Source organism: Schistocerca nitens, chromosome 11 (genome assembly GCF_023898315.1).
Source record: "Schistocerca nitens isolate TAMUIC-IGC-003100 chromosome 11, iqSchNite1.1, whole genome shotgun sequence".
Classification (NCBI taxonomy): domain Eukaryota; kingdom Metazoa; phylum Arthropoda; class Insecta; order Orthoptera; family Acrididae; genus Schistocerca; species Schistocerca nitens.
Window position 1 is genome coordinate 57,740,816 of NC_064624.1, and position 72,089 is coordinate 57,812,904.

Below are 72,089 nucleotides of genomic sequence, written 5' to 3' on the forward strand. Positions count from 1 at the left end.
ATAGATGCACTCACTGTGGTCGGATGTGACAAAAAATAAACAAATTATCTTGATCCATAAATGGCAATAATCGAGAAGCAAATACAATTGCCTTTCATACTAGCAAACATTGTACACATCGTGGAAAGTTACTCTATGTAAGACTCCTTAATATTTAGATCTTTAAATTGGTTATAAGTTTTTATGAAATATTGCATGGAGAGAAAATAGCCCTGTAGAGAGTATATATTATCATCCACAATGTTCTGTATATCCTACCACAGAGGAAAAGATTAAATGATGGAATATTTAGTTTTATCTACAGAGCTTTGAATCGGATTAGGATTACCAACTAATCTTCTAATTTATTGAATAATAAACATGACAGTTTGATTGCTCTTATAAAGGCCACCTTTTCATTAAAAAAGAAGTGAGGGGGTCCTAGAGTTGAGAAATCATTTTTATTTGCTCATTATTTGTATTACTCCATAGTGTTGCTGGCGCCACTACAAAGACAAGGTACGAGGGTACAGTCTACATGTAGAAGAATGCATAACTGTTCTAGAGCTGAGTTGTTTATGGGAAAATCATGATCAATACTACCAAATTAACTAGCCTATCTATAACACACACATTACTAAAATATTGTACTTTCACATCATTTTTATTTTATATTAATGGTGTGTGCCACTTTACACAGAAATGTGATAAAAAGTCTCATCTTTTTAGCACAGTACCAATCGCTACTGACGAGTATGCGAGATAATAATTTGACAGACACTAAAGCATTCATTTGGTTTATTGGAAAAGAGCCAGCAATAACCTCTAGTCATCTACAAAAGGTTTGTACAAGGAAGGAAAATACGTACTGTCGCTATTGATTACGTCCTATTTTCTTAAATAACTCTCTGGACACTGAAGCTTCTCAGTGGATGACTCGGTACAAGACAGCTGTCAAATGTGCAGATAAAGGAATTTCTTCCTTCCACATTTCTGCATGCAAAATAATGTTCGTAGTTCCTGCGCAACGCAATATGGGATTTCAGCCCAAACACGAAACTAAGACATTATAGTTTGAATAGTTAACATAGCTGCCACCAGTGGTCGATGTATTTTCTGTCAGTTTTCCCGTACAGACTTCTTGCCGCACACACACAAATTTGTACGCGAGAGCTCATTATCTCTATCGGCGACCACACAAAGATCGAGTTTTCCTACAAATAATGAAGTATACTGGGCTTTTCCTCAATTACACGTTAATTTATTTGCGATGCTTCCACTTTCTTACCACCTTGCATTCCAATCCCTCGTTACACCATTTGTAATTTCTATTTTGTATACGTATTACGTATCTTTGCCAGTGATCGGCAGTCTTGTTAATGTCTACTAACCTCTTTGCCGAGGAGTATCTGCTGCTTGTAAGATAGTGAACAACTGTGTCGACGCCCAAGTGTGTTGAATTAGTAAGTATTTGGTATACTTGTTGGCGACTTTTTTTGCGCACGAAAACATATACATTGCAGGAAAGCGAAGACCGGCGACGTGATTCAAGATCTGTCTGGTGACCGTGTGATTAGCAAGTGGTGTTTTGTTGTAACTAGGCATGTCAATGTTTTTGTCAGTAGTGTCCTGTGGACAAGTGTGTAGCCATTTTCTTTTCTTGGATAACATTTTTGAGCGATTGGTTGTAAGATTTTGCTTGCTTCCGTTTGCAGAAGACAATTTCCGAAGTATCTGCTTTTCTGCTAATGCAAAATAGCAACTCACAACACAGAGGAATGTGTGTCCCAACCGGAAGTAGAATGAAATATGTAGCGACCCACCTTCGACAGATAGCTACTCCTACGTTTAGGGATGAAGTCATAGCCCACAGTTACGGTGGATGGTTTAATCTTAAACTTTTACAAGCAGTTTCTCGACGTAGGATTTACGTGGAAAGTATTATATGGTATTAACTCTTGTTTAAGCGACGTGGGAACCATTGGTAAAATTTGGTTACTACTTTTGTTACCCAGTTTCAAATCCTGCTTAGTTTTGATCGTATTTGTTTGTTAAACAGTGGATATAAGTATTCTGTAGTATGTTGTACAACCTGTATCTTCCTGCTTTAAAAATTATAATTCAAAAGAAAATTTCATCCGAGTTTGTGGGCATAGTGACTCAGAAAGTGCCTGGAACGTAATTGTACCTGTTACTGAAATAAGTAATTATCCCTGCGGAAGCGTATGGCTTAAGCGTGTGTTTATTTAAGGATTGACTTCATATTCGTTTGATGCGATTGTATTACTGAATTGACTCCCCACGCCCACATCCTCTCAAATGGCAAAAGTTCGTTTAATTGCATGTGATATCAGGAAACTCACCTGAATTTAGTTATCTAACAAGTTTATTCGTAGTTGTATTAGAAGTAAAATGAAACGTAGTAGCTTTTGGTTGACACAAGGAATGCGTAGAATGCTACATAGCAGAGCTGAAGAACATCGATATTTGCCACCGTCGTAGCACAACAGAAAGTGAGACACCCACACACAGCTTTAGGAACAGCTTCGATTCTGTGCTTTCCCCCACCACTGACTTCATCTAAATTCAGCAGTTTTTCTTGTACATTTTATTCTATGACATTGTCAGTTGCCAATTGGGAGATACGCTAACTTGTTTTAAAACGTGTGGATAAAAACCATACTTCAGTATCGTAAATTTCATTATTGATTATCGGTTTCAGTTCACTCACGAGCCATTTTCAGATCATTCTGAAATATTGTTCAGTGTGTCAGTCATTACACATCGTCGTTATCTAGTCGCCCGAAAATGAGAAATCGTAGTTGGTCATGTAAATTGACAACATTAATCAATCAAATATTGTTACAGTATAGCCACAGTGTTGGCTGGCAGTTGTCTCACATACATTTCCTTGTTCGTGTTATGAATATTAGAAGTGATACATTATTTATATCCACTCATAGGCAAAGCAACTATCATTATTGTCAATTGTTTGTGCACATGGGTGGCAATATGGCAGGTTTTTTTAGTTCAACTTTGCTCTATGAATATACTGTTGTGTAGTGATTGTCACACACTGAACAACATTTTAGATTGAAGATTGCTTGTCAGTGAGCCGAAATTGGTAATCAGTAAAGAAAATTTGCAATTTTGGTGTAGTATTTTTATCCACATATATCCCTTTGCATTTATTTTTCATGTACATTTATTCATTGATTAAATTTTATTTTTTGTTGGCACATCTCTTTTGCTTTTGTTTAGTTCAATTAATTTTTAATCAATAGCGGATGCAGAAAGTAACGAAAATTTATCTAAGTCACAATATTAAGATGTGCAACAAAATTCATATACCTTACCACACTTGAGAAGGCTGACAAACTTGATGTGTTGTGGCAAACACGCCTCATCATTAAACAACTTGTGTGATCTCCATGGTTTGAATAGAATTGAAATACATCCATTTTTATGGCCTTTTGAACTAATTGGAACGGATGCGGGTACTGTTGTTAGGTACTGAGTCTAGCAGTTCTAGTTGCTGTATAGCTAGGACATTCTTTGAAGGAAGTTGTTTGTGTGTGGACATGGCATAAGGTGTTTGTATTGAATACCAATGAACTGAAGATAAGTGTGATTTCTTCTTTGCCTTTTTGTTTTCAATGTAGCTGATGAAGGATATGTTTTTGTCTTACAGTCTATATTGTGTAAAATATTTAAATAAACATAAGCAGTTTTTCTCGAGATACAATGGCGGCTGTATTTATAGAGTAAGGCTTGTTTGAAATTACCAAAAATTACAGACCTTTCCCAACCCAAGCACAAGTAGACCATGATGTAGTTGAACAACACAGATGTGGATCTGTTTCAAATTTGCTTTAGTGGCATGGCTAGAAAACCTTTTAGAACTTTAAATGAAGTGTGTTGTATTGGGGTTCCCATCCATCCCAATTTTTCTTGGACCATCACTATTTCCTTTGGAGCCAGTAGTTTGCCTCACGTTTGTTCCTTGTGTAGCATGCTGTGTGTCTTTTTTATTTATTTTTAAACTAATTACCCTATCTTATGTGTTACTCCAGGAATTGTGTTTGATGTAGCATTGTTACCTTTATATTTAAGCCTCCCAGAAAATTACAGTCATCAAATAAGATAGGCCCTATTGATTTTCTCAATAGCTCATGACACATCCTGATGGCAGTGTGATAAGTTCGGTTTTAGTTGTCATAACAGTATTTTTTTTTAATAATTTATTCCAACAATTAAAGCTGTAATTATAATTAATGATATATTTTCTGCGGGTTAGTCATTGGCAAAGGAAGTGTGAATCGGACATTGAGTTGTTACTAGAATTTCTCTTCGTTAAAAGACTTGGCGGGACCGTTGACTTCATAGATTGTGATGTAAAATTTAGCATTGGACACTGAGTAGGGACATCGCATTTGAAGTCAAAGATAGTTGCTAAAAAAAATTAATTACAGACCCGGAAGACTATTTGTAATGTGAAAAACTACATTTACTTATCACTCTGTTATCCACAAACAGAGTTCAAAGTTGATGGATTATAACAGTGATATAATTAAAGTACCAGAACTTTTCGTACTCTTGAATTAAATTAGTCAATCGTGTCTCAACACACGGAAATACGAAGGCGCCTGATACCACCCGTCTGCTTTGACCCATGACGTCACAAATATGGCGGAAACGACCATAAAGCACAATTCCAATATGGTGCATATAAAGTCGTTACATACACATTATAAACACGAAAACACATCGAAAAACAAACACACACACACGTTCCACAAAAAGCCTGATGACACTAATGGGACAAGCACGGGAAATTGGGGGTTTTTGGGTGGGGACAAACTAAATATAAACAAATTTAGACACCCACCCCCGTACAAAACCATGCAAAACGACGAAAAAAACCGACAACACAAAACTCCCCAAATTTCACTAAACACAATATCTGGAATCGGACACTTCCCTTGACCTATATACCTCAACAGCAGCTCCTAATCCCATAAATTAGGATCGAAAACTTCCCCTGACCTATATTATAGCTCAACAGGCGCTCCCAATCCCATAACTTGGGATCAAACACTTCTCTTGACCTATATAGCTCAACAGCAGCTCCCGATCCCATAAATTGGGATCGAACACTTCCCAAACAGCTGTAAAACTTTATCAGCTTCAACGCGGTATTTCTCATCATTTCTCGCAGACGCACGCTATTAATTTTATCCTTCATATTCATTCCTGAACAAAAACAACAGATTAATTTACTCAAATTACTACACGACCTACAGCAAACAACACTAAATTAACCTCCACACAAAACCACTAAATCGTTAACTCACTGAAACAAATTCCACTACAAACACAGCCAACACTCAAACAATTCTGTATAATGAGCAAGACCAAACTGAGCCCATTACACCACACAAATGAAAGCCCTGAACATACCACCAGAGGGCACAACAAACCACAACATGACGACATCTACAAACACGCCACACTCACAAACCAAACTCCGCGCCGACATGATGTCGCGGGTCAAAGCCGACGGGTGGGATTGGACGCTTCTGTTGACCCCAACACACTTATATTCATTTCATTGTATTAAAGACTGGTTATTTGTTTCCAAATTGGTTCCTTTATTTGCATTTTTTTACCATCTAGTTAAAGATATCATTGTTTGTGTCTTAAAAGTTTACTTTTGAAGCAGAAAGTGCAGGATTATGTTAATGCCCTTATATTAGATTTTTCCTGAGCAATTAGTGTTGAGAAAAAGGATGTAACAGTTTCAGCTGACAACACAAATATCAATTATGGAAGTTAAACTCATACTGTGCACTAAGCTGTCCAGATAGATACTGCTTATCCATATACAGCTGATAATTGGGGAAAACTGTCAGTATTTCCATATTTCTACTGCTCATTCTGTGTATTCAATGAAACAAATGAGACACTTTTTCAAAGTCATAATAAAACTATACGGCTCTCTTATCTGCTCTTGCGAATCGTTAAAATTTTTCAAACTTTACAGTCTTGTTCCTACCTCCCTTTGAAAACTGTTCTCTCATGCTGAAGAATGTATTTGAAAGTCCCTCCCTCTTATTCATCATTCTCCAGATGCTTACTCACCAGTTAGGTTTCTTCTTATCCAAAAGTATTGTCTTTATTGAAAAAGATAATGTAACTGTAACAGAAGCCGTGAATGAAGTAAATGTATTGTTGAAAGATTTTTTTGACATAACCACTGTACCTGGCAATGCCATCTGTTGGCTCTAGCTGGTGATGTGAAATCACTGGGCATTTGGAAACTGGGCCAAATGTGCCGGATAAATGTGTGGGCTATACATTTGTAATGAGTTCAATTCTTGAGATAGTACATATTACAAAAAGAAAACGCAACTTAAGTTTAAAAGTAAGTTTTGAAATAAAGTGTAATTTAGCTGTACCAGTCTGAGGCATCTTGCCACGGTTCACACAGCTGCTCTCCCCCCTTCCAAAGTGTAGCTTATATTGAGTAAGTAGCCTGTTGGTAGTATTTTTACTTATACTATACTATTCAAAAAAATAGAGTAAAAAATAGTTTATCCATAATTATTTTAGTTAGAGATGATCCTTGTGTCAATTCAGATTCCCCGCGTCCAAGAATCACTGTTTCTCTAGAATCAACTAGTGTAGGAATCAAACAATTGCAGCATCAGTTATTTTGTATGTTAGTGTTCTCATTTTGTCTTCGTATTCATTTTAGCATTTCATAATTAAACATGTTACTTATGGTGACTTGTGCTGCTTGTGTGAACATGTGGGTGCAGTGATGCAAAATATGTAAATATTGTGTGTACCTACTTTTCTGTTAGCACTGTAACCACGTAACTATATTTCATTTTATCTGACAAAATTTGTGCTTTAATGAACTAGCTCTCCAGTTGTGCAAACCCTAGTTTTGACCTGTGCTGTCAGAAGGACGGTAGTCTTATAGCGATTTTTCCAATCGTCCCACTACTCAGGCTGGCCCGGTAACAGCTATCGAAGTATTCATTTGTGTGTGAAAATAAACTTGACACAGAAGTAACATGCACGAGTGTTCCAGCGCAACTCAGAATGTCAAAGCCATTGCAGCAGTACTAACATACTCGTGTCGTGCAGAGTCACTAAAAATGTGGTAATCTGCTCAAATATAAATTTATTCCACATAAATATTAATTACCAGGTCCGTACTGTTTGTAGCGCTAGTTACACTAGCCAGAAGAAGTAATCAAACAAAAAGTAACGTCAAAGAATACATAACAGTAAAGTAGACACACAGAATATTTATGTACTTCGCATCACAGTTCATTCGAGTAGCACGAGACACTAAATATCATTCTCCTTTTTGCTGTGAACAAATTCAGTGTATTCGACGGCATTGGCGCAGAGAGCAAATTTTTTCCCCTCTGTAAGATGTCTGAGGCTGTATCCGACAGATCGTCATTTGCTTATTTCGAGAATGGAGAGAGTCCAGACTGTAAATTAATAATCATTACTACTGCTGTAGTTCTCTAATGCGCCACTTAGTCGATAATTTACCTCTCTCTTCCCTTTACCCGTAAGTTGCTTCTTCAGCTCTGTCGTTCACATCAGTAGGTGTGCTGTAGGTTTGACCTCGCAAACATTAACGGCAGATTCCACTGTTGCAGACGGCCGTAGGCTGCAGCACACGTGGATCACGATGCAGACAATAAAGTGCGTCGTGGTGGGCGACGGGGCCGTCGGTAAGACGTGCCTCCTCATCTCCTACACGACAAACAAGTTTCCGTCGGAGTACGTGCCAACGGTAAGTGCTGTTCCGTTGAAAGTTATTTTCAGACCCTGACATCTATTCCGGTACATTGCAGAGCTCCCGTAAGTGTAAACGAGACCGAGCCGGTGATGATGCCGCTCCTTCCTTTGCGACCGTGTCGGAACTGTGAAACTGGTGTCGTCGGAAGTTGTGTAGGTGCTGCAGTGGCATGTTCTGTGTAGTGGAACATTCTCACAAGTAAAATGATATTGAGGTAGTTTTGACTGTACTTTCCAGGGAAATTTTTGTGAAATAGAACTGTGGCACTCTTTCTAAATATGATCACAGTTATTTGTTGTTGTTGTTGTGGTCTTCAGTCCTGAGACTGGTTTGAAGCAGCTCTCCATGCTACTCTATCCTGAGCAAGCTTCTTCATCTCCCAGTACCTACTGCAACCTACATCATTCTGAATCTGCTTAGTGTATTGATCTCTTGGTCTCCTTCTACGGCTTTTACCCTCCACGCTGCCCTCCAATGCTAAATTTGTGATCCCTTGATGCCTCAAAACATGTCCTACCAACCGATCCCTTCTTCTAGTCAAGTTGTGCCACAAACTTCTCTTCTCCCCTATCCTATTCAATACCTCCTCATTAGTTACATGATCTACCCACCTTATCTTCAGCATTCTTCTGTAGCACCACATTTCGAAAGCTTCTATTCTCTTCTTGTCCAAACTATTTATCGTCCATGTTTCACTTCCATACATGGCTACACTCCATACAAATACTTTCAGAAACGACTTCCTGACACTTAAATCTATACTATATACAGTTATTTAGTTTCTGCAAATTCAGAATTCCTGCCATACTCATTTATAATAAAAGCACAAATGAGACCATTTTTATAATCCTCATTTATTTAATATTAAGTTCCTTCAAATAACTTGGACGTCAAACAGGCTGACTTGGAGCAGCCAATAGTAAGTGAAAAAATGATGAAATTTCACATGTAAAAAAAAAAATTTTGTTATGTTTTTGAACTTCTGCTGCTACGAGTGTGAATCCTCAATCCTTCCTGGTCATGCTGACAGTTTTATGAATTTACTTGTAAAAGTATAGACAGTGGAAATTAAAATGTCCTGTGGTGCCTCTCATGCTCCAAGTCGGCCCGTTTGACGTCCTACCCCCCTTAACAATTTAAAGTATATTATATATTAATTTTCTTTATACAGTACAAAACAACCATCAAATATTGTTCATTGAGACCAAATGTTAGGCACCTGTCCTATAAATGAAATTATCTTATGCCATTATTGGCTGGGAGACGCCATCTGGGCTAGTTTGGCCGTCTAGTGCACTGCCCCCGAGTGAAAAAATTCTCAGACCTGGCGGCTGCGAATCGAACTCGGGGGGGGGGGGGGGGGGCTGTGACCTAGAGGCAGCAAAGCCAGGTGGTAGACCACAAGCCTCACACACACTAGGAATTACTCACTGTGAGAAGTGTAGTTCTCGGGTCTGTTTATCCGAGTAGGCTTTGGAGCTTACCACGAGTTGTACGTGCTTCTCCAGCAGTGAGATAAGCTAATGAATTGGTTAGCTGACACGTGGCACACACTTGATGTCGAGGCCTCTGTGTAAGTGGTAGCAGCGAGAACTTCCTTTTGCTGCAATTACAGCATTTAATCTTCTATCGAGGCTTTTCTTTAAGCTCGAATGCGTCAAAGGTGGAATTTGTTCCGGCCTTTCTTGAGAGCGTTGAACATTTACTTCTACTTGGCATAATTGAGTATGGTCCTGTCACTAGTTTGTACTGTCGTTATTTGTCTGACTGAAATGGTCCGGCCTGACAGATGAGCCCGTGTTTTTCTTGGCTGTAGTTTGCGATCCTCACACTGTGGACACTGCTATTCTGATTACTCGAAAAAGGTAAAATTCCACATTGCAGCCACCAGACGGTGAGATTGCTACTGTCTAAAATGCTTTCACGAATACCTGCGTCGATTCGCCCATTGACTGAAATGTTAGCCAGGGCCGAAATGGTGAAAAGTGGCCAGAACATGTTCCACACTTGGATACTTCCCATCCATTCTGTACACTGCAGAATCGTCACTCTGCAAAACCTTCCAACAGGCAGCAGCATTGCTGTTTGTAAGATTGTTTGTCAAGTTGGCAGCATAAGTGTGGCAGAGATATTTGAAAGTCAGTACTATGACCTCACTAGGGTATTGTACTGTCAGTTAGCTAGCAAAAGTGTGACACTGGTAAAATTTAAAAATCTGTTTTTGCTTCATCACAAGAGGGCACAGGTGGGGCAGGAAATCCGACTGAGGCACGAGGTGACACAATCTTTTCTTATAGACTGGATTCTTTCCTTCATTGAAGTTTGTTACTGCAGTGGTGCTTATCTCGAAGCCGTACGAGACAATTATTGATAAAAATATATTCTCTCAATCCGAGGTCATATCCGAATTTCCTTGTGGCTCTTTTTTTTTTTTTTTTTTTTTTTTTTTTTTTTTTTTTTTTTTTTTTTTTTTTTTTTTCCTCCTCAAGCTTTTAACAGCTTAGGCAAAGACTGTAAATTTTTAGCTAACATTTGAACATTTGAGACTCAATATCAGTATAACTTAATGGCCCATCATGGTGAATTTTCCAGTTGCACGTTGCCTTTTGGACATCTTCCAGGAGCCACTGAAATCTGCCTGAAAATTTCGTGTAACTATGGATGAAATTCAAAATGATGTAGTATTAGGGGAGAATGTCATTTTTGCTATTCGTGCAGTAAAACATCAGCAGGTATGATGTTTTAATTTATTGCTTCCCTGCAAATGACTCTGTTTGCAAAACATTTGTGGAGGGTATTCGTATATATCACTGAATTTACGTGCCAAATAATATAGTTCAAGAAGTATAATGTTTTATACCTGGGAGTTTAATTCTCTAAAGAATCGCAGGTGGAGGGTTACTAGTATTGACTAATTACGTGAAAGTGCACTGCACAGCTCTTTAACAGTTTGATTTGTGCAAGATACCAGCTATATTGCTAGTTTCTGGTTGTGATGAGGACGATAGAGCAATAATCTATTCAGAGGCAGTTCTCATTTGTGGATAACTCCCGATCACATTAAATGCTGCTCATCCTGTTTTATTACTTATAATATTCTCCTCCTTTGCGGTAATGGCACAATAAATGAACTGGAATAGTTCATATTTCCACGTTTGGGGACAGATGGAAAGATGTGGATGCGTCACTTTAGCGACCCCTCACAGGTGGCGATTGCAGTTCTGTCTGCAATTCAGCCGTTTCGCTTTACAGGCTTTTTCCAAACTGTGTCACATTGGGTGGTATTCTGGTTGAAATAGGTATTGGTGAGAAATATATTTCAGGGCAAGGTTTTCTTGTAAGAGCTATGAGCATTGCCTATTTGTGAATTTTGTGCTAGTAGGTGTATTGTAATTCTGGTGCATTTTAGAGAGTTGCTGTCGATAACTACCCATTTGAAAGGAATCGACTTGTGAGTGGAGAGTAAGTACTAAGTAGTTAGGTACAGTGTGCATTACCTTTTAGTGAATATTATAGACAGGCTCTGCAGCTTCATATCAGTGCATGCTCCACTGCAGAGTGAAAATTTCATTCTGGAAACATACCCCAGGCTCTGTCTGAGCCGTGTTTCTGCAACGTCCTTTCTCCCAGAAGTGCAAGTCCCGCAAGTATTACTGGAGGACGACGACGAAGTTTGAGAGGTAGGAGGTGAGGTGCTAGCAGAGTAAAACAGTGAGGATGGATCGCGAGTTGTGATCGGGTAGCTCAGTTGGCAGAATACGGGACACGAAAGGCAAAGATCCCAATTTAGAGTCCCAGTCCGGCACGCTGTTTTAATGTCTCGAATTTACATTCTTTACTGGTTCACTTAATGTGGTGATGTCCCAGCTTTGTGTGACAGTGTTACAATGATGCAAAGTCAAACAATGGAAAATCCAAGATGGAATAATGACAGTCTTATGAGGAGGACAGATTGCCTGTCACCATACAGAGGAGATGTTGAGTTGCAGACAGGCACACCAAGAAGTCTGTTAAACGTGTGAGGGCCTTCTTCTAAAGCGCACACACACACACACACACACACACACACACACACGAGCACAACTCACCCACATGTGACCTCTGTGTCTCCCTACTCGGTGTGGCCTTGATGGGCAGACCAAAGACAGTGGTCTCGTGTGTGTGTGTGTGTGTGTGTGTGTGTGTGTGTGTGTGTGTGTGTGTGTGTGGTCTGCTTGAGAAACAGGCATTCTGTTGGCCAAAAGCTCACGTGTTTAGCCTTCTTTTTGGTTTGCCACTCTGTGACTCGACATCTCCGTATGGCGAGTAGCGATTTGTCCTTTCCATAATTTTGTTCTAGTCTTGCTACAGGTTAAAGATAAGACTGAGATTTGTTGTCTCGTGGCTGTAACATTGATGCTTGTTTCGGCGAGAATTTCCTACAAAGTGGTGCTATGTATTATTTTTGTGCTGTTCCCAGGTGTTCGACAACTACGCAGTGACGGTGATGATCGGTGGTGAGCCTTACACGCTTGGCCTCTTTGATACTGCCGGTGAGTAGAAACTTCCAGAAGGCATCGTCATTGTTTCGACTGTGTTATTTCATATAAATTACCTGATTGCAAGTATCCGGACACCGCTGTGTGACGCGCAATTGACAAGTCGGATGTTAAGAGACGTGGACCTGTCAGTACAAAAGGAGGCAGAGAGTGTCGTGCTATCAGTAGAGAAGCGGTAACGGCAGAGTGGGTCGGTTAAGGCTTTAAATGTGGACTAATCGTCGGTTGTCACCCGAGTTCCAAATCTGTGTAAGGTACATTTCGACCCTTTGAAAGTTGTCAAAGTCAGCTGTCGGTGATGTGGTTGTAAAGTGGAAATCGGAGGAGTGGCTAGAGCTAAACGGAGACCAGGTAGACATCGTGTACTGACGAATAGGGACCGTCAGGCATTGTAAAAAAAATTGCCCGAAATTGACGGAAGGAATTATTCGTGAGTTCCGACGTTCTACCGGCAGGCCAGCTAGCACAGTAATTGTGTTGGGGGAGTTAAAAAAAGTTCAGTGGTCTAGCAGCTCCTCGTAAGCCACACATTTCTGTACTCGGCATTAAGCCCCCAGAGGTGGGTGACTGGAAATGAGTGGAGTGACAAGTCACATTGTACTATGTGGGAAACGGATGGAAGGTCGCGGGTTTGGCAAACACGTGGAAAATGTTAACCTGCCAGTGTGGGTACTGGCACCGTGGAATACAGAGGAGGTGGTTTTGTAGCATGGAGGTGTTTTTTGTGCTTAGGGTGTGGCCTCCTTACACTAAATGCAGAAGGATGTGAACACATTGCACAGCATTTTGTATTGTGTAAAGGAGAGGAGCGGTTTGCAAACAACTGTATCAACATGGCAGTTGAACCTGTCATAAAGCACAGTCTGTGAAGCAGGAGTTTGTGAACAACAACAACATTAACAACATTCCTGAGATGGACTGTCCTGGCCCAAATCCAATATAACACCTTCGGGACAAATTAGACCGTCGGCTATTTTCTGGAGACAAGTATCTGACGTCGTTGCTCACACTGGTTTTGGCCGTCGAGGAAGAACGGGCTGCCATCCCTCCTCACACGTTGACACCACATTGGAAGTGTTTCCGGCAGAGTTCGATCTTTCGTGAAGGTGCAGGGTGGAAACACCCCACATTAATGTCTAATTAGGGCCACCTGTTCTGTTAAAAACAGGAGGTGGGCACTTGGCAGGTATTGCGACTGACAAAATTCGTGGGCATTCAGAAATTATTAGGTTCCTCGTCTACCCTCGTCCTTGCAGCGTGAGACTCTTTCGTCCTGGGGTCTGAGTGTCCTGCTGTACCTCCTTTATCTTCTCAGCCTGTCCTCTCCTTCCTGGGGGAGGAACTAGTATGCGATGCTCCTAGCTATTCATCCGTATTGCAACAATTTTTGAAAAATTAACTAAAAAACTATTTCTGAGGTATTCTGTTGCATCTGGAATGAATGTTTCAGTTGGAGCATAAATTTCTTGGTACAGACACACAGATCACGAAAATGTCAACAAATTTTTAAGTAGTGATGGCTGTGAAACGGCAATTTGGATTGCCGAGTGACACGAATATTGTGAACAACCCGTGTTCCTTATAGGAAGAGAGCGAAGAATGTACGATCGAGGAACCCGTTACTGTTCAGATGGAGGCAGTGAAAAGAGTCGGTGTGTCATTTGTGTTAATGGAACAGAATTTGTGTGACTGTACTGACAGTTTGACTATAAAATACAAACTATTGTCAGGAAAAAGACATGGAAAACAGAAACATATAAAATGGAAAATTATTTCTCCTTCAGTTAACTGAAAGCAAGTGGTCCAAAACAGAATGTGTTTCAAGTATAATTTTGTAAATAAGGTTCCACAGTGGACTCTAGATGTGATGTTGAGCATGTTTTGTAAATGCAGTAAGTAGCAGTTTCCAGTAAAAGTTGTGTGTTTTGGGCTATTTGTGTTTTCAGTTATTTGTGCAATCTTCGGTCTGTGTTAACTTGGATAATCAGCAGGTTGCAGTATACTGATGTGACAAAAGTGATGGGATTGGGATATACACGTGGTGGTATCGCGGACCGAGGCATAAAAGGCAGTGCGTTGGTGGAGCTGTCATTTGTACTCGGGTGATTCGTGTGAAATGGTCTCTGACTTGATTGTGGCTGCAATTGTCAGTTTCACATTGGGAAAGATGATATGAGAGTCCCGATTTAAGTTCTTATCGGTATGTGCACCTGGAAATTTTGTCGTATCGTCTCTTTCGTATTTACCTTCATCCGTGTTGTCTCTTTATTGGCAACAGCACTTCCTGCCTTTTACTACAAACTATTATTAATTTTAGTGAAAGTTTCTTTTGGCATTTGTTCTGTCAAAGCATCTCCACTGGGCTGTGGCATCTGTCTGTGCTTTTGCAAAAGGGATTTACGTATAACAAAAGCAGTACCAGATAAATAGCTAATTACTCAAAAGGTGACATATTATGTTGCAGACGGGCACAATTAAGACACTTACACATAAGCTTTCTGCCACAGCCTTTGTCAGAAGAAGAAAGAGAAACACAGACCATTCATTCACACAAGTTTCTCTTTGTTTTCCTGACGAAGGCTGTGGCCGAAAGCTTATGTGTAAGTGTGTGTTAATTGCGCCTGTCTGCAACTTAATGTGTCATGTTTATGGTATGTAGCAATATATCTTTTCCTATGTTGTTCATATTCCAACCTGGAGTTTCCATTAACAGTAACAGTTGCTATTATGAACACTGTGATGTTCCATTTTTGTGTGTAGCAGTTTAAGTACTGACTTAAACATTAAAAATAATCAAAGAGTAAATAAATTATTTCCTCCATTGACATCCTGCAACAATATTCTGTATGTACCATTGCAAATTTTTTATTCAAAGACAAAAGTAGACTGCTGTCCATGTGCATTTAGACTTCAGAAGGTAGGTTCCACAAGTTGTCTCGTGTTAAGACCATTACGCAAAAAGAGGGGCACATTGTCAGAACAGAGTATATGTTCTGTAGAAAGTTCTGCTGCAGTACAGGTAACGGGCACATCACAGTGTGGGAGTAAAATGGTGTGGCAACTGGAAATGTCCTCCAAAAGTTGAAATGTGCAGGATGTTACCATTCTTTGGGACGTAACATCTAAATTCAATATAGATCCACCTTGAAATTCTAGCTACTCACGAACCGTATGCAACATTGTGTTCGCCATTAGCAAAATGGTGCTGACAGTATGACAGAGACCGCACAGATGGCGGTTGAGACCGCACAGATGGCGGTTGGCAGTGGTCAGGGAATCTTGATCTGGTGCCGTGCGATTTCCAGCTATCTCGGGGGCTTAAAGAATATATCGCGGGGAAGAGATTTTCAAATGGTGACAGTGTTCATGTAGTAGTTCTCAAATTGCTCCATCACCGAGGAGCAGATTTCTATTGTTGAGGAATTGAATGACTGGTAGAATGTTTAGGCTGTTGTTTACAGAGACTTGGCGAATATGTGGAAATACGGCGTCTTGTATCTGCTGCACAGTGCCGGAGTAATAGACAGCTCTGATACTACTGTACCCTATGATCGGAGACAGTAAGGCCACTCCCCTTTGACAAAGTTATCTTGCCTATACAGCTTGTATATATTTACTAATGGTGTACCCTGGACATATAAAACAGTATTAGGCTGTCCCAGTACACTTTTTTGTATTTAAATAACATAGTAAACACTGTAAAATCCAGGATGGAATGTAACAATATTGTGAAAAGGAAAGTTGCTACTCACCATATAGCGGATATGCTGAATCACAGATAGACACAACAAAAAACCATTTGGCCAGTAGGGCCTTTGTCAACAACACACATACACACACACACACACACACACACACACACACACACACACACACACACACACACACACACACACAGCTTTCAGCCAAGGAGGCCTGTATCGAAAATAGAAATAAAAGTTGATGTAAATTTAAATATCGTTTGAAAAAAGACAGTTGTAAGAAATATCATATTTTGTATGTGGTTAACTTCTGAGAGTCAGTGATTTATTTCCACATACTAAATCACATTACATTAATACTCACATGTATATGTGCGTCAGGTTCCATAATACATCAAGGATGGAATACTAAATTAAGTTGAAAATCAAAGAATAACACAAAACACACAATTTTACATGTCACAGAATATTGATGCACACAACCACTGTGCTGTGGTGTGGTGCTCTACATGAATCCCTCTCCCAGTGTCAGCAGTATCTGAGGTTGCATTGGACACAATGTCCAGCACGCTTTGTCATTGTATTCTGGAAACCAGGTATTCTATTATCCAATTCGATGGTACCAGCTTTTTATGGCGGAGCTATACTGGGCGTCACATTCTTCGTTACCGCACCTGTCGGTTGTCGTATCTCGTCGGCATCGTGTCGGACGTGTAATTGCAGTATTGCGTATTTATCTTTGGCAGATGCGGGCCCGGCCGTCTTCGTCGCATCTCGCATATCGTAGAAGGCAGATTTGAGTCTTCCGACGGATACGGTGGTAGGCACACCTCTGATGTCTATCTTAAGTGTTGTCGCATCCACCGAGCACTTTGTATGGCCCGCTGTACGGCAGCTGCAGTGGCTTCCACGTCGTGTCATTCCGTACGAGTACACGGTTGCAGCTGGAGAGGTCTTCGAATGTGAACAGGAATCTTCCACTTTGCTCTGTAGATGTGACAGGCTGCAGCTGTCGAATGTCTACAAATTAGATTGCTCACAAATCACTTGTGCAACACATCCTAGAATATTGCTCAAGTATGGGAGACCTGTACCGGACAGGACTAACAGGTGATATTAAACATATACAGAGAAGGGCAGCACGAATGATCACAGGTTTGTTTAATCCTCGGGAGAGTGTCCCAAAGATACCGAAGGAACTGAAATGGGAGATTCTTGAAGACAGGCATAAACTATCCCGAGAATGTCGATTAACAAAGCTTCAAGAACAGGCTTTAAATGGTTACTCTGGGGATATACTAAAACTTCTTATATATCACTCGCACAGGGATTGTGAGGATAAGTTAGGATAATAACTGCACGCATGAGGCATTCGGTCAATCGTTCTTCACTCGCTCTATGTGTGAATGGAACTGGAAGAAACCCTAATAACTGGTACATTCTGCCATCTGTCTCGAGGTTGTTTGCAGAGTACGGATGTGGATGGAGATGTGCATTTGTAATTTGGTGAATAACTCTCACGCATCTGCTGCATTATCTGTCACAATGTGTATGAACTCCCCTGATAGGCACAGTGTTTGTCTGTACACTAATACAGCTGCTGTAGCCTTCAGGTCGTTCTTAAATGATGTACGGAGGTCGAGGAGCAAAGTGGATAAAGTCTCCGTCCAAATTTGTGTGGCACAATACCAAAGGCCCGAATCGAGTTGGCGATGCGGATGTTCTACTGTTCTGCCTACTGTCGTACGATAAGCAGTAGTACGGACGCACTCGGTGCCTGCGTAACCGGCCGATGCTTCGAATAGGTAACTGCCTCGCAAACTTGCATTCTGTGTGTCGGAACGGTCACAGTTGTTAGAATCTGCTTACATCGTATCAGACTGAGCACTGCATAGGGAGCCTGAGGTAACTCCAGGAAAACAGGTGCTTCACATCAGAACGTGATGGGCTCGAGGGGCACGTTACGTAACCTCAGACACTCCCGGCTCCACGAGATAATGTTTACGGGTTCAGACGAGTTGTCACGTCAGGAGACGAGGTATACGGCTTTGGATTGGGCACAGTCATCTCTCGATTCCGGGTACGTACCTCCGGCCGTAATCAGTTAGAGAAAATGACATTCAGAAGTTCGTATCGGCCACCGTATCGTGGCTCTCGATTCGGAGACCTGGATGAGCAACCTTTCCAGGTTTGCAGATTCTGTAATATATGAAGCGTGAAATAACATCCCGAGTTGAAAATAAAAAAATAACACAACACACAGAATTGTACATGACACGGTATATCTAAGCACGCTGTCACTGTGCTTGTCATCGTGGAGTGATGCTCTACGTGTACGTAGCTGCGCCACATTCTTCAGATCACCGGTTTAAAAAAAATGTAAATTACATTCCATTGTCATTTCTCATCAATGTGATATTCTTGGGAAATCAGTGTGCCACGAATGGCATTAATTAACAACAGCAGAATGGTACATCTCCGTAGAACGAATGTTAGCAGTCACAGAATAGATTTGTTGACAGTAGTTTTTCGTGCCGAGCTGTCTTGTTCAGATTCCTCTTCCTCCTCCTCCTCCCCATCATCCAGCATTACTCTCTGTGTGCCGGTCGGTCGCTCACTGCTGAGGTGTGAGCATGAGCGAGCTCGCACGAGTGGTTCGGTAACGAGCCTGCTGCAAACTGTAGACTACTAGCTTTCCAGTAATGTCAATTAATTCTAGATTGTTATGTGTACAAAATCTTAATGGATTGACCACTAGATCAAGATTCTTGGATAATTAAATCTTATGCTTATTTCGATGTTAAGAGAGACTATGCACACATCACTGATTAGGTGAAAAAATTCCATTAATAACATAGTATTTGTGTATTTTTGATCATCGTATCTTAATTATACACAAGTTGCTAAGCTTGAAATAATAACCTACCAATTATTTATGTACTTTTATTCATGAAACATGCACTGCAAAAGCTCTCCAGTTTCTCAATTACTAATCATTTTAATGCCAATAGGTATAGTTTATGACTAACCCAGCAATGTATTTGTAGGCTTTGACTTGACTATTATATTTGTCTCTTGTTAACTTCCATAAATTCTTATTCTCTTTCTTTTTTAAGATAAAACTGTTACAGAGACTACTATTATTACTCATTATACCTATGCTGACAGTATAACAACTCCATGTTATTAATTGCAGATGCAAAACTTCTAATAAAATTCTCATCCTAACCCTTTTTAATCAAAGAGATCTGTGAAATCTTTTCCCAAAATCTAATATTTGATAACTACTGCTATACTTTCTTTAATAAAATATTGTTTCTTTAGCATTTGTTGTTTTTCAGTTTCTATTATTCTTTATTTTTATTTATCTTTCAAATAATAAAGATATTTCTGTTCTCCTGTTGGGATCTTTCATTCATTTCAGTGGAAAATTTATTTATTTCCTATCAGTAATGTTTGCACTCCAAATTTATTTATAGATCTTTATTTCATCAGCATGACGATGATACAAGTGAACAGGCGCTATCAAAAGTTAAACCCATGAGAAATACCGTATTTACTCTAATCTAAGCCGCACCTGAAAAATGACTCAAAATAAAGGAAAAAAAATTTTCCCGAACCTAAGCCGCACCTGAAATTTGAAACTCAAAATTCAAGGGGAGAGAAAAGTTTTAGGCCGCACCTCCAAATCAAAACAAAGTTGGTCCATTGTAATATGAGAGACAATTTAGCTCGAATGAATGATGATACAGCTACAGTAGTTTGGTTAGAGTCGTAAACTTAGCAGTTAAGCTTTACCAGGTAGCCATTGTTATGTGTCAGGCGCTCTGTCCGTATTTATACGGGTACCCTTCCTTTTTCACGTGCTTCGTCTGATTTGAATCGATTGCTTATTTTTCTTTTATCTGATAAGTTCCGTTCTCTTTGTTATAGGCGTTTACGCCACTCTAAGCTGAAAATGCATTATTGTACTGTGTCATGCATTGTTTGTCGCATTCTGATAATGTGTGTTTACGACCTGTCGCCGCTCTCGGCTTGGCTTGCCTTTGTGCGCGCTACCGCCGATTACAATAAAAAAATAGAGGAATTGTCTCATTAGCGAAACAATGGCAAGAGACTGCTATTTGTTGTTACTTACACTGCTGCTTTCTTTGATAATGATCAACAAGAACCAAATAATACACTGTGTATGATAGAAGATGTTCTGAACAAGAGTTTAGCTAAAATTTTTCTTCGTTTGAAAATCTTTGCAGACGCCTCGTTTGTACATTACATTCTGCACAGAAATTAGAGTTATCTTAGATTTAAAAATCTAGTCAATTGCCGTGCTTCATTTCTGACTGTATCACTATTAGGCATAAGAATAATACGAATATAAACATGGCATGATATGTATAGTCTTCCGCGTTTGCTGTTGTCTCTCACTAGTTTCGTAGTTTATTAGGCGGACAGGATTTAAATGAGATAGCAGCAAACACCAAAGAATACATGGCAAAATATTTATCTTCGTATTATTCTTACGGTGAAGAGAAAACCGCATGTGATTCACGATTCATAAAAGTTCCTATTAGCAACCATCTCTTCTCACAGGTAGGAAAAAATGCAGAACGTAGAGTTGGCCATATTGACAAAAATCCCAAACAGTCTTCCCAGTCGGATTTTCGTAGTACATTGAAATGCAGCTACATTCGAAGATGAACAATACGGAATTTGTATTTACTTCGTTGGATAATGTATGAAAATGCAGTGGTCGAAACTCTGGGCGGAGAAAAAAGCTCGCCTTCCAACTTTTTTTTTTTTTTATTTACTGACGCAGAGGTTTTAGCGCCAGTATTTATCTTTGTGCCTGCAAAGCATGCCTGTGTAGCGCTACATATATTCGACGACAGAAGTTAGTTGTGGCGACACCTACCAACATTTTTCAGAACTTCCGCTTACTTTGCACACGATTCTAGGCCGCAGGCGGTTTTTTGGATTACAAAAGCCGGAAAAAAAGTTTGGCTTAGATTCGAGTAAATACGGTAACGGTAATTAATAAAAAAAGAAATGAAACAAAAAGCCTACGCACTAGTAACTTTTTGGGCCTTAACTAAAATAATGCAAACAGATTTTAGCCTCTACAGTGTTGGCTCTACGCAAACCCACGATTGTGCCCCACTTATTAAAGCCATTCGTCACTTATAGCTGAAAGTATAGTAGCTTCATCTTGTGTTTAATCAAATGATTCCAGTTGGGTACTGTTTATCTGTTATTGGGAAATACTCAACAATTAATGAGCAACTTCCACTGTACGGCCGCAACTTCAGAATATCGCTATCACAAATACTAGTGCCTGTTTGTAAATTAATTAAATCAGAGTCCTCTGCTCAACAAGAATTCTAAATCCACCTATCCCCAATTACAGCTGTTACTTCAATGTGTGCCAGTTTGGCCAACAAAATTGCAATACTCACGCTGCAGTGTGCTGACTGCCTAATAACATGTATAACAGTACAGATTGCTACTCACCATAGGCACAACAAAAGATGCCTGTGTCCTACTGTCCCATTGTTTAATTACACACATCCCAAACGCCCAAATTTCTTGGCTCACAAACAGGATATTAGTTAACATGCATGGAACTGGTCAGTATGATGACTGATTGTAGAGTAAGCCAAGTGCCAGGTATCAGTGTCTGGTCTAGGTACACCACTTACTACATCATACTAAACTACCAATCAGTTCTTAAAGCTTGTGAAACCTACAGTCACCTACAGGGATTTTCAGTCATTGATCGGAACTTAATAACGACGATCGGAATTCAGTGCACCGTGGAACCACCACTGGTAGTCAGTGTCAACCTTCGACATACCGATGTCTCCTTAAATACTTACCCAGAAACTAATACCCTGAATAGCACCAACCGAACAGATAACAGTGACGATTGGCACGACAGCTCACTAGTTAGTCTCATCTGCTGTAACTTCATTGCTCTGTAAAAGATCTGGCATGTTCAAGGTCTGACTGTTTGCCCGTGTAAAAAACCATCTAGGAACCATTCGTGAAAGAAACGTACAATGCTGTTATTAGAGTGAGTTTTGCACTCTGCAGCGAAGTGTGCACTGATATGAAACTTCCCGGCAGATTAAAACTGTGTGCCAGACCGAGACTCGAACTCGGGACCTTTGCCTTTCGTGGGCTAGTTCTCTACCGACTGCTGTTATTACTTTTACTGTTAATTCATTATATTCTGCAGCTTTTCGGTACTGGTTGCGTGGCCAGCTCCAGCGGATGTATGATCTTGATCGTTGATTGCTACTGCTGGTGGAGCGTGCAACTTTGCTATCTTTGGTCCCTCACTACTACTGGCGGCTAGTGCCACAGCACCGATATAACCTTCTTCTTCTTCTTCTTCTTCTTCTTCTTGTCTTATGAACACACAAGAAAAACATTATGCTAACATACTTTCCAATTCTCCACCTTATCTCACTGATGTTAGTACAAGAAATTAAGATGATGTAACATCTGTGATGACAGTTAAAACTTTTACGTTGCTTTTGGACCCGTCACACTGTGTCGCTTTGAAGTGTAGTGTGTGAAGTTCTGTTGCTGTTGTGGCACAAGCATTTTGGTTAAGATGTATTTCCCTTGTTGATTTCCTGGATTTCATCCCCAAAGCTTTGATTACTTCTTTACAATCAAAACATGTTATGCCCTGTAAATAACATTTCAAAGGTAAACTTTCTGCACCAGTTATAATTTGACATTAAATATATTTTCTCGACCTTTAAATACACCGGTAACTCCTACCGACTAGAATACCTCTCGTTAAGTCGCCGAGCCTTCAGTCTCTCGATGAGGACGCACGTCGTCACTCGGTGTAGTTCTCTACGTGTATAATAAAATAAAATGAAAAGACAATATCTGCATATTTATATTAGACATATTTTTTATGTTATTCTTTCCACAGTGTTGTCGCTAGTATTGTTCGTTAGTAAGAAGACGTTGGAATTTGCCTTATCCCCTGGAGTATCATTACGGTCACTAAATGTGTTATGTATGTAACTTAAGGAAATTTGAAGCCTTATCTTTCTTTAATAACATTGAATAATTAAAGAGAGAAAGATAGTTAGGAAGTAGGTAGCTAGTGATGGAGGGGGTGATGGGAAATTGGTGGCTGGAGGGGCTAGAGTGACAGAGCACAGGGGAAGCACAGAAAGGAGGGTGGCTGCATATGTGTGTGGCAGAAGGTCAGACTTATGTAAGTGTGCATGTGACCACGTGTTGGGGGAAGGGCAGTAAGTAATGGTGTGTACCCGTGATCTGTGCACATTATTCTTCTACTTAAAGTCCACTCTCTCTGGTTGCTACTAAAATTAGCTGCATTCGGCTTCTCCAGGGTTACGTACCGGGTGTGGCAGTGGCGGAAACTGTAGTTTACTGTCGAGCACGTTTCGTATTCCGGTATGTCTCTGCGTGCTTGTAAGATCAAAATATTAACTATCGTAAGCAGAAGAGTCCATAGTTGCTTGTACAATCTTTACATTGGTGGAATAATGAAAATTGTTGTAACCTGTCCCTGCATCTTTGTAAGCTGTTGGTATAATTTACAAATAGTGCAGCTGAAGAAGGAAGTGGTCCATTTGCTCTAATACTGCAGTTATTTGTAATATGTTTTCTTGTCATTACATTTCTGGGAAAGTTTTCTTGGAACTTATGCATATAGAAAACTATAAATAGATATTTTTAGTACTTTCTCACATTGGACAAAAAGTAAGGAGCTCTGCAATCGTATAGACGCTTGTCTCGATTGCTAAAATAACTTTATTTATCGTGATGAGACGCATTTTGACATAATCCTTTCATTGTGTCTGTGGTGTGCACATAAGGGGTTCTTTCAGAGTGCATCTTGTGATTGTAAAATTATTTTTGCCGCTGCCACTAATGCTTGTGGCTACGATCGATTGCAATGAGGTAATTGTCTTTGCAGGTCAGGAGGACTACGATAGGCTGAGACCACTGAGCTATCCGCAGACGGATGTTTTCCTCGTATGTTTCTCGGTAGTCTCTCCGTCTTCGTTTGAAAATGTGAAGGAAAAGGTATGTATTAGTTAATTGGTGTACGAGCTTTTTCGAGCGTATATTTGCTATTGTTTTGGTACATTTTGTGACTGCATCTGTTAAATATGGAGAGAAAATGTGTTGAAACTAGTTACTGTTTTGACTTATGTTTAAGTAAATTGACATATCGTATTTCGTGTGGGCAGTTGAGGTGGAAAAGGCTGTAAATCAGGTGGTGACAGGCAAACAGTTCTGAAGGGAACACAATATAAAAATGTACGCTATTCTCGGTTGTTTTGGGTGGTACAGTTTTTGAAACTGAGGAAATTTGCCACTGCGGACACTGCACGTGCGTGCACTCGTTCAGAAAAGCGCTCGTAGCTCGCGGTACGACGTGGAGCAGTGTGTCGTATCCTTTCGGCTCGTCTCTGACAGAAAGGTCGGTGGAATTTGTGAACACAGTTTGTATCCTGGGCGGTGACACCGTGTGTGGAGTACACTGAAGCAGTGCATAGAGCAGCTTCATTTGAGAATACCAGCCAGTGTGCGAAACAAAGTATATCGGTTGTTTTTGACGATCTGTGGCCCATCGGGTGACAGTGGTTGCCTTGCTTGTGTACATTAATTATTCGAATGGGAGTGACCGGACACCGTGTTTTCCACGTCACGTGTGGCAGTGGCTCGTGTGTTACTCGCCGTGTAGTGGCTCGTAGCAGTATGCAGTGCCGGTGGTGGAAATGTGTGAAAATAGTTAACTGTGGCTGAATAGACCCACTTTGCTTACAAATTGTAGTCTACCTGTGGTAAAATTGACAAGTCACTACTGTTGCTGGTGAAGTTTGCACTGCTGGGTTAATGTGCACTGTACAGTCCTGATCAAAAGCTTGTTACTCTCCACTGTCAGTATTGTTCAACAGCGAGATGTAACACTCGTAGTCCCATTCCTTAGGTATTGCAGCTTTTACATCGATCAAAAAGTTAGGTTTCCTTCCCTTTAGCATTTGTTCAACGATTTGGCATACTATTTCGATAAATTCGGTTTTCCTCTGTTGTCTTCTTACTCCTCTACGTTCGTTTCGTCTTCTTTATGTTTTTTGTCGTTCCTCAGTTGCTTACACGTTATCAGAGATGTGTTTGCTCGATGTCATCGTGTGATAACTACTCACAGGTCAGTGGGTGGCAGCAGTAGGGATCGAACGTATATATAGTGTGTAGGGGGATGTGGAAAACAGCGCAGTCATCGTATTGCGGAAATGGAGCAATTCGTCTGACATCCGATAGGGCACGATCGTTTCCAAAACGGCTAAATTTTTGAACTGCTGTTGTGCCACCGTGGCAAAATTGTGCTATTAGAAAGTGCCGAGGCAGCTGCGGTGCACTACGGTTCGTAGATGACGGGGTGAACGGTGGCTGCGGAGATGTACGCGGGTGAATATGCGTGCGACTGTCGAGTTCTGACAGCTCGGGTGAACTGAGGAGTTACCGACAGTGTCTTCCAAACGGCAGCTCGGCAAACACTGCTGTGTACGGGCCTCCACAGCAGGCACCTCATTTGTGACCTGTGCCAATTGCCGTTCTTCAGCAATGGAGGCTGGAATTTGCTTGCTGACACTGTAACTGGAAGTCTACTGTGTGGTAATGGGCGAGTTGTTCAGATGAATCTTGTTTCATGATCCATTGGACTGAAAGCAAACACCCTCCGACGATCATCGTAAGAGTCCAGGCTATAGGGGAGAGAGCAAGTTTCTTTGTGGTATTTCCTATGTGATCTTGTCACTCTGGAAGGCACACGGATCGACACAGATGCACGTGTCCCAGGGAACCACGTCCACCTCTGTACGCAGTTTGCTTATCCTCGGCACAGTGGCTTCTGCCGACGTGTCGCACGCCTCGCAGTGTACGTGTGTGGTTCGAAGAGCACCGGGATGAGTTTACCGTACTCCCCTGGCCACCAAACTCTCCAGGCTTAAACACGATCGAGAATTTGTGGGAACACCTCGATCGGGTTGTTCGGCTGAGAAATCTAGCAGAGCTGGCCACAGCACTGGATGCACCGCATCCCTTTTGGTGTCTTCCAAAAACTCATTGACTCTCTTCTTGCACATATTGCAGCAGTCCTCACAGCAAAAGGTGTTTATTAAAGCTTTTGGCAGCTGGTCACATTAATGTGACTGGACTGTGTATAATTTATAGCTTTTTGTTATTGTCCTGTTGTTAAGTGAGAACAGCTTTTACAGCTTTTTACAGGACCAGTTACGTGACATTAAAGCTCTACCATTCCCGCTCAAGATTTGTAGTCTTATTTGTGCATATCGTCTTGCAGCTGTACTTAGTTGGTCTACATATCCAGGCTGTCCATTTTTTGTGCTTTACAGACACATTTCGACTTAATACCTCACTTTCACTGTTGACTGACTTTCAGTTTACTATGCGTACTGCTTCTATTATTACTGCATTTTTCGTTCTTTTGTTTGTGTTTTGGTGATTGTAAAACACAAAAATAAAAGGATCTTAAATTACACCCGGATGCCACAATACAAACAAAAGACAAATTAAAAATGCAGACTAACATCTGGAAACACTACATACAGTAAGGAGAGTAAATTAAAACAGAGTTAACAGTGGAAGTGAGGTGGTAAGTCAGAATGTATTTGTAAAACACTGAAAGTTGATGTCCTGTGTAAGCAGACCAACTGTGTACAATCCAGGACTTTGCATATGCTCTAACAGAGTCACAAATTGTATGTAGGAACAAATAATAACTTAACCTGAGAAAACTTGTGCTGCAAGAAGTTGTCACCTGAGACAAGAGAATAAAAAATGACTTTAGTGCAGTAAGAAATTGGTAATTATTATATAACACAATTATTATATACAAAAACATGTATTACAGGTAATACATGTTTTCCTAACATTATACCACAAAATCCCCAATTCCTTAACCCTTTCAGACCGCACCGGCTACAACTGCTTGCGTTAAATTTTAGAGTGTATTAGCTGCAACGAAAATATTTTTCCTCATTGGAAACCTAGTGTGCGCATCTGTGCACGTTTAGTCTTTACATCGTGCACAAGTGCTCCCAACAGCTGGGCGTTACTGTAAAAATATCAACATGTGCATGTAGCAGTGCACAACAGCATGTGACCCCAGAATTCACTGAAGTTGTTGGTTGGTTATACTTCACTGTATAAATGAATATCGTTGTTATTATTATTATTTTGCATGTTAAATATTGAATTATCAAAGTATTTATTACAACAGCGAATATTTCAAAATTAATTTTTTTAGTCCCTAAACAGAAGCCAAGGGTACAAAGTATATTCATATACCTGTATAAATCTTGCATATAAAAATCATTAAAAAAATCATCTAAGAGCATTTGAACACAAATAAAAATTTTCCTTCCTCCACGAAAAGTTCAGGTCTGAAAGGGTCAAAGAATCAAACTCCCATTTATGACACAGCTTCAAACGTCCGATTAATATATTAAATATTTGACGTGATGCACATAAACGAGAAATAGTTTAGAGAAGGTATGAAAATATGCTTAAAGTTTGTTGGTAGCCACTAAGTGCTTTCATTATGAAACACTCTAATGCAATCTGGGTACTTTGCACTCCATTTTAAGCAAAAGCAAGTTTTTCGTGCATCTCAATACTATCACATCATATCTTCTGAAGGCAGTAGAAGGATTCTAGAAACTAAAGGGCAGTCACTCCGATACCAAACTGTGCCAAGGTATACGAAAAGATCCTGGAGGGCAGAACCAGAACAAATTGAGAGAGAAACAGCACGACTTCAGACCTGGTGACTCATATGTGCAGTGAGTCAGCTCCAGGAGCATCACTATGAATTTGGGCAAGACCTCACAATGGCCTTTCTCAATATAGAAAAGGCATTTGATAGTGTCTGCATAAGAAAGGTCTGGGAAGCATTAGAAAAGAAGGGAGTGGAAAAAGAGATAACAAGCAGAGTGGAGGAGACATACTGAGGAGTTGTGTGGAAATGGGAAATTAAAGTATCGATTGGGTCCAGCAAACTGGAAGAAACTGAGAGACAGTATGGGTTGAAATATAACGTAAACAAAAGTGAGATCCTTGTTAAAACTAGAAAGAAAGTTAAACCACTTAGCAGAAAAAGGACTGGAGGTGAATAACCGAAGAAGGTGATGCAGGAAAATGGAATAAATGAGAGAGAGATCAGTGAACGTGGCGGACAGTCAGAAAGATTCCTGCAATGTGTTAAGAGCCTGGTTTGTAACAGAGATGGCCCACAAAAAGGCAAGGAAGTGATATATAGAAGCTCTTACAGCCCAACACTGACCTACACTTCTGCAACGTGGATAATGAAGAAAAGAGAGAAACAGATTACAGGCATGAGGGATGAAGTTCCTCTGAAGTAGGACAGGAATAACAAGGAAAGACAGGATGAGGAATGAAAGGGTAAGGGAAATGGCAAGAGGAACCCTTGCAGAGCATGATAAAAACATCAACGCTCAGATGGTACAGGCACTTCAAGACAATGGAAAAGAAGAGGATTCCCATAAAAATACACTAAATGGAGATGCTAAGAAAACAACCGAGATGAAGACTAAGGGATAGATGACAAAAGTGTGGAGACGGGTGTCAGAGGGGAAAAAAAACTGTTCATGATGATCTCCAACAAATGTATGTTGCACAATGATATAATTTTTCAGGCGTGTTTAGTGGTATATGTGGACACTGACGGCAAAATGTGATGTGAATACAGTCGGTAATAAGGAAATAATATATTGAGGCATTATGTCTGATGCTGAAGTTTCATTGCACGAATGTGGAAAATGAATGAGCAATAAACTTTTTTCCTTTCATCTTTTTGTGGGGGATGTCAGCAAGAAAAAGTTTTGTAGAAATTTGAAATTGTGTGTTAAATTTGTCGGAAGCTGCAGCATTGTCTCTGTCTCAAATACGAGATCAATAAAGTCCCGATACCTGCGTGCCACCAGTTACGCTGCAGTAACGTTCCGCAGGGTTCTGCCTGGAACTGGGAAATACAAAATGGCATAACAGAACATTCTCACTAGTGTGGAGGTCGAATGCTGCACTTACATATATTACAATGCCTGTAATCTGTTTCTCTCTTTTCTTCATTATCCACGTTGCAGAAGTGTAGGTCAGTGTTGGGCTGTAAGAGCTTCTATATATCACTTCCTTGCCTTTTTGTGGGCCATCTCTGTTACAAACCAGGCTCTTAACACATTGCAGGAATCTTTCTGACTGTCCGCCACGTTCACTGATCTCTCTCTCATTTATTCCATTTTCCTGCATCACCTTCTTCGGTTATTCACCTCCAGTCCTTTTTCTGCTAAGTGGTTTAACTTTCTTTCTAGTTTTAACAAGGATCTCACTTTTGTTTACGTTATATTTCAACCCATACTGTCTCTCAGTTTCTTCCAGTTTGCTGGACCCAATCGATACTTTAATTTCCCATTTCCACACAACTCCTCAGTATGTCTCCTCCACTCTGCTTGTTATCTCTTTTTCCACTCCCTTCTTTTCTAATGCTTCCCAGACCTTTCTTATGCAGACACTATCAAATGCCTTTTCTATATTGAGAAAGGCCATTGTGAGGTCTTGCCCAAATTCATAGTGATGCTCCTGGAGCTGACTCACTGCACATATGAGTCACCAGGTCTGAAGTCGTGCTGTTTCTCTCTCAATTTGTTCTGGTTCTGCCCTCCAGGATCTTTTCGTATACCTTGGCACAGTTTGGTATCGGAGTGACTGCCCTTTAGTTTCTAGAATCCTTCTACTGCCTTCAGAAGATATGATGTGATAGTATTGAGATGCACGAAAAACTTGCTTTTGCTTAAAATGGAGTGCAAAGTACCCAGATTGCATTAGAGTGTTTCATAATGAAAGCACTTAGTGGCTACCAACAAACTTTAAGCATATTTTCATACCTTCTCTAAACTATTTCTCGTTTATGTGCATCACGTCAAATATTTAATATATTAATCGGACGTTTGAAGCTGTGTCATAAATGGGAGTTTGATTCTTTGACCCTTTCAGACCTGAACTTTTCGTGGAGGAAGGAAAATTTTTATTTGTGTTCAAATGCTCTTAGATGATTTTTTTAATGATTTTTATATGCAAGATTTATACAGGTATATGAATATACTTTGTACCCTTGGCTTCTGTTTAGGGACTAAAAAAATTAATTTTGAAATATTCGCTGTTGTAATAAATACTTTGATAATTCAATATTTAACATGCAAAATAATAATAATAACAACGATATTCATTTATACAGTGAAGTATAACCAACCAACAACTTCAGTGAATTCTGGGGTCACATGCTGTTGTGCACTGCTACATGCACATGTTGATATTTTTACAGTAACGCCCAGCTGTTGGGAGCACTTGTGCACGATGTAAAGACTAAACGTGCACAGATGCGCACACTAGGTTTCCAATGAGGAGAAATATTTTCGTTGCAGCTAATACACTCTAAAATTTAACGCAAGCAGTTGTAGCCGGTGCGGTCTGAAAGGGTTAAGGAATTGGGGATTTTGTGGTATAACGTCAGGAAAACGAATGTATCCACTGACATCGGTGAAACTTCACCGAAACATGTTTGGGTGTTAAACGAGAAGAATTTGTGTTTGCTCGAGAGAACCCTATTTCCATAATTATTCTGTAGATATCGCCTACGAGGGATGGTACATACCTTTCAACTGAGACGTGGTGGGAGGGGGGCCATAGGAAGGGAGAATTTGACTCCGTTTGCAAGTACGCTGTGGTTGACGGTACGTGGTGTGGTCCACAGTGGGTGCCGGAGATCACGCACCACTGCCAGAAGACGCCGTTCCTGCTGGTGGGGACCCAGATCGACCTGCGGGACGACGTGCCCACCATCGAGAAGCTGGCCAAGAACAAGCAGAAGCCGGTGAGCTTCGAGCAGGGCGAGAAGCTCGCCAAGGAGCTGAAGGCCGTCAAGTACGTCGAGTGCTCGGCGCTCACGCAGGTAGGTGCCGCACTGCCACTCTCTGCCCGGCACGGATCTTTCGCTCTCTGACTTTGAAACTTCCTGTTAGATTAAAACTGTGTGCCGGACTGCGACTCCAGCCGGGACTAGTGCCCTTTACCGACCGAAGTTCGAAGGTTACGGAAAATGTGTATCGACAGAAGTGGAGCTGCGAGGGCGAGTAACGAGTTTCGACCGGGTAGCTCGGCCGGAGACTCTGGACGAGTTCTGGGTTCCGAACCCGGTCAGGCACCCCATTTTAATCTGCTGAGAAGATTTGTAACAGCTCTCACTGCACTGCAGAGGGAGAGACAAGTTCTGCAAAGTGCCCTTAGGCTGTGGCCGGACCTTCCCCCCTCCCCCCTTCCCTCCCTCCTCGCAGTATCTCCTCCTGCAAGTGGTAGTCCACGAGGTATGCAACGGAGTTTCTGTGAAGCCTGGGAAATGGGAGAGGCGGTACTGGAGGGGATAAAGTGTGAGGAGGGAGAGGGGTACGAGTTCTTACCAGATACCTCAGTTATCGCTGAAACAACCTGTTTTTGGTTATATCTTTTTTTCCTGACACCAGTTTAACTGTACCGTTAAAACCACTCAAAATAACCATTTTCTGAAGTAACCGATTTTCGGTTTTTTATTCCTATTATTTCCTGTAATAAATGTAGAAATCGAACAAACATTGAAAGAATTTTGATGCACACAGTTTCGAGATACACACTGTCAGAATCTCAAATTAAATAGGAAAATAAAAAAAGGAACATTGTCCATCCACTCTTCACTGGTCAAAAAGCAATAAGTGGTTGACCACTACAAAAATATTGCCAGTATTCATCTACTTATTCTGATTTTTTGAAACTGCTCAAAAATAGTGGGATCATCCCACTATTTGAACGTTACGAATAGTCAATGCTAGAGGGCGAAATTTAAGTTCAGAGAACTATATTCTGTGTGTTAATTTGTAATTTGTCGGTTTTCGAGGGCTACGAGCAGATAAAGGTACGTTACTTAGATTCGCGCAGGAGATCCGCCGATTTCTATTTTTATTGCAAGTACGAATAAATTGTCAAGTTTCAAATTTTCTCCTTATGTTATATCACAAGTCTGTTTCAGCTTATCCCATTTTTAATCTTTTAAAGCAAATGGAGCCTCGTACTTCATCGATACTGCACTTTGTAAAATACTTCCGGACTAGGGATGGTGCCATTCTGTAATGGAACTGATATCTATCGACAGTAGTGAGAAACTGCCATATAGACGAGATGGGGCAAGGCTTGCACATCACGTGTACACACGTACTGTCCAGTAGGCGGTATCACGTAGTAACAGGTACATCATCATCATCTCGGCAGTGCTGTACCGATACTTAAGCCACCTGTTCACTGCTCGTTTCAATCTGCATTGTTATTAAAATATCTCTGATCAGTTTTCCCATTGTCTGTATTTCAAAGCAATGCAAATTTTACAGATAAAGCCTAATCATTAAAAGAAAGAGGTTTATTTAAAAATGACTAATTGATATGTTTTTGTGTGCTTATTGGGGGGGGGACTTGTTATGACAGAGACCAAACAAACACCGAAAAATACGAGTTATTCAGAACTGAAATACCTACATCAGCATTAACTGGTTGGTTTTTCCATCCCTGTCCTGTATTGGTACTGGCTGCAAAGTTTGGGATTTGAGTCCTAGTCCAGCACACAACTTTAATCATCAGGACTTTTCAGACCTCTGCAGGTCATTAATGGTAAGACACCGTGAAATTAATGTGAAGAGTACCTCAGGGGATTGTAATAGGCCCGTTACTGTTGACTTTGTGCACCAGCCGTGTGTGTGCTGTCGCAGTATTGCATTGTACAGGTAGATAACCCTTAGGGCTGGAGCGTAACAGGGCCAGTCAGAAAGTGATGCCTCTTATTCTTTTTTATTTTAAAAGTAAAGTCGATGCCATATATGAGGTGCTACATAAAATACCTGAGAATTTCGTTGTACGTGTCAAACCAGTAGCAATACAACATTCGGCCACTAGATGTCTCGAAGTACACTTCTCACCTACTGCGGTACAAAGTTGCATCGTAATTGGCGTGTGTAGCTGTGGGTTCTAGTAGTGCATTTTGCCGTGTGTTTCGGCGCTTCTGTGAATTGGAAATGGATAATGTAGAGGAACGATGGGTTTGCATCAAATTGTGTTTAAAGTGGAAGAAAACTGCAGCGGAGGTCCACTGCTTGCCGACAGACACATTTGGTGAGAGTGCACCGAGTCGAGCGAGAACATTCGAGTGGATCGATCGCTTCGAGGAAGGCCGAGAATCTGTGGAAGATGCCAATTGTCCTTGTGAATAGTCAATACTCACAACACTGTGAATAGAGATTTGTGAGATAATTCACGAAGACTGAAGGCAGACAGTTCACGAGGTTTGTAAAAGACTTTACTGTCGTACACTACGTGTCGACGAATTCTAGCCGACGAACTGAACGCGAGACGAATTGGAGCGAACTTTGTCACCTTCTCGGCATCAGCCGGCGAGACGTCGGAGTGCGAGTGTTCACTGAGCTGCAACAAATAGTTCGAGAGTGTCCAAAAATTATTATCCAGAGTCATAACAGGTGACGAATCTTTGATTCCAAAAGGAAGCTGCAGGCATCACAGTGGAAAAGTCACCTTCTTCGAGGCCGAAAAGGCTTGGTGAGTTCGCAGCGACGTGAAGCCGGTGCTGATAATTTTTTGGACATTCCGGGAATAGCGCATAAGGAGTTTGTTCCACCTTGTCAGACTGTTGACAGGCAGTTTTTACTGTGAGGTTTCGAGGCGACTGAGGGAAAATGTTCAGTGCGAATGGCCAGAGTTGTGGAAAAAGAAAGACTGGTCGGTACACAGTGACGACGCTTCCCTGCACACCTCGGTCATCGCGAAGGAATTCCTGGCCAGAAGCGACGAGGCAGCAGTCCTCCGTTCGCACTAGACCTAGCCCCGTATGACTTCTACCTGTTTCCGAAGGTGGAAATCGCATTGAAAGAGCGACTTTTTGACTCGATTGAAGACGTGCTTTTGGAATCGCATCAGGTCCTGAACACCCTTCACCCTATAGACTTCCAGGAGTGCTTCCAAGATCATTGCGTACTTGCCTGAGGTGATGCTTTGTAGGTGACAGAGAACATAAGAACAGACTTATAGTTTTCTGATTTTTGCCATGAAATTCTTGGATATTTTGGGTAGCAACTAGTACATAGGGTAACATTTAAAACATTCGCCATTAATTTTCCTCTTCGCATTACAATCGCCATCCTTGGCAACAGTCTTTGTTCTACCTCAAAACAGGAGCACATATATCTGTGTGGTAAAAATCACTATCCTGGCACACAGAATTTTTCAAAGTTTTCCCGTCTTCAAAGTGATGTCCCTGGTGATGTTAGAATGGGCTGAACAGTTGGAAGTCTTAGTGGAACAACAGGTTTCATACAGTCATTTTCTTTGCCTCTTTGTTCTGGTCGGTGCACAAATTTTGGAGTAGCCCAGTTTTTTCAATTATGGCCATCACACTGCTTACTGATGGATAACTGGTGACACAATTCGTCTGTAGTTACCCGGCTGTTGTCCGATTGATCGCTGTATGTTATGTGGAGATGTTGCACTCACGGCCCGGGTTTTCTGCTCCACATTGCACTGGCTCTCTACAGCAACCGACCCATCTCGGTACGAGTGCTGACATCTACAGTAGCGGTTTTGTACACCTCCTTCGGCCTTTCGTGAAAGCAATTGGACGTTTCACATTCTATATTGAGGACTTTAATCTCAGTGATTTTCTGAACTTATACAGTGCTGCCATCTGTTCCTGTCAGTGGAGTGGGTTATAGGAGTCCATTACGAAAACACAGTGTCATCTGTCTGGCACCCGTATTGAGGCTGATTAACACGAGTGGTAATGATCGATCATAATAGAGATACATCAGGGTGTTGATTCTTCTGGAAAACCTGGAATTCTCAGGGAATTATGTTTTATCTGGAGAAACCAGAGATATGCCAGGGAATTTAATAAAATCCAGGGGAATTCTGCATTTTTAACCTGGCATTGAAATTTAATTTTATTGGAGTTTTATGTCACAAATTTAAGAATTCTTAATATTTCAAACTGTGTTAATTATACGAATATCATTCTATAAAAATTATCGATGTTTAAAAATTGTGGTTAAACTGCTGTTTATGGCTGGTATATAGCTCAGCTGAGAAGAAAGAAAAGTTATTATTGTGGTACGCTGTATCCCCTTCTGCTCATCGTCAATTTATCGGTAGCTTTTTGACACCGTCGCCTTCCTCCTGCCTGGAATTCTCGAGGATGCCATTCGTACTAAGCATAATGGGATCGATGAGCTCGCTGTTTGGTCCCCTCTCCCAAATCGACCAAACTACTAAGCTTAGCCTTCCATATTCCTTGGCTGTAATACTAGCATATGATTCACAGATAGTTGAACTGGTCCTCAGTTTGCTTTGTGAAAGTGGTTTTTTACTTTCAGTTATAAGGGGCAGGGTGGCTGTGGCTGTGATTGGGGCCTCTCTTCGTGTTTTCTGGGTCCGGTACCCGTGACCACTACCCTGTGCAAAGACCGCTCTTTCATCTCTCTGGTTTTACAGTTTTTAGATTTGGCCTACTCTTTTATGCCTTCTACTGTGTGTATATTTAGCTTCCTCACTTTGTTTGACCCCCCTGAGTGCATGCCTTTACCTAATTTCGGGTCACTTTTGAATTACGGGACTGACGACCTCGCCATTTAGTCCCGTAACCCCCCTCGATCGATCAGCATTGAACAGCCTGTTGACATAAAGAAATGTACTGAGTCAGTTTTGTTACAAATTGCATTGAGATTCTGCTTCTGAAACAAAGGATGAAATAGTGCCGTGAATGGGTCGTATAAATGAAACTGAGAGTATACTTAATAGTCAGAATTTTGATGAGCATTCTCATGTTGGGATGAATAAAGTGAGTGAGAGAATATACTTCACCTGAGAAAGTTCTCAGTGTGAGTGAAAGGATGGGGGAGGTTGCTCAAAACAAAGAACGTTTCCCAATTTCATATAAATGAAACTAGAGGAATTTCTCACAAGCGGAGAGTGTTCCGTTTTTGAACCGAGCTCTGTGGCATACTTCAAGCTGAGTAAGTTTTGTTGAGGTTAAAATTTTACTGATTACTTTCAGTAAAAATGACAGAATTTATGCCATTTGGAAGACAAAAAAAGGATGTACAAAGCCCGAAGAAATATTGAAGAGAGAAACTATAGAAGTTTGTACAGGTTTAACGACAAAACATTATTTGTCTGGCAAATTATCTTCTTCCGAATGTTTATTTTCCATTACTAAGTAGCAGCCAGGGAGATTAGACAGCGACACTCGGCCACTCTTGCTATTATCGATCGTACTGATAATTTTCGAGAAGTCTAAATTAATATTGTATGAACTGCTTTCACTATTAGCAACTTCAGTCACCGTAGCTATTAACTTTTTTTCAAAGCAAGATCACTTTTAGTGTCCGTCCTTCTGTAAATATTAATTACTTTCGCCACAACTTATTTTGTCGAAGCAGTTGACGACTGGAGATTGTAATACATTTATCTTTACTGTAGAAGCTGAAGCTACAATCACTTTCTGTTCTTTTGAATTAAGTAACGTAGGTTTCACTACTCAGAATAACTAGAGTAGAAATTAACAGGGCAGACTATTATTTACAGTGTAAATACTTTACATCTCATGACAAGTGCAATCCTTGTTTTGTTGCATCACAGCACATTTTATAGCAAACAATATTCCCCACGATATTTTTCGAGTATAATAAAGCTTGGCTAAATGTTAACTGAACTGAATAAACTAGAACAGAATTGTACGTGTTTCTTTTACAGAGTTGATCTTTGGTTTTTTACAGTAAAAAAATAATTAGCCCAGGAGTTCTGAACAAAACGGCGGCATCTTCTTCTGGTGGCTGGTCGCCGGTTTAATTTGTCACACTCGTCGATGCAGATGTGGTCACCTTCCAGCAAAGCACTGTAGGCCCGTTGCTTCGTTCTCAGTTCACGAGTATAAAACATAAATGAGACACCATTGTTTGTTAATTTTAAAATCATAATTGGAAAAAATTTCCTCAATAAAATTTATAAATACACGCCCTTACATCGCTCAAGTGACAATGTACGCACCAAATTTCTGTCACACTACAGCTTTTGGAATACATTGCAATATTGCAGATTTGCCAGGCAGTATTACTCTTTGATAGAGTTGTTGAAACTAGTTGCTGAGGTGTTGCTGCCATTATCTGGCAATGGTGGAGAATATTTCATATTGCAGAGCCATATCTGCCTCTGTCCTTGTCTCCAAATGCTTCCCTCTCATTCTGCTTTTCACGCAGTGTTAAGTTACACACAACACAGTATTGTGCTTCTGTTTGAAAGATGGCATATGTAGGGGCACTCTGTCCTCTAAGTTAATGCAGAAGTGAGCAGACTTAGAACTGTAAATTTCATAAATCTGATTCATACATGCACGAGTAGAACTGTAGAGCATACAAAATAATATATACAAAGACCGCAGTCCATAAAAGGACATTCTCGATGCAGCTTAATGAGCCATGCTTTCATTTTTATTTTGCTTAAGCTCTTAAAAGACTTCCAAACCTGTTTTTAGCCTCATCTAGTGTGTTTCTGTGTTCACGGGAGCAGCTTCCCAACATTGTATTTTTCGTTACTATTATGGTATTTTAGTACATTACTTTCCATTTGCCATAAATGGTTGTAAATGCGACACATTTATCACTGTACTGGTGAGTCACAATAAAATATTAACGTGAACATTTGATTCCAAGTCCTTCCACTTATCTTTCAATGAGAAGTAGATCCACACTTCAGAGACATACATCAAACTTCAGCACGAGTTTCCAGTAACCAGAAATGATGAGTGACCCCCTTAAGCTTTGAAAATAGTTCATTAAATTAAAGAAATCACCCACAGAGTACAGTCTGTTTCTTATCTCGTTGAATGTAAATGCAGGAGAGAGACATTACTTAAAACAATTTACTTTCATCCATTTCGTAGCCATAGTATGGACCGTGTAAATACTTTTGGGCCGGAAATGTATCTCTGCTAACATTGCTGGGTCACACTTGCTGCAATAAATTTTGGCAGCCCCTTTGCTGGGCTGTATTACTGGCAAGGTGCAATTTTTACGACCCGTGCAAACGTCCCTGAGTTATTACACTGTTAGGGCAATCGATTCTTTTTTTTGGTGTGTACGTGTGTAGAATGTCACACTTGCATTTGTCATTTATCACACAAAGATATTAACTGTGTGCTTGTGCTGTTGCAGAAAGGACTGAAGAATGTGTTTGATGAAGCTATCCTAGCGGCACTGGAACCTCCGGAGCCTACGAAGAGGAGAAAGTGCGTCATACTGTAATGGCACTCACTGCGTGCACCGGGTGAGTATGAGCTGCGCGTATCACAGAAAATGCTCCCCCCCCCCCCCCCCCCCCCCCCCCCCCGACATTAAAATCGTGGCTCACCTGTCGCCATCATTGTTGGTCATGTGTCGTATTTGACAAATAACTTGCGTGATTCCTGTCAGAACGTTTTGGAATTGATTAGTTTGTAATTCATGTGTAGACAATTTTATTGTTTACTCAGCTGAATACTGGCTATTTGGAGAATACTAATCAGCACAGTGAATCAAATGTAATATAAGTGATTATATTGCTGTGACAAGCAGTGGAAAATCCAGGATGAACTGTAACAATCTTATGAGAAGGAAAGTTGCTGCTCACCGTATAGTGGAGATGCTGAGTCACAAATAGGCACAACAGAAAGACTTGAACAATTAAAGCTTTCAGTCATTGGTCTTTGTCACAACACACACACACACACACACACACACACACACACACACACACACAGTCGTGCGTGTCAGTTCTGTTTGGGTGAGGGGGGGAGAGAGAGAGAGAGAGAGAGAGAGAGTTTTGTGACAAAGAAAAATGACTGAAAGCTTTAATTGTTCTAGTCTTTCTGTTATGCCTATTTGCAACTCAGCATCTCCGCTATATGGTGAGTAGCAACTTTCCTTCTCATAATACTGTTATAATACTGAATCACTATTCATGCTGCAAGTGAAAAACAGATTTTAGTACAAAGAAAACATTTCCTTTCTCTTGTTTTTTCATTCTGTGTGCACTCAGTGTTACAATAAAAGTTCATCTAAAGAATAGGAATACACAATTAATGATAAGAAATTATTTTTAAATTTTGGTTTGATACTTTTCAGGTGTTATATGTTGTTGGGCAGATGAGCAAAAGTGGTTGTGGTTGTTGTTGTTTTCTGTTCAAAGGCTGGTTTGTGTAGCTCACCAGCCTATCATGTGCAAATCTCTTCATCTCTGGATGACTACTGCCACCTACGTCTTTTTAATCTATGTAATGTATTCATCCGTAGGTGTCTCTACCATTTTTACCACCACATGTACTTCAAGTACCAAATTGATTATATCTTGTTGCTTCTGAGCGTCTCCTACTACCAATTCCTTCTTTTAGTTAGTGCGTGTCATAAGTTAATTTTACACGCAGTTCGTCTGACTCCCATATGTGGAAGACTTCTGTGCTCTTCTGGTCTGAACTGTTTATTGTCCACAGTTCATTTCTATACAAGGCTACACTGCCAGGCACAGACCTCAACAAATAACTTCATTTTATATTGTATTTAAAAAAAAAATCACAGCATCACCTGATTTAATTCAGCTAAACTCCAGTGCCCTCATTTGTTTTATTGGCATTCGTCTTACAACCTCTTTTCAAGACAGTGTCCATTCTGTTCTAGGATCTTATATTTTGGATTTCCATATTGTTGTGTTCCATTCTGGACTCCCAGTGTTTGATCTTCCAACTCCCTTGTTGTCTCTGCAGAATTAAAACATCATTGACAAACTTCAAAGTTTTATTCGTTCTTCCTGTACTTTAATTGTCTTTCCGAATATCTCGTTGGTTTCCTACACCCTGCTCGATGTACACATTTACTTAGGGCATAAGCTACAACCTTGTCTCATTCCCTTCTCAACCACTGATTCCCTTGTGTGTCCTTGGACTCTGGAAGGGCTATCCAGAAAGTAAACAGACGTATTGGTCTATCAAAGTGGTGGACAGGACTGCAGCCTCCATCTTTGGTCCATAATGTTCCACTCTCGGTATACATCCAGTTGTGGTAGCTAGCACGTGCTCTCTCTCTCTCTCTCTCTCTCTCTCTCTCTCTCTCGCTCTGTGTGTGTGTGTGTGTGTGTGTGTGTGTGTGTGTGTGTGTGTGTGTGTGTGTGTGTGTGAGAGAGAGAGAGAGAGAGAGAGAGAGAGAGAGAGAGCTACTTTGCTGCAATAGAAAACCCTGCCATTTGTAAGGCAAAAAACTGCAAACCCATGGTGAGGACCACAGTGGCAGGTCTAGCCTAGTGACTAATGAACTGGTTATGAAAATCGATGACAGAATTTGTGAAAATTGTCATTCCACAATTATGGAACTTCCAAAAGATTTCCCACAGATTTCACAGAATTTGGTGCATGAAATTGTGGTGGAGAAGCTCAGTTCCCACAAATTTTGTGCTAGATGGGCTCCCAAAGTTGTAATGGAAGGTCAAAAAAAAGAGGGGGGGGGGGGCAGCCTCAAAGATTACGAGAAAAATGCTAACTAAGTTATCAATTGTATCATAACTGGGGACGAGACTTGGTTGACATGTGTCAGTTGTGAAACAAAAAGGCATTTTATGGAATGGGGACACAAATTCTCCCGCCAACCTGAGGTTTGCAAATGCTGTCAGCAAGAAAGATCTGTTTACTGCATTGTGGGCTCCAAAGGAATTCTTCTCATTGAGTTCCTTGAATGTGGCACAACAGTTAGTGCAGGGAGCTATTTTCAAACACTGACAAAGTTACTAAGCGAAGTGACGCAGTGGTTGGCACACTGGACTCTCATTCGGGAGGACGACAGTTCAAACCCACGTCCGGCCGTCCCGATTTAGCTTTCCTGTGATTTCCCTAAATCACTTCAGGCAAATGCCTTCAAAAGAGCGCGGGTGACATCCTTCCCCATCGTTCCCTAATCTGCTGGGACCGATGACCTCGTTGTTTGGTCCCCTTCCCTGAATCGACCGACAAACTGTCAAAGTTAACGCAGGCATTAAAAAACGGGCAAATTTGCTGCAAAAGTTTTGTTTTTTCATAATACACGTACAGTTGCATCCGAGAGCTCTGAGGGGTTTTGGGTGGAAGGCCCTCGATGTCCACCATACAGCCCGGATTGGGTGCCGAGTGACGGCCACCTCTTTTCAGCAATGGAGGCGTAGCTCGCTACACGATGCTTTGATACTGACATCAGTATGCATGTTGGTATAAATGAGTGATTGCAACTGCAGGTGGCAGATTTCTACAGAGACAGTATTGAAAATCTTTTGCCACAGTGTGGTAAGTGCATCAATTTGAATGGCAATTTGTAGGAAAATAGCGTAAAGGTGTAGCCTTAACAATGTATATTATAAAATTTGTTTTTTCCATATTGTTCATTTTTTTCTGTTTCAAAGCCTCTGTTACTTCCTGGATGGCCTTCGTTTAACTACAGTCAAGTTTCTGTGCAAGTTGTAAATAACCTTTCGCTCACTGCATCCTTGCTATTTTTCCAGTTTCAAAGAGTGTACTCCAGTCAGTATTGTCAAAAACTTTCTCTAAATCTACAAATGATATAAAAGCAGGGTGGCTTTCTTCGACCTGCCTTGTAAGATATGTCATAGGGGCAGTATTTTTTGTGTCGCTAGGGTCCCATCGTGCTTAAAATTTGTGAAGGTTGACCGTGCTGTCAGATGGGCGAGACCGCGACATATACCAGAAAAGATTCATACAATAACTCTGACTACGAAGTGAAAACAGAAATGCCGTGCATTGTCTGGATTCCGTATCCACATCGATCTTTACAGTCTGGTAGCTTTGTGTACACACACACACACACACACACACACACACACACACACACACACACTATCTATCTGTCTATGCAGACTGTCTCATCTCTTGGAATGTACATCGAGGACATGTCAATTGTTGCTGGGAAGTCTAAATCACGGAGCTTCACTAGGAGGGGCTCTGTGGCACAGTTCACGGCATTGCAGACCCAGGGGTCAAAAGCACAGCAAATGGAGAAGTTGTGTCTCAGCATGACTGTGGGACTACCTCAAACAAAAAATAGAGCAACTGAAGCCAGTAGCGACTACTGTTTCAACTAATAAACACAAACTTCATTGTAGGTGAATCGTAATTTAAACTGATCATGCCTGCTCAATTATAAAAGCTATTGAGAGTACTAATGCCATCCAGACTCTCACAGTGTGTTCTTACATTTCTCCAAAATCCGTACTTTCTTCCCTGATGCCAGCTGTTAACATTTGGCAACCGTGACTTACTAAACTTACTGTTTGTTAATATTCACACACATCGGGCATTGCCTTCTTTGGAACTGGAAGTACTACATTCTACATAAAGTCTGAGAGTATTTCGCCTATTTGGTGTGTCTTGCATATAGTTTTGTCATGTTTGCCTCTTCCAAAGATTTCAGTAATTCTGAGGGAATGTTGTCTGCATTAAGGCTCTTCTAGATTTTATCATACAGAAACAATTTTGTAAAAGTTTTCATGTGACAAATTATTTAAGTTTTCCACATAAAAGTAACATCATTAAAATCTTTTGTAATTTTTTTCTTTCATAAAAATGTGGTTTTCTATATTTGGCTCTCTTTGTGTTTGGCTTGCTTAATTTTCCACTTTTAGATGGTGTCAGGTGTTGGTCATACATTTTTGTTAATTGTGTGCAACTAAGTTTTCATATTACATTATCAAGTTGAACATTTATGGAAAATAATTTAAAAATGAAGTAATTCCTCTCACTGACAAATAATTGTAGCAGTTTCAGATAGATACCAACCAGTTTTAATCCTCACCTTCTTATCCCGCCTGTAAAGGCTGTGCAGTGCGCCACTGTTGAAGTCTGGATTTGTGGCTTCAGCACTGTGTTAATTACAAAATGAGAATACGGTAGGGAAGATGTAATGTGTTTCTGGAGGAATCCCCTCACAGTTCGAAGTGTGACTGGCACATCGGACTGCTGTGCTTCAAATTTTCTCCCCATCTTACGTTAACTACCCGTAGCGACAACAGAGGTCCTCTGAAAAATAACGTACCAAAAATTGAGAGCTGCATGCTGCTGTTGGTCAAAGGTAGCAGTAGAACTTTAATGGTACCATTTGATTATACACCAAAGTTCTGTACTCGATATTCAAACTTTGCGGGCAGCAAAATATTTATTTGCGTGTGAACCGATCAGAACAAGCGGACAAACATATGAGGTATTGGTGGAAAATGTAAAATTTTAAAATTTGGCTGCCAATGGATGAATGTGTGACACCACACTGCAATTTCACAGCACAGTTAGCAAGTATAGTAAACAGTGGAAATGTCACTTCTAGGGCGTAAACTCTTTGCAAATTTCATTACTTGTACTCATTACGGCAGTAGCTGTGCCTCGGAGACAGGCGTATGAACTCTAGACGCAGATGTCGGTATTTGCGTGAGGACATTTATTGGGCTCAAAGAAGCAGTCAGAGTAAATGGCAAATCATTCGACACTGGAATGGGAGTGATGCCCCTATTAGCTAATGTCGGCAGGAACGGGTTAACTGTGGTCCGACACAGCGTCGAGAAGGAAGCGGTCGACCCAGAGAGGTGACAGAACCGGTGACAGTGAGCACCGTTAATATGTGGCTCACTGAAAGGTGACGGAGATCACCGTGTCCCTCGGGCCGATTACCGGCGGCCTCTGCACACAGATAGCTCATTTGCAGTGGTGTCGTGCAATGTCGACCTGGCATCTCGTCGACTGGAATAGTATCGTCTTCAGTGACTAGTTCCGTTTCAAACAGAGTTCTGACGAACTTCGGAGACGTTTCCGGAGACGTACAGCCCGACAGTCAGAACTGACTGTCCGGGGTGGAAAATGTACTTCGGTACAAAATTAAAATTTAAATTTCTAGGACTAACGGTTCCCGTGTTGCAGGGTACAGAAAATCGACGATTGTTAAAAATATTGCTTTAACGGTATAAAATTGGCATTTATTTTTAAGTGAAGTGGATTAAAAAGAAATATTAAATGTGTGCACCACGTGTAAGTGCAGTCGAACTGTATTAATGAATAAATTGTATTCTGGGGGTGTAACAGGGTGGAAGGGGGTGGGGGGGAGGTTAAAGCAGGAGGAAAGGTAGGTCACCAGATTGTGTTTGTGCACTTCCCTAGTTTTTACGTTTGTAAACTGAAGAGTGAGGAGGTGATTCTCCACTCTCTCTCTTTACATGACAAGAAGTAAATAAAGAGTTATACTGCCCCTCCACATCACCCCTTACGAATCACTGACGACACGGACAACAGATGTGCCCGAGGGGTGCGTATATGAGTTACTGTAATAATACTAATGTAAGAAATGCGTACAGATGGAATCTATGTAAATCTCTGCATATTGTTCTGTTCTGTTAGAGGATTAATTGATTCTTAGTCATCTTGTACAGTAACTGTAGTGTTCTTCAGGAAATGGCGATTTCCCCACCCGCAACAAGTGCTGCTCGGTTTTCGGGGTAAAGACAGACTGTACGTTCCCAGAATTTCGTGTCCAGTCCTCTTAAGTGAATAGACAAAATAGCTTCACTGAGCTCCTACTTCTATAATGGAGTTTCTTTTGTTAGAGTACCTGTTCACAGTAGTTAAGTGAGCTGTTATGTAAAAAACCTCAACAGCCAGAGCTGTGAAATGCCCACCACACTGAAGAGCCTGTCCTAAGTGTATCGTGGTGTCAAAATGTATTAGACAGTGTCAATTTTATTGTCTCCAACATAACTGGCCTGAACACTTTTTACAGTTTGAGGGGTAACAAATGCCTCATCTCTCGCATCATTTGAAGAGCCCCTCTGTAACAGAAGTGGGTCACCTAGGTGTTAAAAAGACAGATATCCACATTGGCAATGTAAGAAAAAATGTAGTAAAGCGAAATCTGTAACATTTTATAAATTGGGTATAGATGATCGTTACTATGAAATGAAAGCAGAAATACCAACTTAAACAATTATTATTTCACAAAGTAAGGTTTCTTATACAGACATCTGACATCTTGGCTCTAATCTCACAGTTTCGGACACAATAAAGAATTGTGCCGTCTTTCGGCGAAACACGTAGAAATTATAATAATCTTAGCTCGGCTACGGAACGAAAGAAGAAAGTGTTCACAGTAAAGTCGTATCGGTAATCGCAGTTGACGATAGTAATGGCACAATTGAACAAATTTCTAACAGGAATACAATTTCAGTTCATTTGAACAAAAATGGAAGAAAATAGGAGTCCGATAGCGTAAGATGCTGTCGGCAAGGCGCACGACTAAAAAGAGAGAAAGAAAAGACGAGCGCACATTCTTATATGGGACAAAATACAGATGACAATGCTACGCCGCTCTCATTATCCTGGGCGTACATATTCGCTGACTTGCTGTGCTGCTAATTGACACAAAGATTAAATTATATCTTTAACTTTTGACATTTCTACAATATGTTATTACATCGTGGGCAGGGCACAGTGTTACAAAGTGGCTCCACCCAGTGCAGCCAGCAATTCCTGAATGGAAGTGATTTATGCATTGTACCAATAGCACAATTAATGGTGAGAGAAGTGCAGTAGCTATCTGGTCATTCATTAAATGACCACCGAGTGACTACAACACAGTTACACAGCTTTACAGCACGGTGTCAACAGTAGATAGCAGCAGGGTGCCACATTTACGTATCAGATTCCTTTCCCACCGAAGCTACGTAGATTACTGACAGTCACATTTACAAATTAAACACGTTTCAGCCATTGTGTTGAGGAATGTGTTTTACATAAAATCCCTCATACCAACTGCAAATAACTACTCATTTAACAAACTGAAGCCGGCTGCTGTGGCCGAGCGGTTCTAGGCGCTTCAGTCCGGAACTGCGCTGCTGCTACGGTCGCAGGTTCGAATCCTGCCTCGGGTGTGGATGTATGTGATGTCCTTAGGTTAGTTAGGTTTAAGTAGTTCTAAGTCTAGGGGACTGACGACCTCAGGTGTTAAGTGCCATAGTGCTTAGAGCCATTTGAACCATTTCAACAAACTGAAAATAACTGCACTATGTAAACACATGCTCAGTACGGTTTTTCGCCTAACAGAAGTAGGGTATACAGGAAATGCTGGAAGATACAGCCCGTCTGTAAACTGAAAAGTGAGCAGTGCCTACAGAGGGGGAAGTTGCATTTTCTGGAAGAACACTATAGCTGGTGTACAGAATGACTAAGAGTCAGGGGTTTCCTTCTAGAAGTGTATAACACTGTGTACAGATTTATGGAGATTCTGTCCATATGTGTTTCTTGTGTAGTATTATTAGTAACTCGTATCTCCATTCCATATTGTGTTAACGCACTTTGTGGAAAGTAAACATCCCTCCCTTCGGGCACATTCGCACACTGCCTCATTGGTGATCCGCAGTGTGTAACGTGGAGGTCTGTATAATATACTGAAATACCCTGTAGTTGCTTACTGTGACGTTGCAGGATAGATGGGGGTATCGACCTGCTCGCTCTACGATCTTCAGATATATGAAGGAGGGAATTGCACGACCACAATCTGGTAGCAAACCTCTCGCCTGCTTCTCTCCCCCTTCCAGCCTGTTACACCAACAGAAAACAATTTATTTCTTAATACAGTTCTACTACACTAAGACGTGGTACACACAGTTAATATTTGTTTTTAACCCACTTATTTTAAAATAAACATTACTTTTAATCAAAACAATATTTTTAATAATCCGGTTTTTTTGGTTTTTTTTTTTTTTTTTTTTTTTTACCCCCCCTCCCAATCTCTGCAATGCGTGGTGTCGCAGTGGCATTCTCGCTTCCTGAGCATGGAGTCCCGGGTTCGAGTGCCGGCGGGCTCAGGGATTTTCACCTGCCTCGTGATGACGGGGTATTGTTGTGTCGTCGTCATCATTTTTCCATCCTCTGCTACACGGGAACTAGAGTCCCAGAGAAAAATTAATAGGACATTTTTCTTTAGGTGATTTAATGTAGTTTAATTTTGTATTGGGGAAACATTTTTTGCCAGAAGCTGTGGTTTTAGTTATTCGAGAGAAATGTAGGCGAATGACCTTTAAATATTCTGCCACACCAATGTTCACCCCACCCGTCAGTCAGTATTTTCAGTACGTTTCTCGTGGCAGTCCGTCTGACAAATGTACAGTGATTTTAGGCTACACGATTCTTTCACCCAAATTTTCCTTCGGCGACTGGACTAGGCTAAACCCCAGATGAATATCTCCAGGAAGGATCATCTGCTTCAGCTGTCCTGACAGACAACAAATGTCGGGTACAAAGTTTGGAGCTTTTTACGTGAAATGTTTTAGTTATATGTTCACCTGAAGATGTAATTTTAGTACCGTGAAACTGGTAGTGATCTAAAAATAAAGGACTAAATACAGGTGGAGCAGGTTGTTAATGTCCAGGACGATTACTCGTAGCTGTCGTTGCCCTACCTCCGAGGTTGTCTTTGGGAAGGACTTCTTAACGTGGAAACTTGATGTTCAGTGTAACAGATTCCACTTATTCCCAAACTCTTTTCGTGCTTTTAGAAGTCAACATTCTCGAGTCGTCGTCAGTTATTTTGCTGCCCAAACAGCATGACACATCTATTAGCTATAGTGTCTCATTGCCTAGTCTAGTTCCTTCAACATAACTTATTTGATTCAACTACACTCCATTATCCTTTGTGACATTCGCCTGCTTTGTTTCCTTGTCATTTGTCCTCGGTGTCGACGTACTGCGTTGCTACACTGGCTGAAAAATGGGGGGGTGGAAGTTCAGCACTGACTACTTTAAATGATGTAGCTGACAGGTGCACATTTGTGTTTAACAGTTCTTTACTTTCACTGTTCACGAGCCCCCAATAATACAGTTATATGGCCACTGCACTATTGTTTAACTTTTGATAAGCCTCATTAATAGTTTGCAGGCAAACATCCACATACTGCTACAATAGTTTACTGTTGAACATCTACAAGCAGTAAACACCTAATCACATATTTCACAAGTCTTTCAAATAAATTGAACAGTCACTGTCATTGCTGTGACACACGGCCTATTGATGTAACACTTATTTCAGGGGTAAGTTGATGCATTTTTGTTGTTCTAACCGACACAGGTTTCTTGTCTGAACCTCGGCTGTGGACTGACTCGAGACCAAAAATTGGGCCCTTACGTATCTTCACAATAATAGGCACTGAACTCATTGTACGATGTTTAATTTACGGAAATTACAATTAAAACTTAACTCCTTCAATTAACTGCATACGTCGAAAAATTGCCTCTTTTTAACAGTTTCTTCTACTACGAGGGTTAAGCCGTATTATTTGTTTAAATCGTGAAATTAACAAATATAGTTAAGCTAATAATACTTTTGATGAAACTGGAAATTACGTTGCAATTAATTAAGAGCTGGCTTAGCTAACGTGTTTTCGAATAGAGCCAAATAGATCCTTTAAGAATACCATTAGTTGTTCCTCCAAATGTTAATAATTGTTGTAGAATTTATATCTGTTTATAAGTAAACAGTAGAATTTGTTTCGAAACAATTACTTATTTCACCCTATAATATAAGAAACTAACTAGGCATAGTCAAAATAAATTAGTAAATCAATTACATACATAAAACTAAGCACAGACTTAGACCTGGTGTTATATTCTTTAAAGCAGGGGGCCAAACTTTCTCTTTTATTAAAATGCAGATTATACTCATGTATGTTATGGTAATTAGTTAGACATGAAAAAATTAATTTTAAGGAGGCAGATGGCAAAACGAGGGGGAGTAAAAATATCCCAGCTTGCTTCATCGCACCTTCTTTTATATTTGTTGTTGTTCATCATAAATCTGTTTTCAAGACATCCATTCAGTTCAGCTGCTCTTCCAAATACTTTGCTGTCTGACAGAATTACAGTATCATTGGCAAACCTCAAGAATTTTTATTTCTTCTCCATGAGGATTAGTTCCCTTTCAGGTTTCTTTCTGGATTCCTTCACGCCTTGCCCAATGTACAGACTGAATAACGTCATGGATAGACTGCAACCCTGTCTCTCTCCCTTCTCAACCCCTCCTACTCTTCTGTACAAGTAGTATACATTCTTTTGCTCCCTGTATTTTATCCCTGCTACCTGCAAAATACCAAAGAGTGTATTCCTGTCAAAAATTTACAAACGCTGTAAATGAATGTTTGCCTATCTTCTAACCATACTCGTATTGCCACTTAGGCACATACAAAAGAATCAGAACTCTATACTGGCTTTTGAAATTGGTAGTTGTTTCTCTGGGAGGAGTGTCATGAGAAGGTTAAAAACGGAAGACAGTGGTGTTGCTGTCATCTTTGCTGCAATGTGGCTGCAATACAGGCCAGTTTTGTGGTACAGCTGGACAATATTTCTGATGTTGCAGGTAGTTGCCAAAGTATTGCCGCTGGTTTTCCGGCTGTCTGTACCTAGGGTAGAGAATATTTTTGTTTTGCGGGGCAATAATGATCTCAGTCCTTGACTGTAAATATTTCTCTCTCGACTTGCCTTTGTTTCCTACTTCTCTCACTGACAGCGCTGGTGTCGTGAGTTCGAGTGGAAACAATTGTGTTCGACTTTCGTTCAAAAGTGTACGGGTGTACGTGCAGCCACCTGTTTCGCTAGTTCTTTGTTGTTTTGTGTCTGTTGTGTACAGCAGTTGCAAAGGTGACACAGGAGAGAACTGCTGTATGGCCACAGACATTGAAACAGTGGCTGCAGGCTACAAAGTTGCTGGACAACATTGTTGGAGTATATTGTCAGCAATATGCAGTTTTTATGCCATGTATAAATGTAACTTTATGTTTATGGCTCTATTTGAAATAATTCACCCTTCTTCCTTTCTGTTCCAGGTAATAGGAGAAGAGTAATTTGAAGAATTGGCCTTTATTTTCAAGAAAAAGCCCATAGTCTTTAATAAAAAAAAAATACGTGTGTGTAGGATAAGGGGAAACATATTGAAGGACCAGCTGCAGAATGAAGAAATAATGGAAAGGGGTAAATTAATGTAATGGATCACTGACTGAAATAGAAGAGATAGGACAGAGAAAATGGAAAACGAGGAGGGAAGAAAAAGTACAGCACACAGGAAGTGTTTCGAAATATCGACACAGAGGACTATCTATTACACTGTGGAGAGAATATATTTAAATATATTGTGTGTAAAATCTATCCTGCGCATTTCAAAGTGTCAGCTTCGTCAGGCAAATACCACATCTCACATTAGCTAACTACCGACACTTGTCAGTAATTCCGGGCGTCACCGGACTTAGGGCTCGTCGCGTATACCACCCACTCTGTACTCCGTTTCCTTTCCAGAAATCAAATGAAACTTACGCGCCAGTCGGTCACCTGCCGAATCGTGCGTCTGTCAGTGGGTCTGCACTCCGTTCTCGGCAGGCTGCGTGGTGCGTGTCACTCGCTCCGAAATTATTTTCGTAGTAATAGATTTTTTTAAAAAAAGCCGATGTAATAAATGGAAAGGATAAACTGAACAGTAAATAACACATTGGCACTAATTTTTGACGGATAACACAGTGACGCTACTGCCTCGTCACGTAACATTTAATTTTGTACCTTTATTTGTAGGTTTTAGTCTTTGCTTTGCTGTATTCCGTGCCATTTTAAGGTCAGTCATTTTGTGATTAGTAGGGTTTTCGTGTGCAGTCCGACCGTATTTGATTCTCGTGTACTCTCCAACGTCTTCCCTCCCTTCCACCCCTTTTCGACACACTTTGCGATCTTCATTTTTGACTACCCTGTCGTGTGGCAAACTGTGGAGCTCAAACAATGGTCTAACTGCAGATATGAGTTAAGTGCCTAGGTAGCATTGTGAATGTAACAAAGAACCGCCATGTTAACTTTGCATTGAAGTGTGTGTGTGTCTGTGTGTGTGTGTGTGTGTGTGTGTGTGTGGGCGCGCGCGCGGTTGCACACATCTGCGCATTTCTTAGGGTTCCCTGCTTGAGTGTGTAGGGCTTTCCGTTTCCTACACTATTGCTTCTTTGCAGTAATTTATAGTTGTTATGGGAAAGCTGTTTATTGTGTTCTTTGCTCATATCACAAGTAACACAGTGTCCTCACTTGAACTGAAGCAGCTCAACGAGTCTTACCTGTATTTTTTACACCTGTGGGGAAAGTCCCAAACTGTTCGTGTTTCTGAAAGCATAGTGTTCAGTCCCAGCATGTGTATAAACGCTCTCTGTAGGAACTCCAAACTTTAATTACTCTCTCCTTCACTCATTTGCCCACCATTCCTACACTTCGATTGAAAACTCAAATGGGCGAGGTGCCGTGTTTATTCGGTGTTGTGTGTAGGAGGTAAAATTGCGAGTCAGCTACTTGTACACCTTCTGTCATTTCTTTTTTTTTTTTTTTTTTTCCAAATCTTCTATACTTATCTGTGTGATCAGTAAGTAAAATATGTGCCGTGTACACAGTGCCCCGTCACTGCTAGATTCTGAGCAGCAAAGTGTGCGCTGTGCAGGTTTATTTCTGGTTTTCTTATGTAAAGAAAATTGGTGCTTTATTATATTCTTCCCTTGTAGATGCAAGATAATTCTATTTAAGCCCACATGGAGAGCTATGAGAATTGTCTAAAGCTAAGGTATATTACTTTGTTGTGTGTGTGTGTGTGTGTGTGTGTGTGTGTGTGGTCAGAGAAAAAGAGGTATAAATGTATGCACATTCTTGTTTGTAGAGGTTGTCTGTGAACGTTCTCTTTTTTGTCGACTAAAGTCCAGCAAGCAAGCATTTTTTCTCGTTTTGTAGAATATTTGAAAGTTTTGCAGTCTTACTTTCCCTGCACTACTCCAGAACTCGGGGTTAAAGTTTCAGTGGTGCTCTCCCTGAGCTGTTACTGTCTTCCGCGATTGTGATGTCAGGACTGTGGTTTACCCTCAAAACATTACCTGTTTATGTCGCATGTGTGCGCTTTGTGTGGAGTTCTGAATTATAATGCAGCTTTCCATCGCACTCTGTTGGAGTACTGTAAAAGTTTGGAGGGCAGAATAAAAGGCGAGAATTATGCGAGAACACAGTGTGGTCAGGATCCTCGTGCATTTGCTTTCTTCTGGGAACACTGTGGGCGGCTCGGGGTTGTCTGCTAACTTCTTCTATATCGGCACTATTGTGCTACCTTTTCCTCCACATCTCCTTCTGCAAAATGTCCCGCCGACACGAAACGGCGTATTCTGCCGGCATTCTGGCACACAGGTGCCCGATATTTGCTTTCCCGTCAGAGGGCGGTGCCCACGCGTGTCACAGAAAGTTTTCACCGCGAGGGCCCCCACCCTTTCCTCACCGTTTAAGTACTGTCTGTTTTCCAAGTGAAGTACGTATGTTAATTTGCACCCTCGTGCTCTTCTGGACTTTTAAGTACAAGTATTGTATACATATATTTTGTATTAGTTGATAGGCAGTCAAGCATTTATAAAATATTAATAACAACATTAATAATATTGATAATAATGTTATTATCTTAATCACAATAATAATAATAGGAATAAAATTTCTCGCAAATTTGGAAATGAAAATGTGCTCTGCGACTAATACTGCATATCGGACGCTGATTTTCGTAAATTTTCGAGAGCGTCGTGTCTCTGATTGGAAATATTTCACTTGTGTATACATGTTTGATATCTGGAAATCCCGAGAATTATTAGAATAAAGATTGTAATTAAATTTTCTCTCAGTTTGTTATTTAACCTTTCCTGGCCTGTCCCTGTTTTTTGTAGAAATAAGCAACTGATACTTCACTGCACTACTTTCAAAAGGTAAGTGTCGGGGTGTTTTTTAGCTTGCACAAAACTGACCATCTGTAGGCACAACCGTGGCCAGAGTCTCTACACTTGTACAAGCCAGTATCATTTCTCATAAAGCAACAAGCAACATGAAATTGGGTGGATTAATTATTTTTTTTACTGTGCTTCGTAATCTGAAGGGGACAAAATCTCAAGTGACTGTTTAATAGTGTAGATTTGTGCACTTACAAATATTTAGATTGATTGCTGCTCATTAGTCAGCACTGAACGATACGTGGGTTTATTTAATATTAGACTGTTAATTAACATTCACAGTGTCTGCCTGCTTTCCAGTGCCACCTCTTATGTGGTGAGTAGCGTCACCGATAGTGTATTGAGATGACTGTGAGCAGTTTTTCCACTGTTGTCAGCATCAGAAAGGGTGTTACTTAAAAAGTAAACCACAACGTTACAAAAGTGCCAGTCGGTTAAAGCTAAATTTATTTACACACTTGCACAGTAAGCTGGTATCAAGTGCTAGACTTTGCACAGCTCACCGCAATATCAGCTGCAAAACTTTTAGAACCCTATATTATGAAGTCTAAATCTGAAACTTCTGAAACCACTTCACTGTGTAGACGGTGCCGTGTTGTGTTAAAAGAATGTAGTGATACTGGTGGTAGAATGGATGAGAAGCCTCTGGTTCCTAATTAACAGGTACATTAAGCCTTACCTGCAAGTATACTACTGTCTCAATTTGAGCCAGCATCAAACCTCATCGCATCTAATGAATATTTCTGATCGGTAAATGGAATAATTCTAGGAGGCAACAGAGGAATTCTACAGACCAGAAGTCTGACATATCCGATAAAAACAGTTGTCTGTAGGGTGTTTGGAAATTCCTATTACAAACTTATAGACAGGAGTGAGTAGACAATATTTTGAATCGGAACCCCTGTCCAAAAATGTGCTACAGCCATTTGAAAACGGGTTTGCAAAGTAGGTGTGCAACAGGCTAGTCATGGTGAGAGGTGGTTGTATCGGATTGGCTGATGTCACTTGATGTCTCACCTACCTCTCTGACTTTCTTTGACCCTCATTCACATATCTGTGAGTCTTAGAGCAACATGGTTTAGTACACGTTTGAAGAATACACAGATACAATCCTTCTGTACAGCAAAGCTAACTAACGGAAGAGCTACTCGTTGCACTTGTCTAGATCGTTATCCACGGCATGTGACTGCGTCGCGTGCCCCTTTTGCCACAATTGCGCAACAGCTTCGAGAAAGGTGTATCTTCACCACCATGAGGCGTGACTGGATGCTCCGAGGAGACGCCGAACACCCGAATTGGAAGAGGCCGTATTGCAGCACGTCGGAAAGAGCCCTTCGATGAATACACGAGCAATTTCTTTAGTTATTAAGGAGTGGAATTGTAAAACAAGTGACATTCTGAGTTGCGTCTAATAAATTACTCCTAAAAGTGCTCACATTACTGGCACGTCTTCAAATGGTTGTAGCACAGAAACGTATTTCCGGACTTGCGTTTCTATTCCAAATATTACGTACTCGCTTCCTTCTACAAGTCCTAGAAGTTTGTATTGGGAATTTCCAAACAACCTGTACTTGAAAAAAGAAATGGAAATGTGAGGTAGCCTGTTAATAGTTCCAGTTTACCCACCCACACACAGTTGATCAACCCATCCTGAAAAGCTTTGCTGTGGGACAAGACAAAAGAAACAAGTAATTGTATCATAAACAAGTATTTTGATAACTCGTCCAGTCCCACATCAGAGAGATTACACTGGGAGATTTTCCGTTTGTTAAACAGCCAGGAGAATTGAAAGGACTGAAGCCCAGGCAGGGGCAGTAGAAAGCACCGTCGCAGAAGCACGCCTCGCTTTAACGCACATGCCGATTGGAGTGCAAACTGTTGCATCTTTACAAATTCACGACAGAAATAATCGCAGTTGCTGTTCAGTGAATGTGAAAAAGCAGTAACCTGAAGTGTGAGGACGAAGGTTACTACTAACACAGCAAGCAGACACAAAATGGCGGCAGCACCTGCACCGCTGCAGATCACGAACGCTCCGACAGAGAACTGCAAATTGCCGGATGAGACAGTTTTGTTACTGCGGGAGCTGGACTTGAGCATGTGTCCTCCAGCAGAAAGAGGTGCCCTTGACTAACCTAAACGGGATAGAATATAGGATTTATTCGGGCCAGTAATATTGGGGTTCCTGGAGTGGCAGCAGTTCTTCAGCCTCTGCAGCTAGTCGCCGTGTTGTGAATTATTACGAATAATTAAACTGAGGCCCAGGAAATTCCTCCACCTGCACAAGATTAGTCTTCAGGTTAGGCAAGCCTATAGTGATCTCTAAATGCTGGAGAAAATTTGATACCATTTAAATAGTGGTTAATTTGAGCGATTTTCAGAATATTATTCAGAGTGACTTGCAACACGCATCAAATGATTCGTAAATTTACATTTAGTGTAGATGTACTGTCGGAAATGGAAATTATATTTTATCTGGCTACTGTCTTTGTCAGGAAGACTGGACAGGACAAGCAGTTCTTACAACACACCTTGCAGCAGGCTAAAAAGTCCTGTGCTCTACAACCGGATGCTGTAACACTTAGCTTCCCTGTGGTATATCTCTATAGCCAAGGAGTTCACTTTTGCTCATGGCTGATAGCCACTAGATTTAATTTCACTTACTTCTTCTGTGTGAGCACTAAATCACAGCTGTAAAAAAAGAAAACTCTGATACTTTACCACATATTGCTACACTTCTTTGCACACTGTTTTGTTTTGGTACATTACCTCTGAAGTTTTGTGACTGTTTTACAAACACAGTATGTGTTACATTATTAAATTTGTACAGCTGCTTAGGTTTTCCCAGCACAAAAAAAGAAAGAAAATAACACATACTGGGGTAACAAATTGAAAAATTGTTTTGTAACGAGCTCACAGAAAAGGAGGATTTTGTTTACAGAAATGCTCAGCAGATAGTAGTTGTCGACCTTTTAATTTTTCCTGTCCTAGTTAGTAAATCCAAAAATAATCATGTAACATCAGCACAATAATCTGGTGCATTGTTGTGCTTTATGACCTATAGCACAGCACCTCATGCAGACATTCCAAATCCTTTAGAAACTTGTGCATAATTTTATCTTGTTCCCTGGTGCTGCTGTGCTTCACCGTACTTGACAACAGGTGTAAAGCTGCCTTCTCCTTTAGCCGGTTAAACATTCAGTCACACTGGATTGACAGTCGCGTACAATATTAGTTACGAGCTGGACCTGCTAGTCAGTTCCAACTTGACTTCTTGCCGTGCTCAGTAACTTCTTTTCCGAAGTGAGTGTTTCACTGAGAGAGCAGCATTTCCACTATCGTTAACTGCGTCAACAGTTCTTCTGAAACTCTCACAATTTGCAATCGTGTAAAAATATCTGGACCTTCACCCAGAATATGCGTCTCTTCCGTGTCCTTATTAGTATTGACATTCTTGGAGATGCTTGCTTGCATATTTTATGCCGGCCCTCCATAGCACCGTCATCTGGCGGCAGCATGAAATAGTGAACTCCATCAGCAAGTGTAGATGCCCACTCACCACTCAGGCTGCACACCCACGTAGCCACAGGTACACTTACCATCGGTGTGCTACGAGGGGCGTTTGAAAAATCTGAGAAATGGCACCACCGACGCGTATCGATGTCACGTTTAGTTGGTAGCATCTTTGGAAAGAACGCACACCAAGTTTCAGCCATATTGGTCTATTTTTTTGTGTTTGGCATTCATGTGAATCAAGGAAGTAGAGTGATTGTCAAAAAACGGACGAAAAAGAATTTTGTGTGGTGATTAAACATTACTTTACGAAAGGCAAAACGCCTAAAGAGACTAAAGAGAAGCTCGATAAACATTACGGTAGCTCTGCACCTATGATTAGAACAGTTTATAAGTGGTTTCAAAATTTTCGGAGTGGCCATATGGGCACAAGTATTGCTAATGTTGTGGACCCCTGTGGAGGTTACGACTCCAGAAATCATTGATAAAGTCCATGATATGGTGAGGGATGATAGAAGAGTTACGGTGTGTGAGATTGTTAGTGCTGTGGGCATCTCGAATGAACGGGTACATAATATTTTGCATAAACATTTGGACATGAGATAGCTATCCACAAGATGGGTTCCGCGATTGCTCACGCTTGACCAAAAGACCAAAAACAAAATCGTGTGAAGTGTTACGGTTTGCAGCTGTTCAGGAAGAGTCCACAGGACTTTAAGCATCGTTTCGTCACTGTGGATGAAACGAATACATTACTATACTCTTGAGACCAAAGAACAATCTAAACAATGGGTTACCAAGGGGGAATCTGCACCAAAAAAGTCGAAGACCATTCCTTCGGCCGGAAAGGTTATGGCGACTGTCTTTTGGGATTTGCAAGGGATAATCCTCAACGACTACCTGGAAATGGCTAAAACTATTACAGGTGCATATTATTCATCGTTATTGCACCATTTGAAAACCGAACTGCACGAAAAACGCCGGTGATTGGACTGCAAAAAAGTCCTTTTCCATCACGACAATGCACCGGCACACTCCTCAGTTGTTGTTGTGGCAAAATTAATGGAAATAGGATTCCAACTCGTTTCACATCCCCCTTATTCTCCAGACTTGGCTCCCTCGGACTACTATTTGTTCCCCAATTTGAAGAAATGGCTGGTGGGACAAAGATTTTATTCAAACGAGGAGATGTCGAAAAATAAAAAAGGTTTACCCAAAATACATAAGTACTTTTTATTTTTGCACGGACTTTTCAAATGCCCCTTGTATTCTTACAATTCCTTCTTATATGTTAGTTTTGTATTTTGTTCACACATCTATACTCTGAAGGGTCTAACAGTGTGCCATGGCCTTTCCCACAGAAATATTGTGGGACACCACACACTCCCCAACTTTGAATCGAGGATATTGTGTTAACGATCTTTATACTTCTTTATGTCACTCAATCATACATATCTTAGTTTTAAATACTACTTCAGGTTCACCACTGAACATTTTCTCTAGTCCGTAATAATTCTATATATATATAAAAACAAAGATGATGTGACTTACCAAACGAAAGTGCTGGCAGGTCGATAGACACACAAACATACACACAAAATTCTAGCTTTCACAACCAACGGTTGCTTCGTCAGGAAAGAGGGAAGGAGGGGGAAAGACGAAAGGATGTGGGTTTTAACGGAGAGGGTAAGGAGTCATTCCAATCCCGGGAGCAGAAAGACTTGACGTTTGGGCAGAGATGTCAGTCGAGGCGGAAGTGCAGAGGCAAAGATGTTGTTGAATGACAGGTGAGGTATGAGTGGCGGCAACTTGAAATTAGCGGAGATTGAGGCCTGGTGGGTAACGGGAAGAGAGGATATATTGAAGAGCAAGTTCCCATCTCCGGAGTTCGGATAGGTTGGTGTTAGTGGGAAGTATCCAGATAACCCGGACGGTGTAACACTGTGCCAAGATGTGCTGGCCGTGCACCAAGGCATGTTTAGCCACAGGGTGATCCTCATTACCAACAAACACTGTCTGCCTGTGTCCATTCATGCTAATGGACAGTTTGTTGCTGGTCATTCCCACATAGAATGCGTCACAGTGTAGGCAGGTCAGTTGGTAAATCACGTGGGTGCTTTCACACGTGGCTCTGCCTTTGATCGTGTACACCTTCCGGGTTACAGGACTGGAGTAGGTGGTGGTGGGAGGGTGCATGGGACAGGTTTTACACTGGGGGGCAGTTACAAGGAGCCAGAGGATAGGGAAGGTGGTTTGGGGATTTCATAGGGATGAACTAAGAGGTTATGAAGGTTAGGTGGACGGTGGAAAGACACTCTTGGTGGACCGGGGAGGATTTCGTGAAGGATGGATCTCGTTTCAGGGCAGGATTTGAGGAAGTTGTATCCCTGCTGGAGAGCCACATTCAGAGTCTGGTCCAGTCCCGGAAAGTATCCTGTCACAAGTAGGGCACTTTTGTGGTTCTTCTGTGGAAGGTTCTGGGTTTGAGGGGATGAGGAAGTGGCTCTGGTTATTTGCTTCTGTACCAGGTCGGGAGGGTAGTTGAGGGATGCGAAAGCTGTTGTCAGGTTGTTGGTGTAATGGTTCAGAGATTCCGGACTGGAGCAGATTCGTTTGCCACGAAGACCTAGGCTGTAGGGAAGGGACCGTTTGATGTGGAATGGGTGGCAGCTGTCATAATGAAGGTACTGTTGCTTGTTGGTGGGTTTGATGTGGATGGGCGTGTGAAGCTGGCCATTGGACAGGTGGAGGTCAACGTCAAGGAAAGTGGCATGGGATTTGGAGTAGGACCAGGTGAATCTGATGGAACCAAAGGAGTTGAGGTTGGAGAGGAAATTCTGGAGTTCTTCTTCACTGTGAGTCCAGATCATGAAGATGTCATCAATAAATCTGTACCAAACTTTGGGTTGGCAGGCCTGGGTAACCAAGAAGGCTTCCTCTAAGCGACCTATGAATAGGTTGGCGTACGAGGGGGCCATCCAGGCACCCGTGGCTGTTCCCTTTAATTGTTGGTATGTCTGGCCTTCAAAAGTGAAGAAGTTTTGGGTCAGGATGAAGCTGGCTAAGGTAATGAGGAAAGAGGTTTTAGGTAGGGTGGCAGGTGATCGGCGTGAAAGGAAGTGCTCTATCGCAGCGAGGCCCTGGACGTGCGGAATATTTGTGTATAAGGAAGTGGCATCAATGGTTAAAAGGATGGTTTCCGGGGGTAACAGACTGGGTAAGGATTCCAGGCGTTCGAGAAAGTTGTTGGTGTCTTTGATGAAGGATGGGAGACTGCATGTAATGGGTTGAAGGTGTTGATCTACGTAGGCAGAGATACGTTCTGTGGGGGCTTGGTAACCAGCTACAATGGGGCGGCCGGGATGATTGGGTTTGTGAATTTTAGGAAGAATGTAGAAGTTAGGGGTGCGGGGTGTCGGTGGGGTCAGGAGGTTGATGGAGTCAGGTGAAAGATTTTGCAGGGGGCCTAAGGTTCTGAGGATTCCTTGAAGCTCTGCCTGGACATCAGGAATGGGATTACCTTGGCAAACTTTGTATGTGGTGTTGTCTGAAAGCTGACGCAGTCCCTCAGCCACATACTCCCGACGATCAAGTACCACGGTCATGGAACCCTTGTCCGCCGGAAGAATGACGATGGATCGGTCAGCCTTCAGATCACGGATAGCCTGGGCTTCAGCAGTGGTGATGTTGGGAGTAGGATTAAGGTTTTTTAAGAAGGATTGAGATGCAAGGCTGGAAGTCAGAAATTCCTGGAAGGTTTGGAGAGGGTGATTTTGAGGAAGAGGAGGTGGGTCCCGCTGTGACGGAGGACAGAACTGTTCCAGGCAAGGTTCAATTTGGATAGTGTCTGGGGAGTTGGATCATTAGGAGTAGGATTAGGATCATTTTTCTTCGTGGCAAAGTGATATTTCCAGCAGAGAGTACGGGTGTAGGACAGTAAATCTTGGACGAGGGCTGTTTGGTTGAATCTGGGAGTGGGGCTGAAAGCGAGGCCTTTGGATAGGACAGAGGTTACGGATTGGGAGAGAGGTTTGGAGGAAAGGTTAACTACTGAATTAGGGTGTTGTGGTTCCAGATTGTGTTGATTGGAATTTTGAGGTTTTGGAGGGAGTGGAGCTGGAAGTGGGAGATTGAGTAGATGGGAGAGACTGGGTTTGTGTGCAATGAGAGGAGGTTGAGGTTTGCTGGAAAGGTTGTGAAGGGTGTGTGAGTTGCCTTTCCAGAGGTGGGAAACCAGGAGATTGGATAGTTTTTTGAGGTGGAGGGTGGCATGCTGTTCTAATTTGGGAAACCATCCTTGTAACCATTGATGCCACTTCCTTATACACAAATATTCCGCACGTCCAGGGCCTCGCTGCGATGGAGCACTTCCTTTCACGCCGATCACCTGCCACCCTACCTAAAACCTCTTTCCTCATTACCTTAGCCAGCTTCATCCTGACCCAAAACTTCTTCACTTTTGAAGGCCAGACATACCAACAATTAAAGGAAACAGCCACGGGTACCAGGATGGCCCCCTCGTACGCCAACCTATTCATGGGTCACTTAGAGGAAGCCTTCTTGGTTACCCAGGCCTGCCAACCCAAAGTTTGGTACAGATTTATTGATGACATCTTCATGATCTGGACTCACAGTGAAGAAGAACTCCAGAATTTCCTCTCCAACCTCAACTCCTTTGGTTCCATCAGATTCACCTGGTCCTACTCCAAATCCCATGCCACTTTCCTTGACGTTGACCTCCACCTGTCCAATGGCCAGCTTCACACGTCCGTCCACATCAAACCCACCAACAAGCAACAGTACCTCCATTATGACAGCTGCCACCCATTCCACATCAAATGGTCCCTTCCCTACAGCCTAGGTCTTCGTGGCAAACGAATCTGCTTCAGTCCGGAATCTCTAAACCATTACACCAACAACCTGACAACAGCTTTCGCATCCCGCAACCACCCTCCCGACCTGGTACAGAAGCAAATAACCAGAGCCACCTCCTCATCCCCTCAAACCCAGAACCTTCCACAGAAGAACCACAAAAGTGCCCCACTTGTGACAAGATACTTCCCGGGACTGGACCAGACTCTGAATGTGGCTCTCCAGCAGGGATACAACTTCCTCAAATCCTGCCCTGAAATGAGATCCATCCTTCAGGAAATCCTCCCCACTCCACCAAGAGTGTCTTTCCGCCGTCCAACTAACCTTCGTAACCTCTTAGTTCATCCCTATGAAATCCCCAAACCACCTTCCCAACCTCTAGCTCCTACCCTTGTAACCACCCCCGGTGTAAAACCTGTCCCATGCAACCTCCCATCACCACCTACTCCAGTCCTGTAACCCGGAAGGTGTACACAATCAAAGGCAGAGCCACGTGTGAAAGCACCCACGTGATTTACCAACTGACCTGCCTACACTGTGATGCATTCTATGTGGGAATGACCAGCAACAAACTGTCCATTAGCATGAATGGACACAGGCAGACAGTGTTTGTTGGTAATGAGGATCACCCTGTGGCTAAACATGCCTTGGTGCACGGCCAGCACATCTTGGCACAGTGTTACACCGTCCGGGTTATCTGGATACTTCCCACTAACACCAACCTATCCGAACTCCGGAGATGGGAACTTGCTCTTCAATATATCCTCTCTTCCCGTTACCCACCAGGCCTCAATCTCCGCTAATTTCAAGTTGCCGCCACTCATACCTCAACTGTCATTCAACAACATCTTTGCCTCTGCACTTCCGCCTCGACTGACATCTCTGCCCAAACTCTTTGTCTTTGAATATGTCTGCTTGTGTCTGTATATGTGTGTGTGTGCGAGTGTATACCTGTCCTTTTTTCCCCCTAAGGTAAGTCAAGTCTTTCCGCTCCCAGGATTGGAATGACTCCTTACCCTCTCCGTTAAAACCCACATCCTTTCGTCTTTCCCTCTCCTTCCCTCTTTCCTGACAAAGCAGCCGTTGGTTGCGAAAGCTAGAATTTTGTGTGTATGTTTGTGTTTGTTTGTGTGTCTATGGACTTGCCAGCGCTTTCGTTTGGTAAGTCACATCATCTTTGTTTTTAGATATATTTTTCCCATGTGGAACATAGGTTCCCCTCTGTGGGGTTAACATATTGTATAAACCTCCCTTCTCTCTCTCTCTTTATGAGGTGGACCATATCACACAACTACCACTATAAGCACTGAAGTATCCTGACCTTTGTATTGCTCTTCATACTTTTTGCTACACCTCTTGACTTCCTGTTTGTCTCTTCCTTTCGATTCTCGCTGACTCCTTAAATTCCCTATAGCACATTCTCTTCCCGCTTGTGTGACTGTTCGCTAGCATTCCAGTGTTAGTGTGTCATCTATTTCTCTATCTCCATAGGAAGGTCCTGAACTGTAACCCTCCCTTTAAAAAAAAAAAAAAAAAAAAAAAAAAAAAAAAAAAAAAAAGTGACTAACAGTCAAGATGATGAGTGTTCATGTCCACCAAAAAACTATGCCTGATAATCCATTTACCTTCCCCTGTAAAACTTGTGTAAACCCAACCCAAATTATTGTGAGCCCTATACAAAAGACAGAAAACGTACCCTGACATTTGTGGAAACTACCTGTTATTAGTGGTGATAAATATAAGAAAGGAATATATGAAGGTTGGCGCGCTACCACCAAGCGTTTGGGCTGCCTCGGATATATTGCAATCTCTGGTGACCCTCTGACATGACACGAGCTTGGTAACTTCAAACGGTGCTTTGCCGAACACTTTCAAAGATTCCTGGCATTGGGCTAATGTGATTGGTGGCATGTTGAATGTGCCCCATTAATTCCTCTTTGTTTTTAGGGGGTTTGCATCCGTCCCACAGAAGAAAACGTGAGGTCTGGTGATCCCGAGGACCGTGTCTTATGAGCATCCCTGCCAATTACCCAGCCATCAAAGAGTTCATTTAAATATCTGTGCACAGCATGACTGTTATGAGCAGGTGCCCTATCGTGCTGCAACCACATGCGTAGCCATATGTCCAGGGGAACATCTTCCTGCAGGCCAGGTAGTGTTTCTTGCATAAAAAAATGAAGTTAATTTACCCGATAAGTCGAGGAGGTACACGGACCGGCCCAATCAGATAGTTGCCCACAATGGCTGCCCAAATGTTGAGCGAAAATCATTCCCGGTGTCCGTGGACGTACGTGAAGTGAGGATTTCCCCCTGCCCAGTAACGAACGTTTCGAGTGTTGTAGAGGCCATCCCGACGAAAGGTGCACTCGTCGGTAAACGACACGATGCCGGGGAAGTCGAGATCTCATATTACATGTCGCAGAAACCACCGGCAAAACCGTATCCTCTGTTCGCAGTCTGCCACAAGATTTAGGTCTTGAACAGGGTGGAAACAAAATGGACAATGGCCGTCATCCCTCAGAACCTCCCAGACTAACCGATGAGTGACTCCCGTGTCGTATCCAACCGCCCGAGTACTTGTAGGTGATTCTTCGAAGCACTCGAGAACACTCTCTTCAAATGCTGCATCCTGTCATGTTCGAGGTCTTCCAGCATCACCACAATATCGTGCTAACGAGTCCGTTTCGCCAAGTCACTGGCGAATTGCTGTAAACATTTGCGAGTGTGTGTGGCGTATTGCTGGGTACCGTTCCTCATACAACTGTTGAGTTTTGTGCGCATTACCGTTGGCTAGTCCATAAAGAAAAGCCTTATCTCATTGTTCTCCAAACGAATACTGTGCCGCCATGCTTACTGTATGACTAAATTGCAGCTGGCACGTGTGTGCTCCAAAGCGAATCTTACGTGTGAATGTCTCTGACGTGCCATGGAGACAAACAGCAAAACTTATTCGATGTGTGTGTGTATCTTGTTGGGGCAGTGACAGGGCAAGGGACGTTCGTATGTGTGCACCGACAACTGTAGCGCTTCCCCTCAACCGGTGAACAGCGGCAGGGCAATCCCAGACCAATCGGAGCACGTGGCGCCAAGTTTCCGTAGTTTAAAAATGGTGCGTGGTCGACCTACTTTCCTACACGTAACTGTATTTCAGCCATACACATTGCTTCTGATTGCTCTTCACTCCAAATACATTTTGACTTTTGTTTGAGAAGTATTAATAACCTGTCATCCATTGACCCTGTATCACCTCTAAAATCTTACTAAGTCTAGAAACGACCTTAATTGCTTCACGTTCCTTGGTTAGAGACGACCTCTGATAGCCCTTACTCGTTCAGCATCGGGTTGTTTCCAATTTATACATACCAGATGTCCGAGAAACTTTAACGCTTCTCTGCCAAAATGTGATTTAATAAGCTTAATTGTAATACCTTTAATGTAAAACCTTTACAGAGTTCTTGTTAATAAATTACAATGTTTGATACTAGTAATATATCACCTACATAAATAATAACTCTTTTAGTTGATTGTTACCTGATGCTGCATCCAAAACTCTTAATGAATATGAACACTGAAATATTCAAACTAATCAGTAACACTTCAAATTGGAAAGACTTCCCTTCACACAGAAAAGCCATATATTTTCTTGAATTTTCATCAATTTTGACCTGCCAATACCCCGAGGTAAAATCCGTGGAGCTAAAATACTGTGCTCATTCGAATTTTGACAGCAATGCGTCATTGTAGATGTAGACGTACTGGCAGACCTATCCCATCCTGTTTCTTTATTCACTGTACATACATCCAGAACTAACAGGACTCCACCGGCATCCTTACGTACCACTATCGGAGATTTTTATATACAGAAGGATCCGGAAAAATATAGGCACTCTTTGATAGTTAATATCTTTGGAACAAAATAACAATGTTGCAATTTTGTGTCGTAGTGTAGTCCATTGTTTTCTCAGCAGATCTTGGCGCTCATTTTCCAACAGACGACAGTGCAGCAATGAATAAAGTAAGATTGTCATTGGATCAGTGCAAGGCCATATTGAGTGGACTGGAAGTACAAAAACATGAAGAAAATACAAAAGCAATGGTGTACTGCATACGGAATTCGGCCAAAAAACACGTACAATAATTTATCGTATTCAGCATACATTTGAAACTGAAGTTACTGTTCAGGACATCCGTAAGGAAAGGTCTGGGCTACCAAAAACATCGGTAAGTCCAGCTTCCAGTGCTGATGTGTTGGAACACTTTATCTGGTCATCTAAAACCTGTGAAGTAGGATGCAGGGTAAAGTGATCAAACGTATGACGAATTGTGAAGACTGCAAAATGGAAAGTGTACATTCCAAGATCACTGCACACTATGAACAAGGACGACCCGGGTTGAAGATGGAATAATGAGAGTGGTTTTAAGGCAAGCTTCGTGAGGTTGAACAGTTTGCAGGGGTGGTTATCTTGTCTGATGAGGTGCAGTTCAAACTGAATGGTGGTGTAAACCGCCACAGTTCCATGTACTGGGCTCCTGAAAATCCTCACATTCACATGGATAAACGTGTTAATGTGTGGTGTGGTCTGTCACCACACGGTTTGATTGGCCCACTACTGGTGAGACGTATTTTCATATACTGCAAACATCGGTTTTACCTGCCATCTGAGAGATGTTTGGAAATGAAATATTTTACCTTCTACTAGATGGCAGTCTGCTTCACTACCACAGAGATGTCAGAGCCTACTTGGATTAAAATCTACCTGGACACTGGATAGGTTGAAGAGGAGCTGTTGAGTAGCCACTACGGTCTTTAGACTATACACATACTGATGCTGAAAAATTAAGTTTACCAACACAAGCCGGCTACATTGAATGAGCTGCTGTGCAGCTATTCCACAGACAGCACTGAGAGCCATAGTTTGGTCAACAGTTCAGTGACATTGACAGTGTTTGGGTGCTACTGGCAGTCATTTTGAAAGCATAAAATAACCTTCCCTCATTTCCCCCCCTCCCCCCCTTCAGGTGCAATAATTGTAATGGTATGTCATTTTGTCTCATTAATTCTGTCTATCAAAGAGGGTCTACATTTTTCTGGATCCCTTTGTATAGTAAGACTACATTCAACGGCTACATATATGATTGCAAGTTGTAATTACACATCAGTTCTTGGGTTGAAAATCTAAAGTTACCCTATATGCAGTAAGCTAAGCAATAACTGAAAACTGACAATGGGTTCTACTGAAAGTGTTTACATACACACAAAATTCCCCAGAATTAAAGGTAATCTTGTATTTGTATTGTTTTAGAATCCATAATACCAACAATGTCTACTATTGTCACCGGAAGTGTGTGGTATGTCATCTTGGATCTTAACTTTAACAATAATTACTCTGAAGCAGGTGAGATGTCGCTTCCTGAGTCCACAAACATATCTATTTTCTAATGGTTTAATGCTACCAATACTACTGGTTTGAAAGTCCACTCTTTCACTGGTATAGTTTACGTGTAGGAAACTAGCTGCTCGATTTACGGGCCTGGATTTACATCGACACATCTCGGATCGTGGCATCGGTTCCAGGACATAATCCATTTTTGTTTACTATAGTTGCCTGTGGTGGAATAATTGCATTTTCCGTAGATTACTATTAGTTACAGAATGTGGAACCAACTCGTGCACGATTGAGTCTTTCAATAGGTACTGTGTTTGTTGCCCCCCTTTTTCATGTTATTTCTGGAAAAATTTGTTTCTCTTTTCTTTTGAAATCTATTATTATTAGTACTTGCTCTCTTTGTGTCACCATTTCAATTCCCATTCAATTCTCTGTGACTAAAATCCCCATGCTCTTTGTTCATTGCATCTAGATTTCCACAAATGTCAACAAATCATCCACTGTGGATCATTCCCTATATAAAATCAACTTTCATACACAATAAGGCAATCTCCTTATCAGAAGCTTTGTGAGTTGGATCTCTTCTACCAAATTGTCTTAATATTTTGATCGTATTAGGTGCCATTCAACATATTTTTTGAAACAGCCCCAGGAACTGTTATAGTATTTGGGATCTTAACAGTTCTAATGTTTACTTCTGAATTCCCTGAGACCAGTATTTTTTCTTAAACTTTTCCTGAAAATCAGCCCAGGATGCAAACTCCTCAGAATGGGCTGTTCCTCATTCCACCGCAGCACCTACCAAGTAACTTAGTGCAAATTCTACCCTTTTTGCGTCTTCACATTTTTGCAGAAATGGTCTCGAAAATACTCTCGGGAAGTATGTCGGGTGTACATCCCCATCTGGCTTGAAATTAGCAAAATGCCTAGACAAATTCACGGCAGTTCCTTATCCCAACTATTCTACTAGATTTAGGTTTCAAGTAATATTCACTCGTTCTGCCAATTTTAGTTCTGTCAGATTTTGGCAATTTCAACCCACAGTTTTTTAAATGCCTCTCTTTGTCTAGTAGTATCGTGCCCACAGAAGTTAATACTACTCAGATTTTTGGTCTTTTCGTGAAACTTTTGGGCTACTAAAAGCTTGTATCTTTTCCTCTAAACTAGTTGTAAATTCATTTCACACAAATGTGCCCTCACTATGACATTCCAACACATGGATATGTGTATGTACTGTTGAGATTCGTTCCTTTACATATTTACACTACTGGCCATTAACATTGCTACACCAAGAAGAAATGCAGATGATAAATGGGTATTCATTGGACAAATATATTTTACTAGAACTGATATGTGATTACATTTTCACGCAATTTGGGTGCATAGTCCTGAGAAATCAGTACCCAGAACAATTACCTCTGGCAGTAATAACGGCTTTGATACGCCTGGGCATTGAGTCAAACAGAGCTCGGATGGCATGTACAGGTAGAGCTGCCCATGCAGCTTCAACACGATACCACAGTTCATCAAGAGTAGTGACTGGCGTATTGTGACGAGCCAGTTGCTCGGCCACCATTGACCAGATGTTTTCAATTGGTGAGAGATCTGTAGAATGTGCTGGCCAGGGCGGCAGTCGAACATTTTCTGTATCCAGAAAGACCCGTACAGGACCTGCAACATGCAGTCGTGCATTATCTTGCTGAAATGTATAGTTTCGTAGGGATGGAATGAAGCGTAGAGCCACGGGTCGTAAAACATCTGAAATGTAACATCCACTCTTCAATGTGCCGTCAATGCGAACAAGAGGTGACGGAGATGTGTAACCGATGGCACCCCATACCATCACGCCGGGTGATACGCCAGTATGGCGATGACGAACACACGCTTTGCAGTGTTACGTGGCTTTATGGTTAATTACAGGGGTAACCACAGCCACGGTCTCCGAGCTGATAGTCCGTGTTGCTGCAAACATCGTCTTGTTGTCTTGCAAATGTCCCCATCTGTTGACTCGGATCGAGACATGGCAGCACGATCCGTTACAGCCGTGCGGATAAGATGCCTGTCGTCTTGACTGTTAGTGATATTAGACCGTCAAGATCCAGCATGGTGTTCCGTATTACCCTCCTGAACTCACCGATTCCATATTCCGCTAACAGTCATTGGATCTCGACCGATGCGAGCAGCAATGTCACGATGCGATAAACCGCAATTGCGATAGGCTACAATCCGACCTTTATCAAAGTCGGAAACGTGATGGTACGCATTTCTCCTCCTTACACGAGGCATCACAACAACGTTTCCCCAGGCAAAGCCGGTCAACTGCTGTTTGTGTATGAGAAGTCGGTCGGAAACTTTCCTCATGTCAGCACGTTGTAGGTGTCGTGAGTGGCGCCAACCTCGTGTGAATGCTCTAAAAAGCTAATTATTTGCATGTCACAGCATCTTCTTCCTGTTGGTTAAATTTTGTGTCTGTAGCACGTCATCTTCGTGGTGTAGCAATTTTAACGGCCAGTAGTGTACATTGATGTTTCCCAAATTCTCTGACCTCCCCCTACATTTACATGAAGCTCCTTAACATATTCATCTATTTCCTTCCACACTAAGCCACACTGTGATGAAATCTCCCTACGTATTTCATCACAAAAATACGGTTAAGCTTCTTTTGCAGTTCTTCAACCTGCCGACCTTGCTCCGAAAACTTTCATCAATACTTTCAAGTAAACTTTGGGTTTCCTCACTTGTCTCAGATTTTACATTTTCATTATTTCTTTTCATTTCTTTGATGCTACTTTCTAAGTGTTGCAATATATTTTCATCCATCTTCCTAGTCTTTCCATCTCTCTTTCTGAAAGACATGGAACCACTTGGGAATTTCTGATGCCATTTTCCTCGTGATCATAAGGATACACTGAGTCACTAATACTGCCTTAAATAATACTGTTCTCCACAAAGATAAGACATTGCAAACAAATGTCAGTATGAAAACTGCTAACCTGGAGTCGTGAGAGGAAACCGCGCCACAACAGTGGCACGATATGTAGTGCAGCTTTTCGCATCAGCCCACAGCAGTGTGTTGTGCCAAGGATAGGCGCGTGTTGCTGACAGCTACTTATCATTTATCACACACACACACACAGGTTAAAAGTCTGAATATTATTGAAGAATGATATTGATAACAAAATTAATACAGAATGTATTAAACGACTGGCATGTTTTTCTTGATGATAAATTTACTCTTAAATGTTATATATTTTCAGTGAAAAAAAAAACTACTTTAGTGTCAGATGTAGCAACATTCGAGACAGATTATAGTTTTCTACTCTGCTCCTTTCTTTATCTACTTTTGTATAACTGCAGTGCTGTAAAGATAAAGCGAGAACCCTAACACGGATTTAATAACAGAGAATCAATGCTTACATTGCAGCTAATCTTCTCGATCCAGCAGTAAAATGTAGTAACCTAAAGACTACCGAGATGCTCGATGCAATAAACTTTGTCTGTGGTACAGCAAAGAACACTGGAGTAAATGTCATTTGGGTTTGAGAGAACTTGACTGATTATAGGGACAAACAAGGAATTTGACCCAGACAGTTTGTGTGGGAAGGGGTGAGTCATCATCCTCAGGAAGATAAAAATCATCATGTAAGTCCTTTGTTGTTATGGTAAGGTTTAAGAAGAACTTGTGAATTGGAAGAAGTTGCCATACAAATTCTGGGCATACCAGTTACATCTACTGCTACAGATTGTTCCTTCGGCACTTTTAGATGGATCAACAGGGGTGGGGGGTGGGAAGAGCAACAGACTCACATCAGAGAGAGAGCCACAAAACTAACCTACCTATCCTAAAACTGCAAGCTGTTGAATGGAGAAGGAACACAGCATAAGTGTGCCGGTCCCGAACAGTCCAACCAAAGACAAACGGGAAAGGAACCCAGTTGTCAGTGAGGAATCAGTATGACTACAAAGTCTTTTGCGACAGAGTCCTCGCATAAAAAGTTCTCGGTTTACATGCCATGTCAAATTTGGATAAAATCCCGAGCTTTCGATGACTACCACCGTCATCTTCGTCAGTGGTAAAACTGACTGTCATCGACCGGTGAGGCTTGCACTTTTATAAGCAGTGGACAGCTTCTAATTGGTCGGATGACGTCACTGTGAAAACAGTGCGTACGGAGGTTGCGGCCTCTGTGTCCACAGATTTTGTTTGCGTGCTTTATCCAGTGCTGCTTGCAGCGCCATCCGTTGCAACAGGCGGAGAACTGCGAGGAATGTAAGAAGTCTCCCTCTGCGCTCTTTCTTTATCGACTGAGCGCTTCTGTGCATTGCTGAGTGCATAACCTGAGTCTCTGTTGAAGTTATTTTCACAGAGACTAATTTCAACTGCTTCCCTGATGACAGAGTCCCAATGGTTTGAAGCGTGAGCAAGTAGTCTTGTTTCATCGAATAGAATCTTAAGTTTATTTAACAAACTGTGCTCATCCACCACTGGTTTTTTATAGATACCTGTATTTCAGATTACGCTGATGTTCGACAACAGTTCTTATAGAGTGGCCCACATAATTTTTGCCACACTTGCAAGGAATGCTGTAAGTTACCAGTACTCTCAGGCCGGTATTATCTTTCACACGTCACAACATTTCCTTAATCTTCCTGGGTGGCCGGAAGACTGGTCCGATTCCCTGCCGGCTCAGGACTCTACCAATCTTGCCGGTCGTAGCACCGCAGAATGGTAGCCGCGCGATGTGTCGGTCCTCTCGATCTGTTCGAACAGCATTCTTCCTAGGTTTCTTCGCCAGAGTTGATCTTATATCACGATCAGAATATCCATTTTTTTCTGAATACCGTCATCAGATGGTTAATCTCGGAGCTGAGATGATCCTTGTCCGAAATAGTCCTTGTTCTGTGTACCGAGGTATTCAGCATAGCTCTCTTCTGAACTGGGTGAAGAAAACTACGTGTGTTTAGATATAAATCTGTATGCGTCGGTTTTCTGTACACAGAGTGTCCGAGACGTCCATCTGATATTCGTTCCACCAGCACATCTAAGAAGGGTAGCTTCCCATGCTTCTCCACCTCCACTGTAAATCTTATGCTGCAGTGCCTCATTGCCATGTGGCCTTATGTCCATCCTGGTTCTCCAGGTATGTTGACGATACATTTTTAATCTGGCCACATGGCAATGAGCCACTGCAGCACGTAGAGGCCGCCACCGCCATACGCGCCGCTTTTCACCGTGACG

At 41.5% G+C, this 72,089-nt stretch overlaps 1 protein-coding gene across 1 annotated transcript; it reads left to right on the top strand.

The window, feature by feature from the left end:
- Positions 1-1,326: 1,326 nt before the first annotated feature.
- LOC126213495 (cdc42 homolog) lies at positions 1,327-52,970 on the top strand. The gene is made up of 7 exons (XM_049941326.1): positions 1,327-1,442; positions 7,665-7,801; positions 12,267-12,339; positions 24,016-24,125; positions 30,895-31,092; positions 38,432-38,543; positions 50,136-52,970. The coding sequence occupies exons 2-6, from the start codon at positions 7,697-7,699 to the stop codon at positions 38,519-38,521; spliced, it is 576 nt and encodes a 191-aa protein (XP_049797283.1). The 5' UTR covers positions 1,327-1,442; positions 7,665-7,696; the 3' UTR covers positions 38,522-38,543; positions 50,136-52,970.
- Positions 52,971-72,089: the final 19,119 nt, after the last annotated feature.

What these genes read in the sequence shown, in the direction of transcription:
- LOC126213495 (XM_049941326.1), top strand. Translation starts at nt 7,697, where the DNA reads ATGCAGACAATAAAGTGCGTCGTGGTGGGCGACGGGGCCGTCGGTAAG. An exon ending in TGGCCTCTTTGATACTGCCG is followed by an intron (nt 12,340 to 24,015) that starts GTGAGTAGAAAC and finishes TTGTCTTTGCAG; the next exon opens with GTCAGGAGGACTACGATAGG. An exon ending in AGTGCTCGGCGCTCACGCAG is followed by an intron (nt 31,093 to 38,431) that starts GTAGGTGCCGCA and finishes GTGCTGTTGCAG; the next exon opens with AAAGGACTGAAGAATGTGTT.